Source organism: Cibotium barometz, chromosome 34 (assembly GCF_041138505.1).
Source record: "Cibotium barometz isolate CiBa-2024 chromosome 34, ASM4113850v1, whole genome shotgun sequence".
NCBI classification, from domain to species: Eukaryota; Viridiplantae; Streptophyta; class Polypodiopsida; order Cyatheales; family Cibotiaceae; genus Cibotium; species Cibotium barometz.
Genome location: NC_141079.1, coordinates 1,110,891 through 1,182,979, shown reverse-complemented (window position 1 = coordinate 1,182,979; position 72,089 = coordinate 1,110,891). Strand labels below are relative to the sequence as shown.

General features: G+C 44.2%; 1 protein-coding gene across 3 annotated transcripts; it reads left to right on the top strand.

Moving 5' to 3' along the window:
* Positions 1 to 28,650: 28,650 nt before the first annotated feature.
* LOC147618594 (uncharacterized) lies at positions 28,651 to 59,169 on the top strand. Of its 3 annotated transcripts, none has more exons than XM_086773619.1 (8): positions 28,651 to 29,392; positions 56,984 to 57,118; positions 57,362 to 57,562; positions 57,642 to 57,703; positions 57,889 to 58,046; positions 58,166 to 58,314; positions 58,421 to 58,573; positions 58,676 to 59,169. In XM_086773619.1, exons 1-8 carry the CDS (start codon positions 28,844 to 28,846, stop codon positions 58,868 to 58,870), a joined length of 1,602 nt encoding a protein of 533 aa, XP_086629745.1. In that variant the 5' UTR covers positions 28,651 to 28,843; the 3' UTR covers positions 58,871 to 59,169. The 3 variants fall into 3 exon arrangements, with proteins under 3 accessions (XP_086629745.1, XP_086629744.1, XP_086629743.1); XM_086773618.1 differs by having other exon boundaries at positions 58,668 to 59,169; XM_086773617.1 differs by having other exon boundaries at positions 58,421 to 59,169.
* Positions 59,170 to 72,089: the final 12,920 nt, after the last annotated feature.

The window sequence follows — 72,089 nt, the reverse complement described above, 5'->3', positions numbered from 1 at the left end:
TAAAATTTCTGAACTCACCTCATCCTTGATGTTCATCATATTCATGAGAAACTAATTTTTATTATTTATGTATAAATAATTAATTAAAGAAAAGAGAATTTTTTGGTAATTTTATTTTCATGCAAAAAGAGGAATTCTCATGATAATGGAGATCCATGTAATTAAATGGAAAAAGAAAAATTTTGGTATATTAAAATAATGGATATTTTTATTTAATTTTAAGAGAAGTTTTAGATAAATTTATTTTATGCATGAGAAATTTTAAATGATAAAAGAGGAACTTCCATGACATTTGGAATTAAATCATTTAAATGCAAAAAGAGGATATTCAAAAAAATGGATATTTGTATTTCATTAAAAGAAGAATTTTTGTGGTATTTAAGTAGAGAAAGGTTTAAATTAAATGTTGGTGAACAAAAGAGAAATTTTCACCATAATTCCACCTAGAGAATTAGGATTAAATTGGTAGAAGAATATCTTTAGATATTTTATGTGGATAAATCACCAAATTGATATTTACCCAAAATTAGATTAAATGGAAGAAGAGTATTTTCATAAAAATCCTATATACTCATATTAAACCATTTCTTAATCTATTATGGTTAGAATGAAATTCATAAAGTTGAAATTTTCTTACGGTTAGAAGTTCAGTAGATATTTATCTGAAGAAAATCCTTGGAATCAAAGTTAGAAATAAACCGAATGATTTTGGTTAGACCAGGACTGTGAGAGGGACGGCCAGTAAACTACTTGTCCATCTCTCGATCTGAATCAAGCAGCAAAAACTTCGTGACCAATTCCAGTTCTTAATACAAAGAATAGACTACCGTTGAATTAACCTAGTTTTTCCTTCACCGAAATCACCAAGAATCTAGTTGGACAATCAATCAAATGATGGGTAGATTACCCTGATGAGAGATCAATGATTCTCATTAAGAAAATATGGATTAAGAAAAAAAATGGTTTTGTGGAACCAATCTCAAACTGGGAATTTTACTTGCATAGAATCTCTGTTTTCTTTTAAAGGACTGTTTTATGCCAGAATGCTGGAGGAAGCATTTGGTATGTGTTTAACTAAGAAGAGGCTCAGTGCAACAGCTGCTGGCAGGGAGTCGTCGAGGGACGTCACTCCGGTAAAGCCTATCGAGGTCTTGATTAGCCTCGGTATGGTTAAAATGGTGCGCTTCCAGGTACGATAGGCGAGGACCGACGAAGCGGTCCATGAGTGAAGTGCTAGGACACCTAAGTAGGATCCTAGAGGGTTCTGACCAGGTGATGCATGGACTCGCGGTTGCTAGGACACCCATGCGTAAATCGAGGAAGATTCGGATGAACTGACAAGAATGACTTTTGTGAATCAAAGTTTGATATTGGATCTCGTTGGTTGACCGGCTAGTCTTTAACGGAGAGTCCGGATGATATATTTTGTAAAACAATGGACTCAATATTTTGGAGGATTATGATCAGCAATACTATGATTTTCATTGAAAGATTATTTTAAAGACAGTCAAATTTGTTATAATGGCAATTTCATATTGGGTGTGTACGTGGGATGCCTACCTTAAATTTTGCTTGAAACGCCAGCTAGGGAACATGGGAAATCTTTTCCTCGGTACCCGGGCAGAACATGACCAAATTTTTATAAAGGAATCCCACCAATACAGTGGTTGGGCGGTTGTGGGCGGTTGGCTAACCCATGGGTCGGTTGGGGTTAGGCTGGATCGGGAGATTCCTACAATGATACAAATGGGAGGGAATCAGTGGTTGTGCCTCATTTAAAGCAGGATAAAAGCGGTGATTCTATGGACCAAGTGCAAGTCTCTTCTTTGATCTGACCGTGTGACTTTGGGTTCGGTTGGATCAGTTTGAATAGTTAAGATTTTGACTTGTTAGATTAATTCTCCCGTTAGATGATTTTCCTGGAGGAATCGCCTATGCCTTCAAGGGGCGAGGAAAGTTTTTTCGGGCTCGGATTTGGAGGAACCGTCGGGCTAGTCTCTTATCCGGATATCCGTGGGCGAGGCCCCGAGTGTGGATCCCTGCCCCACACGTGAGGCTGACGCTGCTTCCACCGCCAGCGCCCTAGAGGGGACACCACGGAGAGGGGGCAGGGGTCTCACAGCTGGTATCAGAGCCATGTTAAAAGCTAATAAGTTTAAATGAATTCTTATCAAAAATTTATAATAAAAACTCAGAAAGAGCATTTACGTATTGTATTTTCATTCCTTAAGCTTCATTAATGAATATTTTTAATCAAGAAATTTAGTTTTATAGATGGAAGTTCCACACTTATCTGGTGTTCTCGACCTCACCCAGCCACAAGATATGACTGCTTTCGCCTTCGAGCATCTCATCTCTTCCGCTACAACTCGAACAAGCCGAGCCCGACTCATAAGCCATTTCGAGGATTTATATTTCTCTGACCCAGTGGAGAGACGGTAGCACAAGTGGTTTGCAGGGTAGTATGTCCATGCCTTTTGCGACCACAAGCGCGCGATGTTGAGGCAGAGTATCTCATTGGCCATGATTCTGATGAGGCTAAAAGTGATACATGGTGTTTTTTTATATCACCCTACGCCTCGAGATTTCAGACTTTCCTACCATATCTATAGACTTCTTAGTCGCTTTATTCCTAAGGAGAAGATAGTATCTCCCTTGGCAGTACATGTCTGTAGCCCAGTATCGCCGTCTTATGCGTCTCCCGAGGAGATTTTGACTTTCTAGAGCCGAGATGCTCTGTACATATTATTGCAACCTTTATTTAAATAAAGAAATATTTTGTGAAAAAATTTCCTATTGTGTGAGTGATTGTTTATTATATGACGAATTGATGAAGAAAAATCTGTTACTCAGATATATGTCATAGATCTCCAATAAGATCGTTTATCTTGTTTAAGAAATTATTTCTTGAACCTCTTAAATCTTAGGATCTCGTGGACAAAATCAAAAAAAAAATTAATAATGTATTATTTTTGGCAGAATCATGAGGCAAGGGAATCGTGGCCGATAGCCAGACCCTCTCACTGATGAATTAGAAATGATATAAGTGACCTTAGCCTAAGGGTCAAGATTTTCAGAAATTTCTGGATTATGGTCTAATTAAGGTTCCTATGGGCCAATAGGATTAATCCAAGTGTTGGGATGAGATAAATCCAATGAATAAAATAAAATACCCAAAAATGAGTAAATGCTCACATAAGATGAAGAGTTGACTGAGTACAAGGTTTATTAGTTAAAAATTAGGAGATATTACTAAAAAAATGAGATATTTTGGAGGAATGATGATTTTTTTGACACCTTGGTAAGGAGAGGGGGACCTTTGACATAGGTGCCTCCTTCACATGTCTGGGAGGGTTTTAATTCAAAAAATTGTGATATTTTTATCTCTCCTCTCTCCTAGATCAAATTGGATCAAAATGGGAGCTAAACTGGTCCAAATCTTGTCCAAATTCAGCCAAACTGAAGCTGAAAATTTCTAAAACCTAGTTGGACTAGTTAGTGGCCTTCTCACCTATAAATAGACCCTCATTCTTTTGTATTCTCATCTATGAGCTATACCATGCCAGTATTACATTAAAATAATCATATTTTCTATTATCCCTTAAAAATCCTCTACTTTTGGAGAGATTGGAGCTTCTCTCTCTCTTCAACAACTCTTGGAGCTTTCTTCTCAACTCACTAAACCAATTGATTGGTTGGGGGCTTCACTTCTAGATAAAGAAGCAAAAGCCAAACCTAGAGGTAAGAAGGAATTTCATGGTTTTTGTTAATATTCTCAAATGATTTCACTTCTCAACCCCTCTCAAGCTTGAGAAGATTCTAATTAGTTGTTTTTAATGCAAATCAAGCTTTCTCTTAAAACTTTAATGATTAATCATCAAAGAGTTAATCTTTATGCTTATTTTGAATGCTTTTTATGTATCTCTCTCTCTCCCAAAAGAATAGTCATTCCTATGGCTAATTATTTAGAAAAATAATGCTTCTCATTGATAAATTCTTAATTCAAAACCAAACTCTAAGCTTTTTAAGCTAGAGGTTAAGAAAATAGTATTTTTATGCTTTTATATTAATAAAATCATGGTAAATTTATGATTTAATTCCATAATTTGGATTTAAATTTATAGATAGTTCTTCTATCATAATTGTATTACAAAGTATTATTCTTTTCTAGAAAAATTAAAAATTATCTGTAATAGAGCGAAGCTATGGCAAAATTTTTAGAAATTAATACATATCTTATTTTTATGCATAATGCTAAAAGAGGACTTCCTACCATATTTTAGGATGGGATATCCTATGCTAAAAGAATGATTTTCATCATATTCATGAAGAAACTAATTTTTATTATTTATGTATAAATAATTAATTAAAGAAAAGAGAAATTTTTGGTAATTTTATTTTCATGCAAAAAGAGGAATTCTCATGATAATGGAGATCCATGTAATTAAATGGAAAAAGAGAAATTTTGGTATATTAAAATAACGGATATTTTTATTTAATTTTAAGAGAAATTTTAGATAAATTTATTTTATGCATGAGAAATTTTAAATGATAAAAGAGAAACTCCCATGAAATTTGGAATTAAATCATTTAAATGCAAAAAGAGGATATTAAAAAAATGGATATTTGTATTTAATTAAAAGAAGAACTTTTGTGGTATTTAAGTAGAGAAAGGTTTAAATTAAATGTTGGTGACAAAAGAGGAATTTTTACCATAATTCCACCTAGAGAATTAGGATTGATAAATTAAATTGGTAGAAGAATATCTTTAGATATTTTATGTGGATAAATCACCAAATTTATATTTACCCAAAATTAGATTAAATGGAAGAAGAGTATTTTCATAAAAATCCTATATACTCATATAAAACCATTTCTTAATCTATTATGGTTAGAATGAAATTCATAAAGTTGGAATTTTCTTACGGTTAGAAGTTCAATAGATGTTTATCTGAAGAAAATCCTTGGAATCAAAGTTACAAATAAACCGAATAATTTTGGTTAGACCAGGACTGTGAGAGAGGGACGGCCAACTTCGTGACCAATTCCAGTTCTTAATACAAAGAATAGACTATCGTTGAATTAACCTAGTTTTCCCTTCACCGAAATCACCAAGAATCTAGTTGGACATTCAGTCAAATGATGGGTAGATTACCCTGATGAGAGATCAATGATTCTCATTAAGAAAATATGGATTAAGAAAAAAAATGGTTTTGTGGAACCAATCTCAAACTGGGAATTTTACTTGCATAGAATCTCTGTTTTCTTTTAAAGAACTGTTTTATGCCAGAATGCTGGAGGAAGCATTTGGTATGTGTTTAACTAAGAAGAGGCTCGTTGCAATAGCTAGCGGGGAGTCGTCGAGGGACGTCGCTCCGGTAAAGCCTACCGAGGTCTTGATTAGCCTCGGTATGGTTAAAATGGTGCGCTTCTAGGTACGATGGGCGAGGATCGACAAAGCGGTCCATGAGTGAAGTGCTAGGACACCTAAGTAGGATCCTAGAGGGTTCTGACCAGGTGATGCATGGGCTCGCGGTTGCTAGGACACCCATGCGTACGTCGAGGAAGATTCGGATGAACTGACAAGAATGACTTTTGTGAATCAAAGTTTGATATTGGATCTCGTTGGTTGACCGGCTAGTCTTTAACGGAGAGTCCGGATGATATATTTTGTAAAACAATGGACTCAATATTTTGGAGAATTATGATCAGCAATACTATGATTTTCATTGAAAGATTATTTTAAAGACAACCGAATTTGTTATAATGGCAATTTCATATTGGGTGTGTACGTGGGATGCCTACCTTAAATTTTGCTTGAAACGCCAGCTAGGGGGCGTGGGAAATATTTTTCTCGGTACCCGAGCAAAGCATAACCAAATTTTTATAAAGGAATCCCACCAATACAGTGGTTGGGTGGTTGGCTAACCCATGGGTCGTAGGCTGGATTGGGAGATTCCTGCGATGATACAAATAAGTTACGTTAGTGAGATTAAATCCTAGGAAGACCCTTGCTCTGTGGGAGGGAATCAGTGGTGGTTGTGCCTCATTTAAAGCAGGAAAAAAGGGGTGATTCTATGGACCAAGTGCAAGTCTCTTCTTTGATCTGACCGTGTGACTTTGGGTTCGGTTGGATCAGTTTGAATAGTTAAGACTTTGACTCGTTAGATTAATTCTCCCGTTAGATGATTTTCTTGGAGGAATCGCCTGTGCCTTCCGGGGGCGAGGAAAGTTTTTCCAGGCTCGGTTTTGGAGGAACCGTCAGGCTAGTCTCTTGTCCGGATATCCGTGAGCGAGGCCCCGAGTGTGGATCCTTGCCCCACGCGTGAGGCTGACACTGCTTCCACCGCCAGCGCCCTTGAGGGGATACCACGGAGAGGGGGCGGGGGTCTCATAGCTGGTATCAGAGCCATGTTAAAAGCTAATAAGTTAAAATGAATTCTTATCAAAAATTTATAATAAAAACTCAGAAAGAGCATTTACGTATTGTATTTTCATTCCTTAAGCTTCATTAATGAATATTTTTAACCAAGAAATTTAGTTTTATAGATGGAAGTTCCACACTTTTCTGGTGTTCCCGACCTCACCCAGCCCACAAGATATGACTGCTTTCGCCTTCGAGCATCTCATCTCTTCCGCTACAACTCGAACGAGCCGAGCCTGACTCGCAGGCCATTTTGAGGATTTATATTTCTCTGACCCAATGGAGAGATGGTAGCACAAGTGGTTTGCAAAGGGTAGTATGTCCATGCCTTCTGCGACCACCAGCGCGCGATGTTCAGGCAGAGTATCTCATTGGCCATGATTCTGATAAGGCTAAAAGTGATACATGGTGTTATTTTATATCACCCTACGCCTCGAGATTTTAGACTTTCCTGCCATATTTATAGACTTCTTAGTCGCTTTATTCCTAAGGAGAAGATAGTATCTCCCTTGGCAGTAAGGGAACATTTGTATCAGGGCATGTCTGTAGCCCAGTATCACCGTCTTATGCATCTCCCGAGGAGATTTTGACTTTCTGGAGCCGAGATGCTCTGTACATATTATTGCAACCTTTATTTAAATAAAGAAATGTTTTGTGGAAAATTTTCCCTATTGTGTAAGTGATTGTTTATTATATGACGAATTGATGAAGAAAAGTCAGTTACTCAGACATATGTCATAGATCTCCAATAAGATCGTTTATCTTGTTTAAGAAATTATTTTTCGAACCTCTTAAGTCTTAGGATCTCGTGGACAAAATCAAAATAAAAATTTAATAATGTATTATTTTTGGCTGAATCATGAGGCGAGGGAATCGTGGTGGCCGACAGCCAGACCCTCTCACTGATGAAGAACTTAACCTCGACGTTCGCAATACTCTTCACACAGAACTCAGCCAGGACCCTTCTGTTGAAATATACAAGTGAATAGGGTGTGTGCGAGAGCAAGCCCTTAGCAAAAGGCTGTAAAAGAGAATATGTAAATGTGAGAGAACCTGTGAAAAGGTGAGAAGAATCTACTCGGAGAGAATAAAAGATAGCATGAGGAGATTTAGGAGGTGTGGAGATATTCTAGGAGAGGTGGAGAGAATCAAGCAAAAGAGGTGGAGTGAATCAAGGAGAAATCAGTGGGATTAGATGATTGGATGTAAACCCTATAAATTGAGGCATTGGCCTAATGAGAATTTGCTGGTTTTTGATTATCCATGCCTACATTAAGCTATCAGTTAATTGCTCATATCTTAATTATCGTCTAATCTCTTTGTTAATGATATTGATTCTAGCATTTGACCCACCATAGCTCATCACATTGCTATAATTTTAACATGGTATCAGAGCCTAGCCTAGAATCCATCAATTTGTGAGCCCATTATCTTGCTAATCACCTGGCTAATTAGGATTAGTAGCTAATTAGGATTAGTAGCTAATTAATATTTTTACCTCTTTTTTCAACTAACCTCTACCCCCTAGCCAGTGGAGAGGCTTGATCTCCCTCCAGGAGAAAAATTAGGGAAAGCCCTTCTAGGCATACATAGCTAACATCCTTGTGCTCTAGCCCATCCAAACAGAATCGCAAACCGCCAAGCGTAGCTGCCAATTTTCGCTAAATCGTTGGCACCTTTTTTCTGAAGAAGATTTGATATCTCTTCTTCTCTAGATCAAATTGCTCTAATTCCTCTTAGCCCTAGGGGTTTTCAAGGGTGCTTGATTTGATCAAGTCTACAGTGAGATCCAAGCTCTTCATCAAATCTGCAGGTGACTTTGGTACAAGGTGACTTTGGTAAAACAGAGATTAAGCATTCAATGTTTGGTCAAAACTTGTGTTTCTTGGCTTAATCCTCTACTAGACTAATTTCTATATTGATGGCCTTGAAAGCATTTGAGCTCATTTGAACTCTAAGGCCTCAGATCTGGACTCCCCGCATACTCTGTTTTTGCACATAAAACAGAGGATTAATTTGCTAATCAGTGTTAATCATTATTTTTTGGTACAATTGAGGGTTCAAATTAACCATTAGGTATCTGATACAGATCCCTATAACTTCGTATTGCAATTCGGAGATGGTTTGATACTCCAACCATTCATACAAGTTGGTTACCCTTGATTTAATGTAATTTCTGGTGATTTTATGCTGATAAATCTGTTGTAATCATCTCCTAAACACCAGATTGAGTTGTAAAAGGGTAGACACTGCCCTTGCTCTTGGAAAAGAATCATACACACATACTATTTGTGTATTTATAAGGAAATCCATTTCTAAAATCATATACCAAAGTTTAAAAAAAACTCTCATATGCTCGTACCAAAGTACTCTATCAAATTTTCATTTTTAAAATTATATATTCTTTTAAGGAAGGGCACATTCCTTGGCTCTTATAATTTTTCATGAGAAGTGTGCCAACCTCTGCTCACATCAAATTATTGTTTTATTACTTATATATATATATATATATATATATATATATATATATATATATATATATATATATATATATAATTCATGTGTTTTCAAGGAAATCTATTTTTAGAATCATATATCAAAGTTTCAAAAATGCATCTAGTATCTTATATCAAAGTTCCAAAAACAAATCCCATATGCTTAGTACCAAAGTACTCAAATCTCATATGCTTAGTGTTAAAGTACTCAAATCAAATTTTCATACATTGAACAAAAATTGCATGTGTTGTTACCTATAATTGGAATCTGAACACACATTATATGCTCGGTACCAACATGGTTGAATCAAAATTTCAAAAACACATCTTATAGCACATTGATAATCAATTTTTAATTTTCTAAAATCATATGGTCCTACAAGCAAGGGCACGTTCCTTGGATCTTGTAATTTTTGTAGAGTGTGCCAACTTGCCATGCACATCAAATTAGGTTTTAATACTTATATAATAATTTATACATAAATATTATTCATGTGTTTGCAAGGAAATCCATTTCTAAAATCATGTATCAAAGTTCCAAAAACACATCATCTGCTCAATATCAAAGTTCCAAAAACATATCTCATATGCTTTGAGAATCAATTTTTAATTTCTAAAATCGTATATTTGTACAAGGAAGGGCACGTTCCTTGGTTAGTGCAATTTTCGTAGAGTATGTGCCAACTTGCCATACACAGCAAATTAGGTTTTAATACTTATATAAAAATTTATACATAAATAGAGATGTAAATATTATTCATGTGTTTGCAAGGAAATCCATTTCTAAAATCATATATCAAAGTTCCAAAGACACATCCTATGCTCAATATCAAAATTCCAAAAACATACCCCATACACTCTCAATACCAAAGTACTTCCATTTCTAAATTAAAATTTAGTCACCTATTATTGAAACGTGCATATTAGAATTCCCTAAAATCAATTTGTTGCAACAAAACAACACTTGTAGATTATAAATTTGACATTACACACCATTAATCTCAGTCCATTGAGTATGCATTATTATTATTCTTATGATGTGTATGTCTTAATCTTTATTAATGTGTGGATTGTCCATTATAAAAAAGCTAACATGCACTAAAGTTTTCCTTATTTTAAGATACCTTCCATTTTTAAAGGACTTGGGTTAGAATAAGAATTCCTTCTTTCTTCTTGAATTAGACCTTATTGTTATCTATTGCCCAATTAAAGGACTTGCACTAGAATAAGACTGCCTTCTTTCTTGAATTTGACCTTATTGTTATCTATTGTGCCAAATTAACCGCCAAATCAACCAAAAAGTTAATCATATATTTTTCATCTACAAGAAGAGACAAGTTAACATTCAATTCTAGGTCATTGCTTTTTGTATCATCCCCACAAAGTCTTCATTTCATTGATTTGTATCATTGAGGGTAAGAGCAAGGGAAAGTGATAGGATAATAATAGAAGAATATTGTCTTCCCTTTAGAGATCTCTACAATTAAACTAGATTTAAATTAAGTTTACACTAGAAACCTCCCCACCAACCCTCCCAAGCGCCCCTCTTTGAGAACAAAGTGATTAGGTATTTTTATATTTTTAGTAGATTAATGATTAAGAAATTTTCATAATTATGAAACAAATGTACTTTTAATTTCCTTAAGATCCAATGGGAGAAAAATTATCATGTACATCTAATGGAAATTGTCCATGCTGACCACATACAAAGATAAAGAAAGACAACAAATGTGACTGAGATGGAAGGATAATTCAATTATGGCAAGATGAAATGCTATTATAGACCTATCACCTAGGACATTCTCTATCAAATTCACAAGAAAAAGGAGGATAAGTTAAGAGGTTGACAACAACAAAATGGAGGGTGTGCCTTGAAGAGGCAAACACACAGCAGCAAAAAAATAACCAAAGAGGCTATAAGTCCCCAAGCGTACAGATCTCTGTACATGAGTCAACCTTTACGATGTGATAGAGATTAAAAAAACCATGGAACCGGCTTACCTTGAGCTAGAGTTCTCCCAAAAATACCACCTAAGTAAGCCTTTGTTGACATCGAGGCTAGTCACAATGTCTTGTCTTGGGAGACATTGACCTCATTAGGCCACCCACCCCTCATGCCATCTGTAACCATCACCCACGGTAAACAATTGCCAATCCATAACCAATGATTATCTTGAAGCAAGGTTTTTTTGGATCTAAACCTACATGTTTATGTGACCCTCCCACCAGAACATGTACAATGAGAGAATGCATAATTCTCATCGAAAGGGGATGGATCACGTCCACTAATTATCATAGTCAGCTAGCAAAGAAGATCCATGATACTCAAGCTACCTCGCAAAGGAATGGTTACCATACCCTTGGTGAAGGAGGACACCTCACGAAATGATTATCATACCCTCTGTGTGATGAAGACACCCCATGGAATGGTTATCATACTCATGACGCCCCATGGAATGGTTACCATACCCTTGGTGAAGGAGGACACCTCGTGGTTCTCACACCCTTGGTGATGAGGACACCCCGTAGAATGGTTACCATACCCTTGGTGAAGGAGAACACCCTGTGGAGTGGTTATTATTGTACCCTTGGTGAAGGAGGACATCTCGTGGAGTGGTTATTACCGCACCCTTGGTGAAGGAGGACACCCCGTGGAATGGTTACCATACCCTTGGTGATGATGAGAACACCCTGAACCCTTTAATATCCCAAGCCTTATCATCCAATTACACACTGTCATTTCAAGTAACCCCTAACACACAACACTCTCAATGTGTCGGCCATCCCTTCACGTAACCATAGTGGAAATCCAAAAACCTCACCGACAGAGATGAAGAGCACCCCCCTAAGCATCAACCTCAATAGATCTTTAGGGAGGTCACTAAGAAGGTACCTAAGAGTACCATGGCTAGCCAAGGCAGGATACTCTTAAGATTATCCTCTCCCCACCAAGAGAAGGTATCTAAGAGTACCCTGGCTAGCCAAAAGAAGGTACTCTAAAGAGTACCTTCTCTTTAGAGTACCCTCTCCCCAACCAAGAGAAGGTACCTAAGAGTACCCTCTCCCCAAGAGAAGGTATCTAAGAGTACCCTGGCTAGCCAATGTATGCTCTTTGGCACTAAAGCATAGACTTGGCAAGGTTGAAACCCACCTTTAAGCAAAAACCTACCAAACAGTACCCTCAAGAAAAGATGTTCTACTCTTAACCAGAGCCCCGTTGGATCCCAATCAAAGTATTATAAGCTCAAGGCTTCTAAGAGGAAGAACCCTATGTTTGGGTGCCAAAAATCTACACCATAATCCCCTAAGCTAAAAAAATCCAAGTGATGACCTCAATACCCAATGCCAATAAGCAACACTTCAATGGATCCCAATAAAGCTACTAGAATCTCAAGGCTTCTACAAAGGAAACCCTTTCATCTGGGGTCCAAGATCAAGAAAACCGTGTCCCAAGTCTCTACAAACATAACCTCAAACGTGAAATATGGATACCCAAACCCATGCCTCTAATGTCAACAACATTGTTTGCACCCTCTAATGTCACAAGCTGACACCATCAAAAACTAGTCAAAATAAACCATGGACATTTCACCAACAGTGGTCATCATCTTCCCTGACTCAATCTAAATCAATGAGGAGTCACCCTTAGTACCAAACCTCAAAGAGAACTGTGTACATACTCCCTTAGCACCCCTAAAGCATCCCCCATGCTCAAGGATCGCCACAATCCCATAACATCATGGCGCTCCAGGCCACAACATCAACTAGAGAAAGTGCACACAATCTTGGTGCAAATTTCAAGATTTTATGTACAATTGTGTTACATTCCCGTAACGCCGCTAACGGGCATTACCACAAGAGGGGACGGCCTCTGGCTCACCACCCAGCCATAGAGGAAGAATGAGGATTGCCCCTCATCCCCCAGGCTATATAGTGTGTGGCCTGCCGTCCACACTAGCCTGGCCGCCCATGACTCCGCATGGGCGTCCTCTCCCACTGTACCCCGGATATAGCCATCCGGTCTGCCGTCGGTCATCACAGGCGTTACAGCCTACGTGACATTACCCCCCCTTAAGAAGAGTTTTCGTCCTCGAAAACAAACTGGGGAAACCTTTTGGAAATTGCAATACGGCGTTCCCAGGTTGACACCTCCTCATCCCTATCTGTCCATTTAACAAATACCTCCTGGTACACTTTATGTCGGGCTTGTTTGTCTCGATACCCAAGAATCCTTTTCGGTTCGTGTGGTATCTTTGGTGGCTCTATCAAGTCCACCAAAATCTCTGGAGAATCTGCGTTCTCTAACCCGTGAACTGATTTCTTCAGTTTACTGACATGGAAGACAGGATGGACTTGAGAACTCTCCGGTAACTCAAGTTTATATGCTATGTCCCCAATCTTCTTAAGAACCTTGAAAGGACCGCAATATCTAGGAGAAAGTTTATCACACTTTCCCGTTTTCATGGTTGCTGACTGCGCAGGAACCTTTAAAAATACAAAGTCACCTTCTGCAAAGGTCACTTGTCTGCGTCCTTTATAGGCAAATGTTTTAGCGCGATCCTGTGCACTACGAATGCTCTCGCGTGCAGCTTTGAGCATATCATTCATATCTTCAATGAAATCCTTGACAGATTGAATCTTCTCCTTTTCTAGGCCTACAACCATCGGAGATCTCGGCTGGAATCCATACATTAACATGAATGGTGTAAATCCAGTCGTCGCTGAGTGTTTGGAGTTGTTATAGGCAAACTCCAGTAAGGGTAAGTACTCTTCCCAATTAGATTGCTTCTTACTAACATAAGAACGCAACATATCCTCTAGAATTTGGTTAACTCTTTCAGTTTGACCATCAGACTCCGAATGATCTGCCGTACTCATCTTCAGAGTAGTATCCAGCTTTTTGAAGACTTCCCTCCAAAAATGACTGTTGAACTTTCTATCTCTATCCGACACTATATCTGCGGGCAGGCCATATAGCTTGTAGAGATGTTCAATAAAGAGTTTTGCCAACTCTGGCGTTTTTACAGTTTTTCTCGTGGTAATAAACTTTGCCAGTTTAATTCACCTGTCCACTACCACCCACACCGAGTCATTCCTTCAACTCGTCTTGGGTAAACCGGTAATGAAATCCATGGAAATGTTTCCCATTTCCCTTGAGGAATCTCCAGTGGACGGAGTAGTCTTTTAACCTTAAGACGTTCATGTTTATTGACCTGGCACTTACTGCATTTCAGCACATAAGTCTGGACGTTCTTAAACAAACTAGGCCAATAAAACTGTCTTTTTACTAGTGCATAGGTCTTCTGAGTCCCAGGGTGACCCGCACTTAGACTATCAAAACTATACCCCGAAGGCTCGGCTAGCCTCTCCGGACTAACTCTCGCCTCGCTACCCGCCGCACCTACGGCCAGTCTCTCCCGACTAGCATTACGTGCCGGCGAGGAAGGTGGGCGCGGCTGTGACAGTGCGTACGCGTACAGCACGCCAGACCTCTGTAAAGACAGGATCATGCTCACACAAGCCATGATTTGGTATTTCATACCTTGATTTTGCATCATGTCATTAGCACAGAAGCTAATGTACTGGAGAGCACTCTAGTAGCTCAAGTTCTTAGACTATGCTACTAGATATTTGTAGACTACACTACCATGTTGCATCACCAACTTGTTAAAACTTCTCGTTGGAAAGCTCTACAGCCACCATAGGAGAAATAAACTAGAGCCAATCTAATCATGCATCACAAGGATTAGTTCCAAAGCTAAGAGATACTTTCTCTCTTAGAGTAACATCTTTGCACAAGCATATGCTCTAGAATCTTGTTGAGTTTCTAACTACCATCAATCTACGGATGGTTAAACTCCACTCCAACTCAGAGTAAATGTAAGTTTTGAAAATTTCCATTCAAATATAACAATCAAACTTCCTATCTCTTATGCCATACTATATATGCAAGCAAACCATATAGTATGTGGAGATGTTTGATAAGGATTCTTGCACCACTACGGGTGTCTGGAGTTACATCCAATCACTTACAATTCTTTGTTGCTATTACCAGACACAACCCTTCAAGTATTGTCTGGACTCACACAACTATTCGAGTTTATGTGATATTTGAGGATATCCCTCCTTTCCCTCAAGAAAGGTTTTTGTCCTCAAAAACTCTACTCTCAAGCGGACTACGCGCTAGTGTCATAGGTCCAAGAATAAATCTAGACCGTGTTTAATATATTTTATTCTTGAGTCCTTCCAAGAAACTTTTAAACATCTTGCAACGAAGATGTGGTATAGTGTCTACGCACATATGGTGGTACTATTGATAAACTGCTTTGCAACAGATCAGTGGTTTCACACTTGTAACAAAGTGCTTCATTGTTGCATATTATTACCCTTCATAAGCGGTTACACACTTATGAATCATTTGGGTGGGTTGTACCATCTATCAAGAAAATTCCAAACCACTAATAACCACATTATCAATCCACAAATAATGACTGAGCTTGCTGCGAAGCCATAGGTTGCTAGATAATTGATGGTAATTACACAAGTCCAATGTCTCATTACATCATACATTCAATATAAATGCAAACATCACAGTACTTCGTGATGATGAACTTAGGAATTTCATCCTATCCCTGTTTGGTGTTGGTATGAAGTATAACTATGAGAACATTATTTGCTGCCTCCTCATCATAGCGGCAAAGCTACCTACCCATCACAGGTGGCAATCTCTACCAAGCTATAACCAATGACTAGCAAATAAATGAGTACTCTTGTAAGAACTTCATAACCATATCTCACACCCAACTCATAATCACTACGGATTAAATGCCAGGGCTTGCAAAATTGAATGTTATCTGATAGGTAGAGGGGATCATCAAACTACGGATGACCTCGACAACTCACGAGGACTAGTGATGTGTAACTTTTAAGTTACTCCACTCTCCTTGCTTATTCCATACCATCGAACAAATCGGTCCCTCGATTTGAGCAACGTCAACATATTTATGAGTACCTCGATACTTATGGATTGTGGTTCGGTAATTTAAAATGTGGATCTAGAGTATCTTTCACTCGAGGATCTTAATGTTATTAGCAGTTATGTATTAGTAGCGAGTAACTACGTACCCACTATCATCACACTAGTAGCTCCATACTAGTCTGTGAGTAACTCCGTATCCATGGCATACCTCCCCCGAGTGGGAGTACCATATACAACCATCTATAATAAGATGATTAAGTCACTTTCTGCTAAGAAGTGACTACACAAATTGATCCCTCCATTGCACATTGCAGTACAATGTCTGGTATTACAACACGAATTTTTGGACGTCCTTATAATAGAGGTCAATTTAAAAACTAGTGCATAGGTCTTGTGGAGTCTCGGCCGACCTAACCACACCACTGGTGACTTCCTACAAAAAATGTGGCGCCGAAGTCACCACCTATGTACTTTAACTCCGTAAAGTACATGGTCTCATCTATCATCTATGGAAAGTTGTAAAACATTCCTGCGAGATGGATTTTTATCACCCTAAAATTATTGTGCACTATTTTAGTGTGAAGAGCTTTTTTCCTGGGTACCATGGTTCACCCCAAGCTCATCTTTTGCTAAATTCTCCGATTTAACAAAAGATATGTCTGCCTCCGAACACTCCGGTTCAGCCCCAGACTTTGAGTTTACTTCTTAACACTCCGGTTAAGTCAAAACTCACCAGATACAGTAGGATTTACCACTAAGCTCTCCGGCTTAGCCTTCTATCCTAACTCAGCCCAAGTTTATGTACACTTCATATGTCGGATCCGATACTAACAACAACCAGGCTCATCTGGAGTGAGATACTACTCACTATTGCCATGTAAAACCTTATTAAATCCTAGAAATGCTCCACTCATTTCCCAGGGGTCATACGACTTATAGGGTTTACACGCACATGAACTTTGTAAGCAGGGATCACCCACAGGTTTTCATGGACGAGGACCTGACGTCGTTACAGGTCACCGAGCGCAAGGCACTCCTGACACAGAGAGATGCCCTCCGCAAGGAGGGCAAGTGGGCAGTGGTACAAGATGGACGTCTTATATCAGGACCCCTCAGGAGGCCACTCACGGCCCCCACCCCCGCTCCGACTGCATGACGGGACGAGGCCCATGAGACACACAGACGACAGGACACACTCCGGGTTGCAGTATGGAACTGCAATGGTTTCTTGACTTCCTCTCCGGGGAACTTCCCAGGAGGTCATCTCATGCAGAGATATAGTGTTCCTGACAGAGACACACCAGAGTCCAGAGCGAGGACTACCGCTTGTGATGACAGGCTACATTTGGGAGTCCGCCTTCAGGGACCAGACACGCTTGACAGGCGATGTCAAGGGATCGGGTGGGGTAGCGGTTCTATTCAGAGAGCATCTCAGACAACATATCTCGGTTGAGAGACATGATGCACATGCCAGATACTTATGGGTTCGCATCAAGAGACCCCCTCTCAGAGATCTGTTTGTCGCAGTGTGCTACTTCCCACCTAGTGATTCAGCATATGCTAGAGCTACCATGGGAACCGGAGTCTCCCCATTCGAGGATCTATCGGCAGATGTGTTAGAGTTTTCCAGCCGCGGGGAAGTCCTCCTAGTTGGAGACTTCAACGCGAGGACGCAGGACAGACAGGCAGAGATCCTGGACTTCATTGAGGACCCCATCATCGTACATACAATGCAGGCACAGGACCTAGACCGACATTGTGACGATGCTCACGCAGAGGTTACCAGGCGTACGGACGATGTTTATTGGATCTTCTTTCTGCTCATAGTCTGGTTATCTATAACGGTTTGCACAGATGGCCTCTTTCGCATAGAGCCACATGCTTCCCCTTTGGGGACACAGGTTGCAGCGTCATTGACTACGTCATGGGTCCTCCAGCTCTCATCCCCGACATTCATAGCCTTAGAGTTTCACACCCACTCCCATCTGCACACCACTCACACATCACGTTCACCCTCACACGTATGACACACGAGCCACCACCCAGACATCCAGATCCACAGCCATACCTCGAGATTCACTTTGACCATTCTCTGGACGATCTTTACAGCCTCCATTTATCTCAGCTCATCACCACCAACCACCTCGATTCCCTACACTCCACACAGGAGAGATGGGATTTCGTCCACGAGTCCATGCTCACAGCAGCCCACAATTCCTTCCTAGTCACCATCCACTCTTCCCGTCCCCCACCTATAGGCAAGGTCCCATGCAACAGTTGGTACGATGACGAATGTAGGGCCATGCGTCGGCACCTACGTTTCGAGGAGAAGACCTTTGCACCTTGCCTAGCACAGACCAGGCGGGACTACAAGCGATTGACGAGAGGCAAGAAACGATAGTTCTTGATCCGGAATGAGGAGGAGCTCAGGAGTTTACTCTTTAGCTGTGACTCCAAGGACTTCTGGAAAAGGTTCCTTCACCTCAAGTCCCACTCTCCGCTCATAGATCCCCGGGTTTGGTTTGCCTACACCTCCGCACTTTATGACATCCCTGACCAGCCCACCATGGACCCACCCAAGGACTCCACACCCATATCTTCTAACCTATTTTCTGTCGCCAACATTAGGTACGCTGTCTCTCGGTTAAAGAACGGGAGAGCTAAGGAATGATGGGTTACAAGCGGAGTTTGTAGCCCATGGGATTGATGCCTTAGCCCCGACCCTCTCCCGCCTCTTTAACGAGTCAGTCTGTACAGGCCTCCCATCATCCACATGGCTCACTAACACTATAGTACCCATACACAAGTCGGGGGACCCCATGGACGCAGCAAACTACAGGACCATTATGATTGGTCACGTCATGGCCAAGATTTTTGCATCCGTTCTAGAGATCCAGATCAATGATCAGGTAGCAGAAGAGACAGGACTTAGAGCACGGGGGACAGGCAGGATTTCACAGGGACTACTGCACACTGGATCACATTTTTACTCACAGGGACTACTACCACACTGGATCACATTTTTACTCTCAGGGCCATGGTGGAGGAGGCGAGATCACGGAGCCAGCGTCTCTACTGCTGCTTCGTAGACTTCAAGAGAGCATTTGATACTGTTCCCAGACACCGTCTCTTGCACCGGATCTAGCAGTTGGGATACAACACGCAGATTCAGTGGGCTATAGTAGCACTATATGAGCATGTCACAGGCAAAGTCAGGACCAGGACCGGGCTCTCCGATGAGATCCATAGCACGATAGGGGTGAAACAGGGCTGTCCTCTTTCACCTACACTATTCGGGTTATACATCAACGAGCTAGAGACTTTCATGCAGACCTTGGGGGGGGTTGGCAGGAGCTCTTATTCCGATTCTTCTTTATGCCGATGACGTGGTCTTGATCTCGTTCACTACACACGGACTTCAGATGCACCTAGACGCTCTTCATAGGTTCTGCCAGGAGAGGGAGTTGAATGTGAACCTTGGGAAGACCAAGGTAATGATCTTCAACACCTCTTATTCAGCATTCCAGAGACATGAGGGATTCATGTTTGGAGGAGAGCAGGTGGAGCTGGTCAGATGTTACACATACCTGGGGGTGGTCCTCACAGGGCCTTCCTTCACTATGATACCAGCGGCTCGAGACAGAATGCGGAGAGGATATGCTTTACTGGCGCATCTCGAGAGACAATGTCATTAGTCTCATTTCCAGCACCTGGACACGAAGTCCCTCTTGTTCGACACATTAGTGCGACCTGCCACCATGTATGGGAGTCCTTTCTGGGCCTGCGACCTCAGATTGGACGACTGAAGAGCGATCGAGAGGGTACAGGTTCTACTATTTTCCAGGCTCATCAGAGCCTTCGGTACCCCACCACATTTTATTGGCAGAGTTTGGAGCTTCACCATTGGTCCTCGATGCAGCCTTCCAGATTATCATATACCTCCAGTGGATCCTCAGATTTGGAGACAGTAGAGGGTCACACCCACTTCCATGGCTTGCTTTGACTTCATCCCAGGCTCTAGCAGATGCAGGTACTTTTAAACATGCTGGTTCCATAGACTCCGTACATGGTTTCACTTGCTTGGCCTAGACCTAGACAGGCTTCCGCCATTCAGATACAGTCTCAACGCTCCTCACTTATACTTATCATGACACCAGATCAGTCAGGTCATTCGTGCGGACCTACTCCAGCTCTACACATTCTGTACAGGGATCCTCCCCACATGTTTGCCTGTGAAGATGGCTGCATACCGCATTCATTTTCTCAGGATCTCGGACGAGGGTTTCATTGAGCCTCCAAGGGTACACGGGGATACATCTCTCGCATGCACTCAGGATCTCTTTTGGACAACTTAGAGTTTCATCCCACAGATTGGAGATTGAGGCAGGCAGGATGAGATAGACGAGGAGAGGTAGGAGAGTCAGCAGACAGGACCGGACATGCTCCATATGTGACATGGGCGAGGTTGAGACACAGGAGCACTTCTTATGCAGATGCCCAGCGTACTATGAGATCCGGGGGAGGTTTCACTGTCTCTTTAGAGATGGCTTTGGCCCTATTTCCAAGGTCATTAACTATGAGGATCAGAGATGCCTAGCTCTATTCGTCAGAGAGGCTTTCACTTTCAGAGACATGAGACTTAGACAGATGCAGGGCCACCAAACTCACGATGCGCGAGAGACCTAGGAGCCACACAGCCCACCAGACCACACTAAGACTCACAGGGAGGATCCACAGATTTCGGACCCGACATGGCTGCAGAGACCACTGTTGTACCCACGAGGATGCACATATGAGATGATTAAGCAGAGACGCATAGAGCACCTACATAGAGGCCACTACAGGAGACTGGTCTCACGATGCCAGAGGACATTATTACGGGCATTCAGACAGAGACACCTCAAGGGGGGACCCTCCATTGTCGCCTACTCTACGGGGACCAGATTATCCACTTGATCCAGGGAGGAGAGGTGGAGGGGCACGACTTCTTCTACTATTATGGTGCACCTGACGAGGGGGCCCAGCCCTCATGAGTACCTATATGGCATGACATGCTTCTCATGATGTACACTTATAGCATGCTGCATAGCTTTTTTATTTTCATTTCAGTTTCAGTTCTAGTTTCACACATTTCAGTTTCATTATGCTTTCCGATGAGGCTCCTGAGCGCATCGACTAATGTATTCATGTATGTTTGACATGTGTCTCATGGACTCGTTATGGTCCTTCGAAGACAATAATAAAATTTCATTTCTCTCTCTCTCTCTCTCTCTCTCTCTCTCTCTCTCTCTCTCTTTGCTCACTCTTTATTTCCTCCTCTTCTCTCCCACTATCCTTCTCTTTGCTCACTCTCTCTCTCTATCCGTATTGAAGCAAGGGATCTTCTCTTGTAAAATAGAAATGGTTAACTTTCTCAAGTAGCCTACTTTTGTGAGAGTAAAGTCATACACCAAAATATCCACCTCATTACGTGGTAGTATAGTAGTTAGATTCCATGAGTTATTGATATTCCTTTCAAGTATTTCTTCTTGTTGTTCAAAGAACGTGTCCCACCTTGCTCTCCTGCATACTACTTTGCCTTCTCGATTAGTGATCTTGCTCTCTGTAATGCACCATTTTACATCTTGCTCTCCTGCATACTGCTTTGCCTTCTCGATTAGTGATCTTCTCTCTGCAATGCACCTTTGAAAGTCCATAGCACGACCTACCTTGTTTGCCTCCTTTTTCCATTAAGCTTTCCAAGGGTGCCATTTTTGAAGCTTGCATAACCATGTTTGGAATAAATTTGAGAACTTTAAGGCCACCTGAAGGAAGCCACTGTGCATCAGTAGAGAAAATCTTTCCATACAATAAAGTTTAACCACTTTCTTTTACAAGTTTAATCAGAAAGGCATGTTGATAACTTAGATCATTCAACTGCTCCAAGCACCTCCTTTTTTCTATCCTTGGCCCATTAAAAAAAAACTTGAAATCCATTTGTCTCCTTCAAATGCATTTGTCTCCTTCAAATGCTCTACCACATTGGCTTTGGTGTGTAAGCTTTCTCTATAAGTGTCATCATGGTCGGCAAAGTAAATGCATTGTGGCGAGATATTTTTTTTGAAAATGTGCTAAACATATGAGCAATGTGGTCGTGAGTGTGACCCACAAGTAGAAGATTCACCTTCACTCTCTTAAACACCCTAAGGAAACCAACATGCTTAGATATCCAAGAAATATTTGATTCTTACTCTCTCTTGCAGTGTTATCTAGCTGCAAATATAATATGCTTGGCAATGCACCTTCCCAATTAGATATCACATAATGAATGATTGTGATGGTTAGATTTGGATCATTATGGATATTTGGATATGTGAAAAAAAACCCTTGGGTGAACTTGAGCATTGTATACGAGGCAACCAACCAAATGCATTTGCATTGTATACGAGGCAACCAACCAAATGCATTTGCACAAGTGTGTCTTCTGTAATGTCCTTAGGCAGCCTAGCAAAGTGAGGCAAGAAGTTTTTTTCTGGTCCATTCCATTAATAACTAGCCCAATATACTTTTCTGGAGATGCAAAACACTTTCCTCTATGATCCATTGTCTTCCTTCTTTCATTTGCTTGCTGTTCCCTATGAATTCTCAAAGCATCCTTGACTATCCTTAGCTCATCTGGATCACTTGCAACCTTTCTTCTTGTTTTTAGCTTTGCACACACAATGCACACACCCATTTAAACTTTTCGTGGGATAGTCACGTTGGCAAAGAAGGTTTTCCAAAGCCTGGTAAAATAAGAGTAGCTTGTATATTGCTCTTGTTTAGTTGTCATAGCATCTCTATACAATGAGAATACCTCTGACCTTGTAAAATTGTCAAATAAGTTAAACCTTCCTGTTGTCGGCATACATTCTGCATGATACTTAAAATAACAATGAAGCCATGTTAAAGCATTTTGCCCCGTGGAACCTATGGATAATAAAGGATCTAACGGCTTCGGTCTGCCCCATTTTTTGGTCCTACAGTTCACCCTCTCAAGCCGTACATTTCCAAGACTCAAAGCAACCTTAAAGGCTGTCCTACATACCAAATCAGAGCCAAGGCTATATTCAAATTTTCCATGCAAACAAGGTATTAGCAAACCACTAAGAAGTGCATCTTGCTCTCCACTGCTCATGTCAAAATAGCGTGTTCGTAATGCCTTTAACTTTTGCAATCCAAACTTTGTTAGACATTCTTGCTTGCAATATTCTGTTTTAACTGCATCCCTTTATTGTCTATCTGCACACAAGAATGCTTTTCACTTCAACCCATGGTAGGTCTTACCTCGATACATTAGAGATGATGTCAACTGCTCAATGGTATCCAAGGCATCATGTTCATCACTATCATCATTTGTTGCTTGTTGTGGTGTGGAGGCTTTACTTAGAGAAGCAAAGTAAGGACTCCTTCTTGTGCTTGTACCTTCATATGATGTAAAAGATAAGCCTAGTGATTGCCCATGGCTTGGAGTTTCCACTTCTCTATCTCTATTTTCAGTTTTTAACCTTAGGAGACAAGGAATAGGATGAGAATGAGAGACCCTTTGAATGTGATGCGGTGGTAGGGGATGAGCTCCCACCCACTTGTGTAGGGGAAATGACCAACGGAATGTCTCTCCTCATGTCTTTCTCCTTGTCTGACAAATGAGAAATGAGAACCTAATAGCGCATGTGGCCATCATATAGAAAGTCATTAAACTTAATACATAATTAAGGTGGGACTTGATTAAGAAATCCTAGAATTAAAACACTAAATAACTACTATTTTTGGAACTATGAGGCTACATAAGAAGTTGAGAGGCTCATTTGGTCACCTCGCATTGTGAGAGAGAGAGATATAAAGAAAGAGAGAGAGCACTATTTGGGCACACAAGAAGCAAAGCAACAAGGAGAGCAAATCGCACTTTCAAGTCCAACCATGGCAAGGTACACAAAATCTCGATCCTTAGAAAGATTCCCTTTTCTTCTTATTACTTAGAAGCTTTATTTGTGGTAACATAACATTATTATTTATGCCAAATCTTAGAAATCCGTACCAATTTGTCACGTAGGCTGTAACGCCTGTGAGACCGACGGCAGACCGGATGGCTATATCCGGGGTTCAGTGGGAGAGGACGCCCATGCGGAGTCATGGGCGGCCAGGCTAGTGTGGACGGCAGGCCACACACTATATAGCCTGGGGGATGAGGGGCAATCCTCATTCTTCCTCTATGGCTGGGTGGTGAGCCAGAGGCCGTCCCCTCTTGTGGTAATGCCCGTAGCGGCGTTACGGGAATGTAACACTGGTATCAGAGCGTGGTTCGAGGGAATCGTGAGAGCCCGCGCGTGAACGGGGGACCGGAGCCCACTCGATGGTTTTCATCCACAATCTTCTCACCCTTATCTCGAATGGAGGGTGTGGAGGGAGGCAGCCATGGAAGAATGGAGGGGAAGAACTCTCTCTCTTTCTCTCTCTCTCCCCGTCACACACAGCAAGGAAAATCAAGTAAGCAATTTTCGTTTTTTTTCTATATGATTGAAATTTTCTTGCGTGAAGGTCTACCAAGCGTTGAAGCTGTGTGGAAAAAAGGGGGGGGCGCAGAGCCCATGGAGATTTGCGCTGACTGCCTTGAAGGGGCTGAGTGGGGAAAGAGCCGTTTGTGTGGGCGAAGAGCTTCGAAATGCTCAGCCGACTGGCTTAGGAGTGCACGCATTGTTGAGGTGGGGCGAAAACCAGCAAAAGGCATGAAAAATGGCATTGACGAAGATGGAGGTAGTGGTGGCTTCGTTTGCGCTTGCAGGGTCGACATTTTGCCACGTGAGCTCTCTTGCGGAGAGTCGTCTGCAAGGGCAGATGAACTGCACTGTACACGCTTACTTGCAACTGCACCGGAAGCAAAGCCGCCGCATGTGCGCCGTCTGAGGGGGGGCGGCCAGGCCAGCCTTGGGCGGCGGCTAGCCCCGGTGGCCAGCCCAGCGGGCGGCCAGGCCAGCCTTGGGCGGCCAGCAGCGGCCAAGCCAGCGGGGCGGCCAGCCCAGCGGGCGGCCAAGCCAGCCCAGGCGGCCAGCCAGCGGGGCGGCCAGCCCAGCGGGCGGCCAGGGCCACAACCAAGGCGGCCACCAGCGGCCAAAAAAAAAAAATCTTTATTTTTTAATTTATTTTCATTATTCAATTTTAATAAAAATTGAAAAATGAAAAATTCAAACAAACGCTCTCTCTTGGCTGGTGAAAAAATATATATATATATATATAGGCGGCCAACCCTTGATACCACATATACGCATGCCCAGCGCACATCTGGCAACGGGCGGCCAGCCGGGACACTCCCCACGGGCGGCGGCCACGCCCGAAGCGGCGAGGGCCGGCCCGTTACTTTATTTTATTTTATTTATTTTTTTTTAAAAAAAAAACACAAAACAATGGTACACCCCACGCAAACAAACCCAACACGGCCGTCGTGCCGTGTGGCCGTAGTGCCTGTTTTCCACGAGAGAGACCCACCGCATACGGCCGTAGCGCCGCGTACTAAGAGAGAGACAAATCCCACGGACGTAGTGCCGAGTCCTTCGAGAGAAAGCCGTTCTATGGCCGTTGTGCCTAGTGAACACATCTATGACCGTAGCACGCGAGAATATGTGCAATGCCGCATTCTCCAATGTTTGGTACCAGTTGTGGACGCATTGGTAGAGTCCAACCCAATCGTGTCGTAGTGTACGTATACCCTCATGTCTGATTCGTGCTGTAGTGCACATGCTTTGCATTCATGGTGTAGTAGACGAATATATGTGTCGTAGCACACTAACCCCCCACCAACACTTGAAGTTATATCTTTGGGAGAAGTGTGGCACAGTCGTGCCGTAGTGCACCCTGGCCATTTGTGGCATAACGCACTTGCTCGTGCGGTGCACGTACGTCTAAGGGTGCCGTAGCGTGCCCATGTCTGCTGAACCACTGACAGTCTTGCACACACGTCATGTCATGGCGTGCACATGTTGGTGTCACGTCGTGAGTGCACTCCTACCCACATTGTGCCGTAGTGCACTAGAATTTTTTTAAGGTGGCAAGAGGGAAATCGATGGTAATGTTCTCGCGTAGTTCGAGAAGTATTCGTTGACATAAATACATGATATAAATTCTCTCTGTTAGTGGTTTAACCATGTGGTTTACCACAAAGTAAATATGAGAGCAGATCAGACACATTGTTCTTGTTGAAAGTCCACAAGAAGATTTTCAATGTGCTTAGACCCAATGAAAAATGTCTACTTGGATGTGGTCCATTGTGACGAACAAATGTAGTCCGTAGAGACACTTTTGCAAGCGCAGTCTTGCCATGGTCATGACTTCTAAAATTGGTCAATGGCATTTAAGATAGCTGGGATTGAGGTCGCGTTTGCTGCTAGTAGCCTTGATCACATGACCCCATTAGCAACGTACTCTGTAGACATGACTAGTGTTCGACTCTGGGAGCGTAGCCTCGCTAGATTTCAATTTCCACTTTTGCGAGCGTTGTCTTGCTAGAGTTAAAGTTTTGTTCGGACAAATTTGTGTTTGTTTTGTAGTGACAAACAAATCTGAAGGGGTATAATCTTGAGATGTAATGCTCAATGCCCTTATAGAAGTTGATCGAAGAGAACTGTTCTTAAACTTACTAAGCATGGTTTTCTCTTCTTTTTATTGCCATGCGTCGACATCCCACTGCTCGAGAGTTTGTGGTGATCTTTCGAGGGGGGAAAGAGCCTTTTTATATGTCACATCAATTGGTTTGGTGGTAATTTGATGGTATGGGACATCAATTCTCACGGAATCGATTGTAGTCTTGGTGGAATGGGACGCCAAGGCTTGTGCGTAGAGCCGTCAGTCATGCCTGCGCATCCCTAAATCGGATGACTAGGGGCTGGTGCCTGGTGGGATCCCTGCCGGCTCTATGTGCGTCAAGCACCTCGTGGTCCTGTACCCCCAGAGTCTCGGATACAAATGTCACTGCTGCCTAGGCCACTGGTGTCACTGCAGAGAGTGTTTGAATGCCATGGATCCTGATGTTGAGGGCCTTAACGGCCCTCTGCTGCGTCTGCCACCACTGTGGCTGAGATAGTGGGGTGCTGGGTGGGGGGTGAACGTCTAACCACGTCCACCCACTGTGTGGTCCGCTGGACCTCCGCCGACGACTGGAGGGTGGTGATCTGCTCCTGTACCGCGGCAACTGCTGCTACTATCGGGGTAGAATCCAAGTGCTGGATCCTGGTCTGTACGGCATGCATCTGATATGTCTGGCCATGAAGTTCGGCTGATAGAGTCCTGTGTGACGCCTGTAGGACTTGCATGTCGGTGCGGAGGGTCCCAATCGTGCCTGTAAGGGCTCTAATTTGGAGGTCCATGTATGTCGCCTCCTCTGTCACAGTACCCTAATCTGCATGTCTCTCTGTGAGGACTCTAGCGTGGAAGAGGCTAGCTCAGCCCCAAGAGAGGCTATAATCGTCTCCTGAACTTGGGATCGGTCCAAGAGGACTCTGAGCTGCAAGTCGAATCTCGTGAAGTCCGTCGTCTGTAGATAGGTGGGGGAGGGAGTAGAACTGTGAGGTGGGGTCGGTGATGAGGATGAGCCTGCTGGTGAGGACATGAGGATTTGGGTGGGCTATGAGGGGTAGAGGGTCGGGGTCGACTGAGAAAGGGGGGGAGACGGTCTGTGTGGGAGTGAAGGAATGGGTGGGGAGGAGAGAGGCATGTGTAGAGTAAGGAGTCGGGTATGGAAAGGGGGAGGGAATGGGTGAAAAATATGAGGCAGGGGTGAGAGAGGGTAGAGATAGGGATGGTAGATAGAGAGAGTGAGCAAAGAGACAGATATAGAGAGAGAAGAGCAACAAAAAGATGTGAGATGGTTGGAGAGAGGAGAGGAGAGGAAGGGAAGATGGTAATAGATAGAGAGAGAAAGGAAGGAGCAAGGTTGGTGGTGTAGGGGGCTGGGCTGGGAGGTGGTGGGAATAGTTAGAGAGAGATTGTTTAAGTAGAGAGAGAGGACAACCAAGAAAAGCTCCCTCTATCGAGTTCCCTTAGTGACCATCCCCATACCTTAGACCCTCCCCCATCTGTTTCCCCTCTCCTCACCCTTGCGTGTAGCCGCGCCTCCTCCCACCTCCCTCCCCTATCTTCCCACTTCATTCACTATTCATGTAAACAGATAAGCAAACACAGGCTCCCTCCTCCCCCGTTCAGATCCCCATGCTCCTCTCTTGTGTGTGTGCATCTCAGGTCACCTCTTACAGACAAAAGGAGCCCACTCCCTACCCCCCGCACCCCCACCTCTTGTACTACTCCTACAAGAGAGACCCTCTCATACTTTGCAAGGGAGACCCTATTATACTTGTCTATGGTGATGTGTGTGTGTGTGTGTGTGTGTGTGTGAGAGAGAGAGAGAGAGAGAGAGAGAGAGAGAGAGAGAGAGCCTTTCCCATCAAATTTGTCACGAAATGGATGAAACTTGCAAGTTTATGATAGTTGAGAAATGTTTTCTTTAAGGTTTTGGTCATTTGACACACAAAATTTGATAGATTCATGTCATGATGCTGATGTGAAATTCAGCATGGCTTTTTGACGCGTGTCCGTTATCTTTAATTTGTTATCTTGGGTGTAGGATATGATTTAAAAAACTTGATAAACCTTATACGATAGAGAAAAAAAAATCCTTTAAGTTTACATGAAAAGGCAACCTTGAGTGTGAGGTTGTTGAAGAAAATCCTCATTGGGCCGTTTTTGGGCCAGTTCCATTTCAAGACAACGTCCTGGCCAGCATGGGTGGGGACTAGGAACCATGCATTTAGGCAGAAAGAAGTGAAGAAGGTGGCAAAGGTGTAGAAGAAGACTTCACAACGATGGCAAAGGTGCGCGGAGCTTGCCTGAGTTCTAAGCCATGCTGCGCTCGATCCTTTCTACCTGGAGTTTCATGGGTCCATGTCTTTTTTTCTCATTATAGAGGAAAACACAGGTGTAGAAGAAGTCTTCACAACGATGGCAAAGGTGCGGGGAGCTTGCCTGAGTTCTAAGCCATGCTGCCCTCAATCCTTTCTACCTGGAGTTTCATGGGTCCATGTCTTTTTTTCTCATTATAGAGGATCAGCTCATCACCCTTACCTTTTCTGTGAAGCTACAAAGGCAAAGATGTACTCAAGGAGCCTGCAACCCACACAGTACCATGGCTCTGTAGGAGCAGGATTTGAAGGCTGGATGAAAGATCCCTCTTCTTTGGTGTTATTGGCCATGTCCAAGCACCTCCTGGCCATGGCAAAGCCCAGAGCTGTGATGATTGTGAGATGCAAGGGCCAATGGGGTGAAGCCAGCACATCGCCTGTTGTCACCATCTCCTTGCCCAGATGGGAAGAAGGGCATCAAATCAAGGCCATCGAATGGCTGCTTTTCAAAGGATGGTCTGTCCTCGCCCTCGGCACAACTCAGGGGTCAGTTTTGTTCTACTCCACCAAAGGCAGATTGTTGTTGAGGCAGGTAAACATCATAAGGTTTTTATTTAAAACATTCGTAGAAAATCTGGGGCATGTCTAAATCTACAACTTTCCATGCCCATGTGTGCCATAAGACCTTATGCTAAGGATTGGGTGCATTAATGTCACATAAGGCTTTATTCCTGCAAGAGGAGGTTCTTTTGTGGTAATGTGGGGCAATGAAATGCAGAGTCCTTCCATGGCAGCTGTTTTAGAGGGAGGATACTTCATGATGGAGAATGACCATAATAATGGCGTGCATTGCCAAAGAGGGTCTTTCTGGTGGCTTTTTCCTGCATCCGGATGAAAGTCATTAAAAGCTCCTGAGCAGCCCTTGATTTTCAATGTTTACCCTTGCTGTTTGAAGCTCCTGGGGTAGCCCTTGATTCTCATGGGTTACCTTTGTCAATGATCTTAAAGAGTGTCGATAAGATTCATGCCAAAATGAGCTCACTATCTTTGTTTAAGAAGTAAGGAGGCCCATGACTGTCATCCTGGAAGTGGATTGTCTCTTTCGTGCATTAGAGCTCCAAATGAGAAAGGATACATGCTGTGGGCCTGCTTAAATACCATGAGCCATCAAATCCTCTAGAGTTTTTGTGGTGCTGGGCAATCACATAAACAATACTTCTATGTCTCAACCACAGTGCTCCAATGGCACCTAACACATGTGTATGCCTAGTGGCTTCATCAACCAATGGTCTTAAGTAGCCAAAAGAACAAAGAGACCACATAGGGGTGACGGGACAATGAAAGAACATGTTAAATTTTCAATGGCTTTGAAGGCATGCGATCCTTGTTGTGAATCTTTATTCATGTTTTAAAAATGTAGCTCTAGGTTGGCATGGGGTTTCACAAAACACTGGACCATTAATGGAATTAAACACTTAAATTGGCCACAACCTTAAACATATTCCACTTAATTCCACAAAAGTGGAAATGAGAGATGTGCACATCTGACACCACATAGAGGCCAGAATGGGATGACTCCCCCCTTCGAGGATTTTATTACCCAAGGAGAAAAATATCATGCACAAGCTTTGAGGGCCTTTTTTGAAGCTTGTGCATGATATTTTTCTCCTTGGGTAATAAAATCTTCCAAGGGGGGTCAGTGAGATGTGCACATCTCTCTTTTACACTTTTGTGGAATTAAGTGGCATATGTTTAAGGGTGTGGCCAACTTGAGTGTTTAATTGCATTTATGGTCAAGTATTTTGTGAGACCCCTTGCTGGCCTACTCCTCTATGAGTTCTAGTAGCACGGGGTTTTGTGATGGTTAAATTGGGCCATAGGGGTCATGTCACATGCACACCTGCTGGACTAGGGTGCCATGTGGACATTTGGCTAACCTAGTACATTAAGGACACCGTTTTAATGGGCATTGAGCATGTTATGAGCCCTTGTCTAGGGACAAGTTCGCTGGATGCCATCTAGGTTTAGGGTCCGGTTGAGTCTGTCAGAATACGCAGCGGAGATGATGACCAGATCTAGGAACACAAGAGCAAATGCAATGCAGAAAACAATAGCACAAGAGAGAGAGAGGCGTGTAACTCTGCTCTATATACACAAAGAAGATCGCGGAATGATACACTATGTGGCAAGGGTTGTGGGGCCATTTTATATGGTCCCCATACAACAGTCGGCCTGCTGTAGAGGGAGCCGACAGGCTCAGCATCTCCACGACCAGCCACATGTACCAGTCGGCCAACTGTCCTAAGTCGGCCAGCACACATCTGTGGTCGGGTATATGCAGGTACAGTTGGCCAGAAGATAGAGCCTCCTGCCAGCTCAGGACTGCCATCCAAGCCACATAAAAACGGGAAAAAATATGGCGAAAAAATACGGGGAGTGAGGGAAAATGAGAAAACACCTACAAGGGCGGGCACACCCACAACAAAGGCCTTGGTGTCTACAGAAAGGCAGGAGATAACTTCTAACACCCCCTCTCAGCTCTTGGCTGTGAAACCAACCACAGGGAGCTGGGGTGCCGCCTGAGCAAATCCTAAGATAGCGACTTCGTGAAGAGGTCCACCGTACTCTCTTTCGTCGAACAGAACTCTAGCAAGATGTCATCAGCAACGAACTGTTCACGAACAAAGTGCCTCTGGATGACCGTGGGTTCATTTAGTGGAAGCCCAATCCTTCCATGCAACCTTTGCAACCTCACCACCCCACAAGTAGCATCACAAGCAGCTTGGTACTCTGCCTTTGTCATCGACAAGGCAAAAGATGGCTGCCTCTTACTGCTCCATAATACTGCTCTTGGGCCTGAAGTAGATCTCGTCGTGTCCGGATCTCCTCCCCAATCCGAGTCACTCCAACCGAGGAGTCGGACTCCATCAATCAATCCCCCTCTTGTGTAAAAGAGTCCATGATCCTTCGCATGCTGCAGAAACCACAAGATACGCAATCCTGCCTCCCAAAGAGTCATCTGGAACCATGAGCTCAATTGCCTCATCAGGAAGCTCCTGTCCAATCTGGTGTCCATCAACCAAATCAATGAACCATTCTGCTTCTGAGTCAAAGAGGCTTCACACTGCTCACAAGGATCTACACCTGTTACGGTGGAAAGCCAAGTCTTGGAAACCTGTTGAAGACCACGTGAGGCCTTCTGAAACCTGTCAACCACCCCCTCTGAATCCGGAACCACAAAGCTTGGAGAATCCACCTCCTTCTGCAAGTAATCAACTGCCACCTGCCTGGCTTTCTGAGAGGTCCCGGTGGAAAGAACATCCTCATCTACAGGAGTTTCTTTGTCCGGAATGCTACGAGACATTAGAGCATAAGTTACCTGTTTAGTTTCCTTTGACTCACGAACGCAAGAACCACCAACATCAGTACTGGAAAGTTCCTGCCAACTGCTGCCATCAACTGGCAAGCTATCCTCCATCTAGTCTCGGAAAGCCTGCACCTGCAGCGTATCCACACTTAAGTGGCCATTACCAGACTGCCACTCATCACAAACCTGAGGACTTGGGAGAGAGAGTGCTGAAAGCTTGTAAACTCCATTCTCCACTCCGCCTTCCCAAACCACCTGGCCTGTTGCTTTGTCCTGGAGAGCAACAAAATGCTCATCAAACTCCACCCGTATGCCAGTCTTGCAAACCTGATGCACTGACAACAGATGAAAACCAAGTGACGGAACATACAACACCTGGGAGGAATGCTTTCCCCCTCTGCCATCGGGAACTATCTCCATCCTGCCCTCACTGTGAACTGGGATAGTGGATGTATCCCCAGTAAGAATGTGACCGGAATACCTGCAGAGATCCTGTAAATCTGAACGGGAAGGAGTCATGTGCCTGGAAGCACCACTGTCTAGAATCCACTCCCGAGTATCCGTTTCGGAGAATCCTCCAACCTCGTCCATCACCTCCAGGTGCACAGTTGAGGAAGATAAACGAACGGACCCTGGCGTTGACACGATCCCACATTTGTGCCTGTGCCTCCCGGTCCTTTCCGATCGGCGGTAACTCCCCTTCCTCTACTTCCCGCCGTGGAACCCCAACAATGACGAAATCAGCGAGGTCGTAAGACTCCAGAACAGATTCCATCATAACCTTCCATATGCCGTAGTTGTTCTCGTCCAACTGACGGTCCACCGGGAACATGGGGAGTGTAGGGATCTTCACATGCCTCTCGGCCATCTCTAACAGATCTGCCATTGCGGGGATGTACTCTGAAAAAAGGTGGGTGGGTGGGAACAAAGAAGAACTTACACCTGCAAACAAGTGGCTGTCCAGCAAATCAGCCCGCCGTCCTCTTGCTTCTCTTCCCAAACAGTCTTGTACAGTCCACCAATCAGCAACACAACAGTCCCCCTCTTGCTCACACAAATCCCAAGAACTATCTAGAGCCTATGGCTCTGATACCATGTCAGAATACACAGCGGAGATGATGACCAGATCTGGGAACACAAGAGCAAACGCAATGCAGAAAACAACAGCGCAAGAGAGAGAGAGAGATAGAGGCGTGTAACTTTGCTCTGTATACACAAAGCGGCTTGCTGTAGAGGCAGCCGACAGGCTCAGCATCTCCATGACCAGCCACATATACCAGTCAGCCAGCTGTCTGAGTCGGCCAGCATACATCTGTGGTCGGGTACATGCACGTACAGTCGGCCAGAAGATAGAGCCTCTTGCCAGCTTAGGACTGCCATCCAAGCCACATAAAAATGGGAAAAAATACGGGGAGTGAGGAAAAATGAGAAAACACCTGCAAGGGCGGGCACACCCACAACAAAGGCCCTGGTGTCTACAGAAAGACAGGAGATGACTTCTAACAGAGTCGTGTGTAGGTCCCCGTAGTCATAGGTAACCCACTTGCAAGCTGATGGTGTCGCTTTCCTTAGAGGCCAACAAGATCACATAAACATTTTCAAAAATCATTGAGTGAGTAAAGGAGCGCCTTGCCAAAGCTCAGGAAGCATACACTAGGCAAGCCAACAAGACAAGAAGATGTCAGCTACAAAGAAGTGGATTGGGTGTATTCTGGATCATGAAGCAGAGATTGAAGCAAGTGGGTAAGCGTTGTCCCAAGCTCTCCTTTCGAAGCTTTGGTCCTTTTCCGATCATCAATAAGATCAGTGATGTCTCCATGAAGCTTAAGCTACCAGACAGTTGGACTATGCACAACGTCTTCCATGTTTCTTGGTTGAAGCTTTGTGTTGGACTAGCTTTGTAGGTGGTCTCAGATGAGCAACAACCTGAGATGGTTGACGAAGTTGAAGTCATCGAGCCCGAGCAAATTCTCCTCTACAGATGGAAGCTGTAGCATGCGCCGAGCTAGGATTGTGTGAAACAATGAAGCCTTCTTTAAGCTTGAGTTTAGTGAGTCTTTAGCAATCCTTCAAAACAACATACATGAATATGAAAGAGATGTAGTAAGGACGACACCAGATGGGGTCCCGAATTACCCACTGAAGGGGCCCCCCTTGCAAGTAGGAGTATTTGCTTTATTTCTTCTTCTGGAGAACTGTATACAAGCTGAAATGTGTCCACAAGATTGGGTAGACAAACTGACTGACTGACCGACCGCCAAATGCAAGGACAAAGTGACCAAATGTAGGGCAGAACTGTGCATAAACTGTAGGCGACTGTGAAGCTATCTTCGAGAGAATACACCGATCCGAGTTTGAGGGTTGGTGTGCTGAATACTCCTGAAGAGACTGAGCTAGCCAATGAGGTGATAGCTCAAGTGGTGAAGGTGTTTGTCTAGGACCAAGAGGTCTTGGGTTCAAAACCCCCCTTCAACCTTGGTGCTTCCTTGGTGGCATTGCCTATGGGCGGATAATTAAGCACCTACGGGCGGACGAAAATCAGTAACTACGGGAGGATCTTGGGCCTAAGGCCAATTAGGGAAGAGACTGAGCTTCTTTGCCTTGGACTGAATGCAGGACACCTTCGCTGCGCCATAAGCTCTAATAAGACCTTTTTGATGCTCCTCAATTCCGCCCTCTTACTTATTACCATTGCGGGTACCACATTCAAAGCGGGCCAAAGTTGAACAGCATTGGTGGTTGAGAGCAGGGGTGGAGGGGGTGGTACAGCTGTGGCGGTCCCACTGTAGAGGCTGGTAGTTTGCATGCCTCGTGTGGTGGCAAAAAAAACAACGTTTCTCCTTGAAGTACCGCTCCTTGATCCTTGTTGTTGGGAACCCCCTTACCTGTTTGATGGTTAGACGCTAGGCTCTGCTGAGTGGTATGTGTCTGCTATTGCCGAGGTTTGGGGGTGATTGGAGCGGTCTTGGGCTTGCCTCCATTGAGCATCATCTCATGTTTCTACGCAAGAGTCAAAGCTCTATCATAAGTATGAGGTTCGAAATTTTGAACGGGGAACCGAATGTTTGGATCCAATCCGTGAATGAACTGCTTTAGCTTTTCCTCCTTGGACTTCCCCAACTGTTGAGCTGATGTGATCACCTTGTTGGAGTAGGTGAGCATAGGGGAACCGTTCTGGGTGAGTTTGTAGAACTCATCTTCAAGGTTTGTCATGTACTGTGGAGGTAGAAACCTGGTCTTCAAATTGGCCACAAGAGTCCAACAATTGGACACAACAACTCCTATCGCGTCGTAGTGATTTGTCAAAGTTTCCAAATCACTACAATACTAGTAGAAGCATTAGGGGAGAATTGGACTCAATTCAAGCCTTCAGGTGTCTCAATCAAAGTCCGGTAAGCCAGTGTAAGAGTCTGTGTGCAAACAGGACCAATGTTGCCACCAAGTGACTGCAACACCTGTGAGGTGTGGAGCCGCTAGATTGACTTTCCTGAAGCCCATGACTAATGTAGATCCAGTCGGCCAGCACTGGGGTGCTCCCGGCATCATCTGGCAGCCCTCCCACCACTAGGAAAAATGGGAAAAAATAGGGAAAAAATACGGGGAGTGAAACCGGCCTCTGATAGAAACCAAAGTGCGGTAGACTAGCAGAGTCACCCGTCCACTTGTAGTCTAGATATGAAAACAGAAAAGATTGGGGCTAGAGTGCCCAAATCTGAAAACAAGGCGACACCTGTTGGCCCCAAAGCTTGGCGCCCCTTGCGGTATTTCTTTATTCAATTCCAAAAAATATGAATGGCTGAGTACAACAAAAATCAGCCAAGAGATTACACCTGTATGTCCAATCTGACGGCCCACAATCCCTCTTAGCACAGAGGATCCATGCACATAGATCTGTGTCTCAAAATAACACACTGTGCCTCCCTCTGATCAGCCAAGACCACTAAGCAGGGCAGCCATGAGCATACATCTGGCATAACTCAAGTACATGATTCAACATCTCAGCTCACACATACATGTAGTGTCCAAACTCTGTCTCAACCCTTGTCAATCTGCCATACCCCTCCTCTCACAAGGGGCCAGATAACTCAAATCTGCAAAACAGACATCAAGCAGTAGAAAGAGAGATAGATGAACAGATGCGGAGCTTACCAAAATCAGCCCGTGAATCAGCACTGGAGAAGATAACGGTACCAATCTGTACTTGCAGGCACTTGTTTCCACAACCCTGCTTCACACGCATGTACGTACTTGTCTGTACCCTCCTCCTTGCATCCAACTATATGCTGTACTTGACTGTACAGATCTGAAAAACAGCCCTGTACCAGTTTGTACTGCCTCGGGATACATGCCGGAAGCTATCCTTGCATGCAGCCAGCACTTGTACACACCTGTACCTGCGCAGCCAGTAGTAGCCGCCTGCTGTTTTGCTGCTGGTCGCCTGCGCCGCCTGCAACAGTGATGCCCAGCACCTGTACTTGCACCTGATCTGGCCGTACAGTGTACCTGCAGAAGTACAGAACTGTACTTGCAGTCGTACAGCCTGTACAGCCTGAGTTCAGCAGCTGCAGCCGCCTGTTGCAGCCTGTCTCTGTCCCACAGTTCAGCGCCGCCTCTGTCCACAGCAGTACTTGCTGTCGTACAGACCTGTACGGCTGCTGTACGGCCTGCTCCAGCACACAGAAGTCAGCAGCAGCAGCCCTTAATCAGCAGTCGACCCCTTCTCTTCAGCTTTTCCACGCATGAGAACAAGCGCATCAATCCTCCACGACTCTTTTTCCCAAAAAGAAGAGAGGGAGGGAGGAGAGAGAAGCACACACTCCAAAAGTGGAGTGGCCTCCTCCCCATAATAATCCTAGGGCCCCAAACTTTAAAAGTCCCTAGGGGCCACTAAGGCCTAGGGGCAACTTTAATAAACATTAAAAGTTTAATGTTCTAGTTCCCCCCTTCACACCTAGGGATGTCCACACATCATTAACTCTGTCCGGGCACCCCCCATGTGAATCATTCAATATTCTGACTCAGCAAACAACCACCATGCCCACACTTGTGCTGTTCCATTTTCACAGGGCCATGACATACCCCCCTCTTGAAAAATGGCAAGCGTCCTCGATTGCATTCTGGTGATACAGCAAAATATCCAAAGTGAAATATACAATATGGCAAGATCAGCGTCCCAATCTCTCTAAGCCATGCACATGTAACATCATTCACTGCAAACCAATGGCATAGTAATAGTTCAAGTTGTATACCACTGTGAATCATACATATCCACAAAATGTCATGTGACTAGTACACATATATCATAGAAGTCCCATAAACTGTCAGCCATCAGTACCTTCGGGTGAGATAAAAACTGCACCAAGCGACCTCTAGATGTCATCTGAGCCTGTCTGTATCAAGGGAGTGGAGGTGCTACCCCCCTCTTGAGCATCAGGTAATGCTTGATGGGAGAGTATTAGGGTTAGGTCATGTGGGAGACATACACAGAGAAGCAAGGGAGAGAGAGAGAGAGAGAGTTGTGGGGATAAGTCAACTCATCAATAGCATGAGTGTGTGACTCCCCTATCACACATGTATATTGCACTAGTACACATAGTGCACTTAGTACATTAAAAGTACTAAGTGTACTATGTACTATAACTTATGGGCTTGTACACACTATAAGGGTGGGCATAACGCCTTTACCCCAACAACCTCCCACTTAAAGGCAAAGTGCCCTTAAGTAAAGGAAAAGAAAAAATCAGCATGTACATGATAATATACAAGGCCATATCAAGGCTGAAAATGGCCTCATCCAATGCCCATCAAGCGTCTGCAATGAGCAAACCGCTCCGGAGGCAAACTCTTTGTCAACAGATCAGCCGGGTTGTCATCCGTATGAATCTTAACAAGCTGAATTTGCTTGTTCTCTATCACCTCTCTGATGAAGTGATACTTCACATCCACATGCTTCGTCTTTGCATGAAAGACAGGGTTCTTTGCCAACTGGATGGCACTCTGACTGTCACAATGCAACAATGGAATATCCCCTGTATAGCCCAAATCAACCACTAACTGAGATAGCCATAATGCCTCCTTGCAAGCCTCTGTGGCTGCAATATACTCGGCCTGTGTAGTAGATAAGGCTGTGCACTTCTGCATCCTGGATATCCATGACACAGCACCTCCTGTGAATGTAAATACATAACCGGTAGTAGACTTCCGGTTATCTAGATGACCGGCATAATCCGAATCCGTATAACCATGCACTAATGCATCCTGTTTGCCAAAGCAAATGCACATATCCTGTGTGCCCTTCAGGTATCTCATGACACCTTTCACTGCTTCCCAATGCTTCTTGCCAGGGTTGGCCATGTATCTAGAAACCACTCCCACTGCAAATGCAATGTCCGGCCTAGTAGCAACCATGGCATACATGAGACTGCCACAAGCTGAAGCATACGGAATCTTGGCCATATCAGCCCTGTCTCTATCTGACTGTGGGCTGTCCATAGCACTGAGTTTCACATATGGAGGCAAAGGAGTACTAGTCTTCTTCCCCCCATCCATATTGAACCTCTGCAAGACTTTGCCAATGTATTCCTTCTGAGACAAATACAACACATGCTGATTTCTGTCCCGAAGTATCCGCATAAACAAGATGTGATTTGCATCACCAAATCCTTCATATCAAAGGTTTCATGCAGCCTCTTCTTCAGGGCATCCATCTCTTTACGAGATTTCCCGGCAATCAACATATCATCAACATACAAAATGAGAATCAATAGACTGCCATCCAAAGCTTTCTTGGTGTACAAGCAGTGATCTATGTCACTTCTCCTGAATTTCTGAGATTTCATGAATGTATCAAATTTATGATACCATTCCCTTGGTGCCTGTTTGAGCCCATAAAGACTCTTTTTCAGCTTGCATACAAGCTTCTCCTTTCCACTCACTGCATAACCCTCTGGCTGCTGCATATATATCTCCTCATGGAGATCACCGTGAAGAAAAGCAGTCTTCACATCCATCTGAATCAAGTCCAGATCATCATGCGCAACCAAAGCTAACACAGCTCTAAGTGTGGTCATTTTGACCACTGGAGAGAAGATCTCCTCAAAGTCCACACCATATTCCTGCTTAAAGCCCTTAGCCACTAACCTGGCTTTGTATCTTGGCTTTGCATCAGGTGCAACTTTGAGCCTGTATACCCACTTGCATGGCAAAACCTTCTTGCCTGCAGGCAAATGCACCAACTTCCAAGTTCCATTTTTATGCAGAGAATCCATCTCTGACTTCATGGCACGCTCCCAAAGAGCCTTGTCTGCCCTCTGTAAAGCCTCCTTATAACATGAGGGCTCCCCACAGTCAGTAAGCATCAAGTAGTCAACCCCTGGAACAAACCTGTCAGGGGCTCTGGAGGGTCTAGTGGACCTCCGTACCCAATGACCATCATTTGCAGGTTGCTGTCCAGCCTGCATATCACCCATTGGTGGCTCCTGTTCCATGCCATAAGGCTGAAAAATCATGCCCGGTATTTCTTCTAACTGTGGTATATCCATAGGGATATCTTCTGCCATCTCTGGCTGTCCATTTGGACCATTTTCAGCACCATTTAAGGGCTGGTTTTCCTGCTGTAATGGCTGATTTACAGCCCTTTGTTGTTGTCCATGATGTCCATCATCATCAAAGATGACTCTGCCATGCTCCTGTTGCCTTGCAGGCTCCTTATACATGCATGTTTCATCAAAAATGACATCATTGCTGTGTATGATCTTTCTATTCATGGGATCCCAAAGTCTATACCCCATTTCACCTCTGTCACCATATCCTAGGAATATGCATTTGTGAGACTTGGGATCAAGTTTGGTGCGCATTTCCCTGCGTATGTGCACGTACGCAACGCAACCAAACACTCTCAAGTGCTTGTATGACGGAGGCTTCCCTGTCCATACTTCTTCTGGCACTTTCCCACCAAGCCTCGTGTTAGGTGACCTGTTTATAAGGTGAACGGCTGTCATAATAGCTTCAGCCCAAAAACCATGAGGTAATGCAGCATGTGACAACATAGAACGGACCTTCTCCTGTATGGTCCTGTTCATCCTCTCTGCTGTCCCGTTTTGTGGAGGATCATAAGGAGTAGAGAGCTCCCTCTTGATGCCTTTAGCATCACAAAAGTCCTGAAACTGTTTGGACATGTACTCTCCACCATTGTCGGAACGCAAAGCCTTCAGTGTTTTGCCAGTTTGATTCTCAACAAGAGCAACAAACTTCTCAAACACTGAGAATGTATCACTCTTTAAACGAAGAGGATAAACCCACACCTTGCGTGTGGCATCATCTATAAAAGACACAAAATATTTTGCCCCTCCCAAAGAAAGCTGAGGCATCTCACATACATCTGTATGCACAAGCTCTAACTGAGCATCTTTCTGTCCAAGAGCTTTCTTGTGGGGGCACTGTAGTTGCCTACCATATATACAATGCTCACAAAACTGAAAACTTGAAAACTTTAGAGAAGGCAAGTAACCCAAACGAGACAATTGCTCCATTCCCTTGACACTCATGTGTCCCAACCGGCTATGCCACATAGAAATTTCCGGCAGCTCGGTTGCATTTACATTAGCATGGTGACAAACACCTGCATGCATAAAGTAAAGAGTGTCCACCTTAGAGCCTCTGGCAACAACCAGTGAGCCCTTACTAATCTTCCACTTTCCACTACCAAATGTGGTAACATAATCAGCATCATCAAGCTGTCCAGTAGAAAGCAGGTTCTTCTTGATCTCAGGCACATGCCTGACATCATGGAGCATAAGCTGTGAGCCATCTGAAAACACAAGCCTCACATCACCTCTGCCAAGTATCTTGCATGCATGGTTATCACCCAAATAAACCACTCCTTCATTGCCAGCAGTATACCTGACAAACAAGTCTCTGCAACCTGTGACATGAAAGGAGGCACCTGAATCAATGATCCATGAGTGCATACCATGACCACCTGTAAGAAGTGAATGGGCATCAAGTGAAGAAGTAAATAGGACCTCATCCTCACTGCCACCTGCATGTGACACATTGATTTCTTCAATCTTGACTCCACTTTTGCCCTTTGGCTTTACATCTTTGGCTTCATCCTTCTCTTTGTCTTTGCCTTTTCCCTTTTCTTTTTGATCATTTTTCCATTTGTAGCATTGCTTTTTAATGTGTCCCTTCTTGCCACAATAATGGCATTCCAAATCCTTTTTGGAGCGAGACTTGTTCCTTCCCCTTTCTTGGCTTTTACCCCTTTGCTGGGATCTCCCACGTGCATTCATTGCATTGGACTTTCCAACAGAGTTGTTTTTCCTGTTCATCTCTTCTTGAAGAAGAGCACCCTCAACATCTGCATATGACAGCATAGCATTCGAATTGCTAGTGGCTGTCCTGAATGTGTCCCAACTCTCTGGCAAAGTGCATAACAGAAAAGTGGCTTTGAACTCATCGTCCATTGCCAACTTTTGATTGATGACCTGGCTGACAATACCATTAAACTCATTTAGATGGGCTGTCATAGAAGCCCCTTCCTTCATCTGAAGACCTATGAGTTTCTTCAACCAATACACTTTGCTTGAGGCACTTTGTTGGGCATACAAGTCTTGCAATCTCTGCCACATTCCCCAAGCTGTCTTCTCTTCACGAATGCTGAAAAGTAATGAGTCTGACACAGACAACATGATAGTAGATTTTTCCAGCTCATCCATATCTTCCCACTCTTCAGCAGTAAGAGAAGCGGGCATCACACTCCTTTCTTTGATAGGCTTGTGCTGCTTTTTCTGGAGCAACACATTGTAGCACTGGGTTTGCCAAATATCATAATTATGCGAGCCTTCAAGCTTCTTGATGTGAAGCAATGAAGAGCTCTCACCTGTGGTTGCCATAGCAAAATGCAACCTGTAAATGCCTGACTCCCTGCAAAATGTGCAAACACTGCACCAAAAGCACACAAAGTGCTCACAGTTGTTCTCCCAAGCTTTATCTCCCACTGCGGAAGCAAGAATGCAACTTTTCTCCCACTTTTTGTGATGAAATCACCAAAATCTGGTTGCTGCAGATTTTGGACAGCACCTTAAATGTGCTCTTTTGCCCTTCCAAAGTACTGTACAGCAGTACCAAGTGCTCACCAATGATGTACCAAACCTGTACCGGCAAGTTCAGCAGCTGAAATTGAACCTTTTGGTCACTCAAAACAGTGTACAGCCATGCCAAAACATGCACAAAGCTGTGCCAAATCTATACCAGCAGGTACAATAGCAATAAATGCTCTCCTGGCTGTCCAAATGAGTGAAAATCAGACTTTTACAGTCACGAACATTGCATACAACAGTCCCGAACAGAAATTGGGCAAAAGCCCCTTGACTGCAAGCTGATTTTTGAGGATTCAAGGCATAAATGTCTTGCCTGCTGCTTTGCCAAGCTCAACAAGCATACAAACTTGAAAAGCCCCTTGATTTAAGATCAATTTCTGATCATACATGGTACATTGACGCACATGACGGCATCCAGAGTGTTCACGATGCTTCCCCCTGGCCACGTATACATCCAATACATGAAAGCCCCTTGATTTACAGGCACATTGAGTGCTTGAAAGGCATCAGCACATTATCCACAGCATCAAATGCGATCGCCTGCATGCAAATCAACCAAATCGGCACAAAAGCCCCTTGATTTGCACTGCAATTTGCTGAAATTTTGCCCAAATGTGCGATTTTTCACATCATACAGCATGTATGAGTGCTTAATTGCACAATTACATCAAAAGCCCCAAATTTCGACATTTAATTTCCTGCAAATTGATCCTGATTTGACCAATTTCCTGCAAATTTATCCTGATTGTGACCAATGTCACCCAATTTTGCCAATTTTGCTCAAAAATTGAGCAATTGGGCACCTGTACCTGCTCAATTGATAATTGTACCTGCTCAATTGCAAGTCCCAAAAAAAAATTGAAGCAAAATACCTTTGAAATTTCTGATTTTTTCTGAGTTTCTTGACTTGCAGGCTGAGACGGAGGCGGTGACTTCGGTGCTGGGGAGCTTCTGGAGCAGCTGGGCAGCCCCACCTGGCTGTGGGCAGCCACGTGTGCTGGCTGTGCAGTTGTTTTGGTGCAGTTTGGGCAGCCACGTATGTTGGTTGGGCAACCTGGGCAGCCACGTGGGCTGGCTGCGTGGGTTGTCCTGGGCAGCCTCTTCGCTTAGCGCCTTACGCTACGAATCTAGCGCTACTTCGCTTTACGCTGAAGGGCCTTCGCCTAGTGTCGTCTGCCTCCAGCGCTCATACGCGTGTTCGCTTGGCTTCGCCTAGCGCTAATACGCTTTGTAGCCAGCCGAAACGTGACAAAACGCCTCAACGTGTCCGTCTGGCATTCTTGCTGCCGCCCAGCGCTGAAGTGCTACGTCGCCTAGCGCCAGTGGGCAGCCCGCCTGGCTGTTGGGCAGCCCTCGCTTGGCTGCTGGGCAGCTAGGGCAGTCCACGCTGCTGGCTGGGCAGCAGCTGAGCAGCCCACAATGGCTGGGCAGAAAAAATTCAGCAGGCAAACAGCATGACAGGGCTGAATACGACCAGAACAGAAGGACAGAAATCAGCAGGAGCCATCAAGGAGAAGAGGGAGGGACCAAAGCTCTGGTACCAGTTGATGGGAGAGTATTAGGGTTAGGTCATGTGGGAGACATACACAGAGAAGCAAGGGAGAGAGAGAGAGAGAGTTGTGGGGATAAGTCAACTCATCAATAGCATGAGTGTGTGACTCCCCTATCACACATGTATATTGCACTAGTACACATAGTGCACTTAGTACATTAAAAGTACTAAGTGTACTATGTACTATAACTTATGGGCTTGTACACACTATAAGGGTGGGCATAACGCCTTTACCCCAACAATGCTCCAGACCCATGCTCTGCTGAACTTGAATGAGCCACAACAAGAGTCGGCTCTAACTCAAAGGCATCGAGATAAAGCTGCAAAACCTGAGGTGAATCTGTTAAGACACCTTCCTCCATCCACTTCGCATCCATCGGTGAATAGTTCTTGAACTTCACAAGATAGCGACGGGAAACTTTACCTCGTACCTTCCTTTCTTTATGTGCCAGTATCTGCTCTGGAATCAGAACCTCATCAAGTTCCTCAACTTCCGGCTGAGCCTCATCTGATACATCCTCAGGCACATCCCCACGGAAAGGTCTAAGAAGACTCACGTGAAAAGCATTGTGAATCCTCCAGTGATCTGGTAACTTCAAACGATATACCTCACCAATCTTTTCCATAATCTGAAAAGGCCCATAATATCGCATGCTCAATTTAGGGAATAAGCGCTCTTTACCCTTCATCTTCTTGAGTCTAGCCTTTTCAAAGCGCAAAAGAACCCAATCACCCAATGCAAACTGTAAATCACGTCTGTGACGGTCTGCGGCTTTCTTTTGCTTCTGCTGAGTTTTCTGGAGGGCCAACTTAACTCTCCGATAAGCTTCATCCAAGCTCTCCACATACTGATCAACCTCAAAGATCTTATCCTTTGTATGCAAAATGGGTGGTACCTTCTTCCCTCCTTTCTACAATCATCAAAAGGCGCCTTGCCTGTCGAGGTATGAACAGTGTTGTTATATGCAAACTCCAGCAAAGGAAGATACTTTTCCCATTGTTGCTTGTGCTCTGACACATAACACTTGAGAAGATCCAACATTGTAGAGTTAGCCTCTTCTGACTGACCATCTGTTTGCGGATGAAATGACGATGAAAACTTGAGAGTTGTACCCATGTTGTCAAACAACCCTCTCCAGAACAAACTCGTCATCCGTGGATCATGGTCACTAATGATAGACGTGGGCAAGCCATGATACTTGAAGATGTTCGCCATGAACAACTTCACTATATGATCCACTTTGATCGTCTTACACACGGGAATGAAATGAGCCTGCTTACTGAACTTGCATATGATAGTCCAAATGCCATCATTGCCCGTTTGTGTCCGTGGAAGATCAAATATAAAATCCATGGCAATGCTCTCCCAAGGTCTATCTGGAATAGATAAAGGCTGTAATAACCCTGGTGTCTTCTGACAGTCAAACTTTACCTTTTGACATACAATGCATTGCCTGACAAAGGCATCAACATCTCGTCTCAAGGTTGGCCAATAAAAGAAAGTCTCCACTGCTTTTACCGTGGCGTCAATACCTCTATGACCTGCATACGGTGGGGCATGACTTTCAATCATAACCTTGAGTCGCAATGGCCTGGTAACACACAGTCTGCCATGCATCAATAAAAACCCATCTCTGAGAGTGTAGTGCTCATGCCGCTGACCCTCAGACATCTGATCATACAACCTTTCAAAGTCCTCATCTTGGGCATACTACTCTTTCATTGCATCAAGCTCATGATGATAAGCAAGTGAAACTGCAGAGACCTGTGGCTTGCGTGACAAAGCATACATTCTTTTTGCCTTCCACATGCACAATCTGGAAGTGAAACATTGACAAAAAGTTTGCCCAACGCATATGCTTCTCTGAAAGCTTAGTCTGCGTGAGGAAATAGCGCAAGGTCTGATGATCTGTTTGCACAGTGAAATCAGCCCCAAGCAAGTAATGTTTCCATGTAGAAAGAGCGTGAATTACAGCCAACATCTCTTTCTCATAAACCTGTAAATGCTTCTTGGCATCTTGCAATATTCTACTCTCATAGGCTATCACATGTCCCTCTTGCATGAGAACCGCACCAATGCTACTTCCACATGCATCACACTGGACAACAAAAGCCTTTCGGAGGTCCGGTAACACCAATACTGGATCCGAAGTAAGCTTTTCTTTGAGCTTTTTGAATGCTGTAATTTTCCGATCAGCCCATCTAAACGGAGTTGTCTTCTTCGCCAAAGCATGAAGAGGCGAAGCAATTTCAGCAAAGTGCCGTATGTAACGCCTGTAATAGGAACACAATCCTAGAAAGCTGCGTATATCATGCACGGTCCTCAAAGCTGGCCAATTAAGTATTGCTTCCACCTTTGCTGGATCCATACGGACTCCATGCGCAGACACAATATGCTCCAAGAAATGTATCTCCTGCAAAAAGAACTCACTCTTCTTGCCATTAACAACCAATCTATGGTTTCTGAGTTCTGCAAACACAATGGCCAAATGCCTTCTATGCTCTTCCTCAATTTGTGAATGCACAATCATATCATCAAAGAATGTGCCCACAAACTCTCTATGAGGCCTGAAAATCCTGTCCATCATTCTGTTAAATGTGGCAGGTGCATTTGTCAAACCAAAGGGCATAACCAAGAACTCATAGAATCCAAACGTGGTTCGGAATGCTGTCTTATGCACATCCTCGGGTCTAATTCGTATCTGATGATACCTGCTTTTCAAGTCAATACGACTAAAGATTGTGGAGCCCTGTAAGCGGTCCAAAATGTCATCGATCCTTGGTATGGGGAATCGATTCTTGATGGTATTCTTGTTTAGCGCCCTGTAGTCAATACACATGCGCCAAGAACCATCCTTCTTCTGCACCAAGAGTACAGGTGAGCAAAAGGGTGATGAGCTAGGCTGTATCAACCCTTTATTCAAAAGCTCCTGCACCTGACTCATAATCTCTTCCTGTTGGGCTGCACTAACACGGTACGGCGGTCTATTCGGTGGAGTACTACCAGGAATCAGATCAATGGCATGATCTTCTGGCCTCTCAGGAGGTAGTTCTCCTGGCAATGACTCGGAAAAACAGTCTTGAAACCCACATAAGAAATCAGTCCTGTCCTTATCTAACATAGACAAATTAGACTTAGACTCATCATCCTGTGCATCCTTTTACAAAAATCAAGTACGCGAAAGATGCTTTTTCATTACTGATGAAATCGCCAAAGCGGATACAATAGGAACAGATTCCCCTTTGAGTTTTACATCCAATACATGTTCTTTCTCTCTATGAGTCAGAGTAATTTTCCTATTGTAAGTATCCACCACCGCATGTACCCTGTGGCACCATGGCATCCCCAACAAGACATCACAGCCATCCAAAGGCATGATGAAGAACTCTTCGCTGTCCACATAACCCTGCAAATGAAGCCGAAGCTTCCCAATGATAGGAGTAACGGGTTCTACATACCCTGGACAAGCCATATTAGCCTCATGTAACGGCCCCATCTCCTCTGCGCGAATCCCCAATCGACCAGCCAAATCTGGTGAAATGAAGTTGGCTCGAGCACCTGTGTCAAAGAAGATCAAGGCATTCTGATCTCTCACTTTGCCCCATGCCCTGCACAACTCTGTAGCTTCACCGCTTGGCTGTTCCCCCACAAGATCAGGAACTAAGCCTGCAGAAGGTTTTGGTTTCTTTGACTTGGGCTCTCCTTTATTGTCAGAGTCCTTTTGGGACTATCTTTTGGGACAATTGAATGACATATGCCCCTCTTCAGTACAGTAAAAACACTTATGAGCATCTCTCAAAGCCTGCCTTTCCTCAGAAGTCCTCTTGGGCATTGGCAACTTCTTATACTTCGTCTTAGCATCACGAGAAGCATGCCCAAATTTTTTAGCTTTCTTGCTCAATTTCTTACTGCCTTTAAACCCAGATGAACCTCCTGTGAGTAATGCATTAGCTGTCATAGCATTTTCAATCATCTGTGACATGTTCGTTACTCTTGTCTTGATACAATAATCTCGTACCTCTTTGGGCAGCCCACAACAATACTTCTCTACCTGCTCAGACAATGGCACTGCTTGGTAAGAAGTCACTGGGAGTAAAGCTTCCCAAAACTTCTTGTTGTAATCTTCCAAATTATCACACTTTGAAGCATCCAATTTGTGCTATGCGGTCATAACATCCACCTCAAATGTAGATGTGAGCCATACGGAAGAGAATACCTGTTTGAATTGGACCCATGTAGTGGGTGCTATGCCCTGCAAAAGAAGAACCACTGCAAAGCATTGCCCTTGAGAAAAGTGGCAGCTTTCCTCACCTTAGAGGACTCTGTGTAATTCCCACCAGAAAAAGCAGCATCAAACTGCTGTAAAAAGGTAAGTGCTTTAAGTTTATCCTTGGCCCCATTGAATGTATCAAACTTCACTGCAGCTCCCCCTTCCTTGTAATCCTTCGCCTTTCCCATAGGCGTTAGATTATCATGTGGAAGTGGTTTCGCAAGATTGCTGCCCCCAACATTCATGCCCATCATTGGGTCAACATTTCGCATTCCCACACCAGGCATACCATACATTCCAGCCATGTTTCCAAACATTCCGTTATGCATACCTGGCTGCATACCACCAAACATATTGCCTTGCATTCCAGGTTGCATGCCCCCAAACATATTTCCTTGCATACCGGACTGCATACCACCATACATATTCCCTTGCATACCAGGCTGAAAATTAGCTCCAAAAGGCCCATGCATACCCATGCCTCCTTGAGGGTAACCCCCAGTCATAGATTGGAACACCGAGCCACCACCAAAATAACCTGGATGCATATTCTGCTGAGGAATAGGTGGCTGTCCATAGAAGGAACTCTGAGAGTTTGCACCATAAGCATGCTGCATGTTCGGAAACTGGCCAAAAGATGGTTCCCGTGGGATGGCACCACTATGACCCTGTGGAAGATTCTTAGAACGAACCTTCTTCTTTTTCTCGGGCTCTATACGGGATCTCATAAATTCAGCAAATCTCTCACTCTGTGTGAGCTGCATAAAAGTATCCATAATACCAGCCAAACGATCTTTGAACCGAGCATCATCATCCTCTTTACTAAGTACATCTGATTGGGTTACACCCTCATATTGCTCAATATCTGCAGCCTGTTCTCCTGCATGAGTATCCTCAGATACATCTCTCTCAGGAGAGGTGTCTTGCTCTTCTTCTTCATGATAGAAGTACTCATCCTCTGTATCAGACATGTTTGCTGAATTTTCAGCGATGGCTTTCTTCAAAGCAACCACGAGCTCACCCCCTTCAGAAAGTTGATGATTGGTCCCGGGGACGGAACCTTGAAACCGGCCTCTAATAGAAACCAGAGTACGGTAGACTAGCAGTCACCCGTCCACTTGTAGTCTAGATATGAAAACAGAAAAGATTGGGGCTAGAGTGCCCAAATCTGAAAACAAGGCGATGCCTGTTGGCCCCAAAGCTTGGCGCCCCTTGCGGTATTTCTTTATTCAATTCCAAAAAATATGAATGGCTGAGTACAACAAAAATCAGCCAAGAGATTACACCTGTATGTCCAATCTGACGGCCCACAATCCCTCTTAGCACAGAGGATCCATGCACACAGATCTGTGTCTCAAAATAACACACTGTGCCTCCCTCTGATCAGCCAAGACCACTAAGCAGGGCAGCCATGAGCATACATCTGGCATAACTCAAGTACATGATTCAACATCTCAGCTCATACATACATGTAGTGTCCAAACTCTGTCTCAACCCTTGTCAATCTGCCATACCCCTCCTCTCACAAGGGGCCAGATAACTCAAATCTGCAACAGACATCAAGCAGTAGAAAGAGAGATAGATGAACAGATGCGGAGCTTACCAAAATCAGCCCGTGAATCAGCACTGGAGAAGATAACGGTACCAATCTGTACTTGCAGGCACTTGTTTCCACAACCCTGCTTCACACGCATGTACGTACTTGTCTGTACCCTCCTCCTTGCATCCAACTATATGCTGTACTTGACTGTACAGATCTGAAAAACAGCCCTGTACCGGTTTGTACTGCCTCGGGATACGTGCCAGAAGCTATCCTTGCATGCAGCCAGCACTTGTACACACCTGTACCTGCGCAGCCAGTAGTAGCCGCCTGCTGTTTTGCTGCTGGTCGCCTGCGCCGCCTGCAACAGTGATGCCCAGCACCTGTACTTGCACCTGATCTGGCCGTACAGTGTACCTGCAGAAGTACAGAACTGTACTTGCAGTCGTACAGCCTGTACAGCCTGAGTTCAGCAGCTGCAGCCGCCTGTTGCAGCCTGTCTCTGTCCCACAGTTCAGCGCCGCCTCTGTCCACAGCAGTACTTGCTGTCGTACAGACCTGTACGGCTGCTGTACGGCCTGCTCCAGCACACAGAAGTCAGCAGCAGCAGCCCTTAATCAGCAGTCGACCCCTTCTCTTCAGCTTTTCCACGCATGAGAACAAGCGCATCAATCCTCCACGACTCTTTTTCCCAAAAAGAAGAGAGGGAGGGAGGAGAGAGAAGCACACACTCCAAAAGTGGAGTGGCCTCCTCCCCATAATAATCCTAGGGCCCCAAACTTTAAAAGTCCCTAGGGGCCACTAAGGCCTAGGGGCAACTTTAATAAACATTAAAAGTTTAATGTTCTAGTTCCCCCCTTCACACCTAGGGATGTCCACACATCATTAACTCTGTCCGGGCACCCCCCATGTGAATCATTCAATATTCTGACTCAGCAAACAACCACCATGCCCACACTTGTGCTGTTCCATTTTCACAGGGCCATGACAGGGAGTGTGGAAAAATGATAAGACACCTCATAAGGGCGGGCACACCCACAACAAAGGCCCTGGTGTATACAAATAGACAGGAGATGACTTCTAACACCCCCTCTCAGCTCCTGGCTGTGAAACCAACCCAAGGGAGCTGGAGTGCCGCCTGAGCGTAGCCTGAGGTAGAGACTTCGTGAAGAGGTCCGCCGCATTGTCCTCCGTCGAACAATAAAGTAGCAAGATGTCACCCGCCAAGATCTTCTCATGTACAAAGTGATACTGTATCTCTATATGCTTGGTCCGGGCATGGAAAACCGGGTTCCAAGCAATAGCTATACAACTCTGGTTATCGCACTGGATGACTGTGGGCTCCCTCTGTGGAAACCCAATCTCGCCTAGCAGCCTCCGCAGCCATACAACCTCACAAGCAGCACCACAAGCAGCCCGATACTCTGCCTCTGTCGAAGAAAGGGCAATAGTAGGCTGCCTCTTGTTGCTCCAAGAAACTGCTCCTGAGCCGAGGGTAAAACTGTATCCTGAAGTAGATCTCCTCGTGTCTGGATCTCCTCTCCAATCTGAGTCACTCCAACCTTGGAGCTTGACTCCATTCCCTCATGTGTAAAAGAGTCCCAGATTCTTCGTACTTTGCAGATACCGCAAGATCCGCAATCCTGCGTCCCAATGAGACTTCAATGGCGTCTGCATAAAAGAGCTCAACAGCCCCACGGAGAAGCTCAAGTCCAATCTGGTGTTCCGCAGCCAGATCAATGAACCAACCAACTTCCGATACTGCGAGGCAGCAACTGGCTCACAAGGATCTGTAACGGTTAACTTTGTGTTCGGGTCCATCGGCGAAGTAATAGGCTTGCAGTTCTCCATCCCAAAGGCCTCAAGCAACTCATGAACATACTGCTGCTGAGAGACGAAAAACCCCCTCTGGGTCTGCCAGATCTCCAATCCCAAGAAGAAGTGGAGTAAGCCTAAGTCGGTCATCTCAAACTCCTTTGACAAGGCAGCCTTCGTCGCTCCAATGTGCTCCACATGACCGCCGGTGAGAATGAGATCATCCACATAAAGGATGATAAGTCGCGTTCCCGAAAGAGATACAGGTTCGGATCTGCAACCGATCTCTGAAATCCAGTCCAAATAAAGAAGGAATCAATCCTCTGATTCCAAGCCCTGGGAGCCTGCTTAAGACCATACAAGGCCTTACGTAACCTGTAAACCATCCCTTCCAATCCTGGAACAATAAAGCCTGGAGGCTGCTCAACGTACACCTCCTCCTGCAAGTCACCATTAAGGAACGCAGATTTTACATCCATCTGGTACACGGGCCACCTCTGAGAAGAAGCAAGGGCAAGAACGGTCCGAATCGTGGTCATCCGCGCTGTCGGTGCAAAGGTATCCTCGTAGTCGATGCTTGGCCGTTGAGCATAACCTTTAGCCACAAGCCTGGCTTTGTGTTTGTCCACCGACCCATCAGACGCGTATTTGGTCTTAAAGACCCATTTGACACCAATGACTGACTGCTTCGACGGCCTCGGTACCAACTCCCAAGTGTTGTTCTTCTCGATGGCATCAAGTTCCACCTGCATGGCTTTCCTCCAAGTATCCTGTGAAAGGGCTTCCTTTATGGAAGTGGGCTCTTTGTCCCGCATGATACGAGACATCAAAGCATAGTTCACCTGAAGAAGCTCCGCCGTGTTGCTTTTATCTCGGACTCGATGTGATCTTCGAGGGCCGTCCTCTGTGGTCCACTCGGAGGGTAGCTCCATGACACCTGACTCCCGAAGGGTGTCTAACAACCACCTAGGTACTCGAACAGATCGTGGAGCCTCCTGTGATCGCGGGGGCTCAACTCCAGCTGCGGGCTCAACCTCCTGTGATGACTGAGGTGGATCAATTGGAGTGATAGACTGGGAATCATCATCAGACTCCTCTGGATCTCCAAGAAGTGGCGGCTCCTCGACAGTGGATGCTGGAACATGCTCGTCAAAGACCACATCCCGGCTGACAACAATCTCGTTCCTCTCTGGATCATACAACCTGTATCCCTTGGAAAGAGCGTTATATCCCACAAATACCAGCTTGCGGGACTTGGAGTCAAGCTTCCCCCTCTGCTTCTTCGGAACATGTACATACGCGTCACTCCCAAAGACACGGAAGTGCGAGACATTGGGTTTCCTGCCAAAATATGCCTCAAATGGAGTCATATGGGGTACAGAAGTCGTCGGAGAGTGGTTAATGGTATGGACAGCCGTTGCCACAGCCTCACCCCAAAGTGGACGAGGAAGATCACGATGCTCCAGCATGGTCCTCGCCATCTCCACCACAGTCCTGTTCTTACGTTCAACAACTCCATTCTCCGAAGGCGATCCGGTATTGGCCAATTCCCTTTTGATGCCATGGTCTGCACAAAACCTGAAAAATACAGTCGAGGAGAATTCACCTCCTTTATCAGCCCTGAGAGTCTTAACCTGATATCCAGACTCTTTCTCCACCATCACGTGCCAATCCTTGAACTGAGCAAAAGCCTGGTCCTTCTGGGAAAGAAAGTAGACCCACGTGAATCTGGTACAATCATCAACAAGCAGCATGAAGTAGAGAGATCCTCCCAAGGATGGTATCTGTTGTGGTCCACACAAGTCAGTGTGAATCAACTCCAATGGTTTCAAAGCCCGCCTGGAAACCTGCTTCGAAAAGGATTCCCTGTGCTGCTTACCACGTATGCAAGAACTGCAGCGTCCTTGCCTACTACCAACATCTGGCAAGCCAACCACCATCTGGTTCCAGAAGGCGCGCCGCAAAGCATCCACATTTAAGTGGCCAAAACGAAAGTGCCACAAATCTCCGACCTGAGAGCCTGTCAATGAGGAGAGTGCAGAGAGCTTGTAGATGCCATTCTCCACACCGCCTTCCCAAACAACTTTGCCTGTCTCACGGTCCCTTAGAGCAACTGAATGCTCCTCAAATTCCACCCGAAAGCCAGTCTTGCATACCTCATGCACGGACAGAAGATGAAAACCCAGAGCAGGGACATAAAGAACACGGGAAGCATGCTTGCCCCCCTTGCCGTCGGGAATAATCTCCATCCGGCCCTCACTATGTATCGGAATAGTGGAGTTATCGCCAATAAAGATACGACCTGACTGCCGTTTCAGATCCAGAAAGAAGTCACGGGATGGAGTCATGTGCCTGGAAGCACCACTGTCGAGAATCCATTCCCGGGTATCCTTCGCGGTGAAGCCAACTGCCTCCTCGCTCGAAGATGATGAATCATCGGAGTCCACCATCTCTAACTGCACAAATGCCGGAGTCTTTGCAGCTGAGGCTGAGGAATCAACACTCTTCCCTGTCCGCTTAGGGCACTTCCTCCAGTAGTGGCCTTTCTCGCCACAATCATTACAAGATCTTTCAGCCTTCAGCTTCTCTCGTTCTGGATCAGGCTTCTTCTCAGAAGACTTCTCCGGTGAAGCCTTCCCTTTGCCCTTGTTGGTATTACGGCCTTTCGACCGTTGGCCAGTTAAGGCCTCCGAACCTCCGCCGTGAGGAGGGTTCGTGAAACGTTTCTCCTGGTCCAGGACCATTGGCACAAGCTCCTCCCAAGTAATGGTGCTGAGCCTGCCACTCGTGATCAACGAGGAATAGAAAGCAGAATACTGACCAGGCAAGTGGGAAAGCAAAGTGATGGCCATATCTTCAGATGATATCTCTTTCCCAGCTTGAAGGACTTCTTGCTGAAGAGCCTGCAGCTTGTTGATGTGTTCCCGCATCGTCGAAGACTTTGCAGGGTTCATAACCCGCATCTGCACTTCCAAGGATATCCGCTTCATGGGTGACACCCTGTTATACAAAGAAGCCAAGTGCTCCCATATGCCTCTCGCCAGCGTCATGTGCTTCACATGATTGATCGCTTGTGGTGTGCAATTGAGGAAAATAAACGACCGGACCCTTGCGTTGACACGATCCCACATGTGTGCCTGTGCCTCTCGGTCCTTCCTCGTCGATAATAACTCCCCTTCCTCAGCTTCCGGCCGTGGCACCCCGATGATAATAAAATCAGCAAGGTCATATGACTCCAGAACTGACTCCATCATGACCTTCCAGATGTCGTAATTGGACCCGTCCAATTGACGATCCACTGGGAACGTGGGGAGAGTCGGAATCTTCACGTGCTTCTCAGCCATCTCTAGTAAATCTGCCATCGCGGAGAGTAACCTGAAAGGGTGGGTGGGTGGAAAAAAAAAAATCTGAAAATCTGCAAGTGGCTGTCCAGCACCTTTGCCCGCCTTCCTCTTGCACCTTCTCTTCCCGTTCAGCCCGAAACAGTCCACCAATCAGCAACCTGTTGCTCCCCCTCTTGCTCAGAAAAACGCCCAAGATCTCCTAGAGCCTAGGGCTCTGATACCATGTCAGAATATGCAGCGGAAATGATAACCAAACTTGGGTAGACAAGAGCAAGTAGACTGCAGAAAATAAACAGCACAAGAAACACAGAGAGATAGGTGTGTAAACTCTTCTCTATACACAAGATCCCGGAAAAACTGAATGAGAAAGTGGTGGGGGCTGAGGGGCTATATATACATCTCATAGAGGGCAGTTGGCCAGCAGCAAGAGTGCCCACGACTGGAGAAAAAATCCCACGACTGCATAAATGCAGTGGTCCAGCATACTGATGCCCACGACTGATGAAAACCAGTCTGCCAGCAGCCCTGAAGCCCACGACTGATGTAGATCCAGTCGGCCAGCACTGGGGTGCTCCCGGCATCATCTGGCAGCCCTCCCACCACTAGGAAAAATGGGAAAAAATAGGGAAAAAATACGGGGAGTGTGGAAAAATGATAAGACACCTCATAAGGGCGAGCACACCCACAACAAAGGCCCTGGTGTATACAAATAGACCGGAGATGACTTCTAACAGCAGCAACATCTCTCTCTCTTCTCTTTGTTCATCTCTGTGTTTTCCACAGTTCTTAATACATGTAGTTCTTCCGCATGTGACACCGAGGGAGGACCAGAAGCAAGTGCAGGAGGTGGAGCAGATGCAGGATTAGCAAGATTAGAAACAGGACCTGGCGGAGCCGGATCAAGCCGTGGCCCAACAGAACCAAGAAAGCAGGCGGGAAAGGCAAAGAGAAGTAGAAGATAAAGGCAAGGGAAAGGCCACCGAAGAAGCCAAAGAGCAGGAACTGCAGGAGGAGGAACAAGACAAAAAGGTAAAGATGAAGAAAGTTTGAGGAGGCCAACGCCCATCACACCAGGAAAGGACTTCCTACATGAAGGACATCATTTACAAAGGGCAGTGCAAACGGAGTAGGAGCCAGAAAGTAGCTGGCTACCTTTCCTGAGGGTACAGGAAGCTTTGTCAATGTATTGATTGCTGCAACAAATCAGGGAGCCAGTATGTAGATTCAGTTACTGGACAGGTTGGGCTTCCGAGTTTGAACCCTGATAGTGCTCCCCACGTGGCACCTAGATCTCTCCGCCCTTGAGCAGGTCTACATGTCTGACTACAGAAGGATCTAATTTGGGGGGAATAAAAAGTTTAGATAGACATGTACGTTACTGATACTGGAATGACCTGGAGGCCAAGGCTATATAAAGCCGGCATTTTGTATCATTCGGAATGTTAGACATTCCCTTGATAGTCAAATATACTTCTTTGTACTCTGCATGCCATGGAACATTGTAACCCTTTTCCAGTAATACAGAATACAGTTTCGAGTATATCTTTGCCAATTGTTATGTTTTACTTTCTTTTTCAGTCCGAGTAAATATTCTTTACCGTGAGGTGCAACTGTCTTTTACTGATCTGTCCAATCATGTAAAACACTAAGTCATAAGCAGTAATTTTAAGGAGTTTCCTATGGCATGAGCAATAAATCCAACCGACCTCTTGGAAAAGGGGATCCAGTAACGAAATATCCAGTAAGTAGGAATTAAGACTTTAGAACAGAAGCTTACTCCTAAACTAGATGCCTTTGTCAATGGTTCACTTCCTAGTGTGCTGCTGGTGATCCTTGACCCAACATGCTGTCAGCCATAAGGTGGGAGTGATAGGAATGGATCCCAAGTGGTCGGGTGATCAGCAGTTTCCTGAAAGAAGCAGCAATTCTTGGAATTCTCAGTACTGTGACTGGCAGTTGATTCCAATTAGCAGTCAGCAGTAATTGCTTTCTAGGAGAGCAGGACCAAATCCCAAACTGACCGCCATTCACACACAACAGCAAGAAACAGCAACTGCTGGCACAAGATCTGCACCTCCAACAAGGATGATTGCATGTAAAGCGTAGAACCATGAATACAACAAACATGGACACACTAGTGGCCCAGTGAAATTTAAGGTTAAGGTTCCTGATGGTTTCTTTTTTTCTGCAGGTATTTCACGGAAATCCAGTTTTGCAGCTGCGAGTTCGAGGAAGCCATAGCAAGTCCTTACAACATAGCTGCATGGAAGAACTATGTGTTGTATACTCCAGTGCTTTAGTGTGCATCGATACATTGGATTTGCAGGTTTTGTACCACAATCTCGTCATATAGATTGTTTGCAATGGAGAGTTTGTTCAAGATTTGTCAACATGTCACTTGATGTGTGATGAAGGAGATCGATTGGCTTAGGCCCTTAACAGATATATATATGCCCAGGCTGGTTCGCCTGTTCTCAGCCTTGGATGGGGGATCTAGCCCCGAGGGGTTTGTCTGTCACGCCCCTACTTTTTGCAGTAAAATTGATTTTTATGATGGTATGCGGCCCAGCCGTTGCTGCACAGGTATTTGCATGATGCTGAGGAACGACCAAGGAAGGGAAGATTCAGTGCAATTACCGAAGCCTATTTCAGCTCACAAAAGGTGGTACATCAAGTATGGAATGTTAGCAAAAATACAGGAGTGGCCTCTACTTGTGTTGATGGAGTGATATCTGGTGTTCTGGCCCCACCTCTATTCGAGTGTCAACAGGTAAGGTGTTTGCGTTTTGATCACCAAGCTGTTTAGTATACTTGCATGGTTTTCCATTATAGGAATCTTTGTTGTGCAGTCCAGGCAGAGATACTTCTGTGCCATCACAGTTGGGCCAGACTACGTATATGCAGCTCACAGGTAATCTTTTACCTAAAAGGATATTATCTGTTTGCATGTGTCTGTGCCTATGCGTGTATGCATGTGTACATGGGTGCACTTGCGTGTGCAATGGGCAAGCTCGTGTGTTGTGCAAAATGTGTGCATGTGTGAGCACGAGGGGTTTTGAAAGGAATTTATGCCAGGTTATAACTTAGTCATGGCAGGTTGATAGAGGATAGTAGTAACTCTATTGCAAACATTATTCTGAAGAAGATTGTGCCCACTGCTTTGTCGACATTCGCAACTTTGACAAGAATGTTTTGGCAAGACAGCACCGAACAGCGACAACCTCTGGAAGTCAAGCCTCAAGATTTTGGAAAAGGTAAAGCATAAAGGACACTCTGACTGCAATCAGATCTTGGACCTCGTTTTAGTATTTCAAGTGTGAAGTAATTTAACATGTTTTGATGAAAAGGCATCTCATTCCAAGAAACATTCCAGCATCCCTTGTGACTGCTTTGAAAGATGAGCCAAGGAAAGGGGAAAGGATTGCACTGTCTCCCAGTGGCACCATAGCTGCACTAACCGACTCTCTAGGCCGCATCCTTCTGATTGATACACAGGCTTTGGTTGTGATTCGACTGTGGAAGGTTCGATGTTGGCACAATGGTGCTTTTAACTTTCTTTTTTATCTATTTTCGCTACTAAAGAGCTAGAGCAGACAGCTCTAAAACCAAATGTGATGGGCTTGTGTAGGGATACCGTGATGCACGTTGCTTCTTCTTAGATGTGCCTGTGGATGACTACCCCTTGGCATCTTCTTCTCATAGGCCAACTAATCAAAGTGAGAGAAAAGATGATTTTGCTTTATGCCTAGCTATACATGCACCTCGCCGGGGTGTAGTAGAGGTGAGAAAACTATATGGAGTTCCCTTCCTTGATGGCCAGTTTGCAAGGTCCATAGCCTTTAGGTTATTCCTTACTGATGTCCTGATGAAATTAGCTCTACAGATTTGGAAGCTCCGTAATGGTCCGCGGATGTGTATCATCAAGTGTGGCCGTGGTTGCCATGTTATTCAACCAGCCATTCCACTCCAAGGCTCAGAAGCTAACACAGGGTGCCCCTATACTCCTGCAGAGGTTTACATACTCAATGGGGTTTCTGGCCACATTGCAGCCATTAGGCCTCATATATCTTCAGGTTGATATGATTAACCAAACCATCATTGTAAAGAAGTCTCAGCTACATGAAATGGCTTTGAGATTCAGACCCGTATGACTTCATATAGCCTCCATATTTTGAGAAAGACACTTTCAATTCTAGAAAGATAAAAAACCTACCTGTGAAAAGGGGAGATCTCACCTGCCGCCTCACATGGGCGGGGGATCCCCCCCCTGTACAACAATGGGTGGGGGATTTGTGTGTCTGTAAAGACCCTGAGGCATCTGTGACTGATGAACTTTTTGTGATAGATTATGAATAACGTACATTGTGAGGAGGACGAGTGTTCACACATGAGACTAAGCAATTTCGTTTTGTTTCTTGTTTCTTGTGGTTAAACAAGCATTGCAGTCTAGAAGATCAAAATTTTAACGATGTAAAGATTAATCTTCTATGGCACATAGGATTAGGATAAACTGATGTTATACAACGGGCTCAATCGTCAGCATCTATTATCCAAATAGTTAAGCTTCTGTCTTCCCGCGCAAGGGATTGGGCCGTCCTCTTTCTTTGAGCCACAGGCAGGTTTGGCGTGCAAAATATGCTTGTCTGGCAGTAATAGAGGACCAACCAATCACATTGCATCTTCTACATGATGGTAACATTCATCAATCACGAGCTTATGCCAGTTTCACTTGGCATGTGCAATGGTCATTGGCGTCACTATTGGGCCTTGATGATGTTAGTGGGGATATCGTAGTATCTAGTCCATACTATGCATGATGGAGTTGATGGTTTATTGTCTTGTGAATGATTACTGTGAGATTATAAATTGAGCTTTCTTATAAGATGAATTTGGGCATGTTCTTGGATTCATCTAGGTATATATATATTGGCGTCACTTGTTCTCATGGAAAAAGGTTGCCTATCCATATACACTAGGCTCAATTCTTACCGAGAGCGTGTGTGTATGTGTGTGTGTGTGTGTGTGAGAGAGAGAGAGAGAGAGAGAGAGAGAGATCTTACATGTTCTTCCCAAATTAGTGGATTCAAATAAAAAAGTTGGGCATCTTCATTAGTCATGCAAAATTTTGTTATAATCTCTCCTAGAAAGTTGTAAAGAACTATCAACTCTACCTAGTCACAATATGTCATCAAGTGAAGCATTGAGCTTGTGAGAAATTGTAAATACCATCATGTAAAGAACAAGAAAATTCTTGTCCATTGTTATCATCAGAAAAGCCTTTGTCAAAAACATTCCAATATCTTAGCTACTTCAAGATTAGTCATTGTGAACTACTACTTATAGATGGTAATAAAAAAGCTCATGCCTTGAAAATCATACTCTATATTAAAGGCTTGGTTATATTTCTCAGTAATTTTTAAAAGAGAAGAGGTCTCCAATATCTTAGCTACTTCAAGATTAGTTATTGTAAACTACTACTTATAGATGGTAATAAAAAAGCTCATGTCTTGTGACTCCATCCTATCCATAATTTAGTTTGTTCTTATTGAAAAAATAAGAGAAAAAAACGAATATGAAAGCCTTGCATCTCAAATCTTTAAATTCAATCATTGTCTACCACTTTTTCATAAACTGTGAGGGAATCAAAGAATGACTTTTCATAAGAAATTTACAAAATATCTTTATGAGCATCATATTAATGGTTCTCTTCTTAATAAGGAGAGGAGATACATAAGGCAATATAAACTTCATTAAGATTCTCTTGCTTTGTAAATTTTATATATTAAGGAGTTAATTAAATTGCTAATAAGAAAAAACATTCACTAGAAGATTTCTTTTGGAAAGTTGTTATGACTTTTACCCAAATCACTCTTGGAACACATCCAACAAGAAGATTACTTGGTGAATTACGATTGTCGTGAGAATCTTTCCAATGGCTGAGCTTGTAACTCTTAAGGTCTCCAAGCCTTACAACTCTTTGAGAGCAATTCCACCGTGTCTCTTGCGAGTGTTGTGACACTGTTGTATTGCACTATGTGTACTCGTTCCTCCTCTCACCTCACTTCACTTCCACATACTCGTTAGCATAGATTAGAGAGAGATTAGCAAGAACAAGACTCTATTACACAATGGGAGAGTTCTTTGTATTATGAGAGAGATTCACTTATATATATGGCCATAAGTATTCATACTGACTTAAACTGTGGGCTGGTTGAGTATTTTAGGCTCATAAGAGGCCTAATGCTATTACAATGACCACTCTTATAATATATCCATGAAGTAAATCACTTGGGGACTTTATTCTAACTTGTTACCACACGCCCTTGAAGAAGCAAAAATCGCCATAAGTATTTGCCGGATCATTATGAGCGTCCGTCCAAGTTGTAGATTTGGACACCATTGTATCATATCTTGAATGTATGACCTTTGGCAATAAAAAAGCTCATGTCTTGTGACCCCATCCTATCCATAATTTAGTTTGTTCTTATTGAAGAAATAAGAGAAAAAAAAGAATATGAAAGCCTTGCATCTCAAATCTTTAAATTCAATCATTGTCCACCACTTTTTCATAAACCATGAGTGAATCAAAGAATATGACTTCTCATAAGAAATTTACAAAATATCTTTATGAGCATCATATTAATGGTTCTCTTCTTCAAGAGAGGAGACACATAAGACAATACAAACTTCATTAAGATTCTCTTGTCTTGTAAATTTCATATATTAAGGAGTCAATTAAATTGCCAATAAGAGAAAAAACATGCACTAGAAGATTTCTTTTGGAAAGTCGTTATGGCTTACCCAAACCACTCTTGGAACACATCCAACAAGAAGATTACCTGGTGAATTGTAACTGTTCGTGAGGATCTTTCCAATGGCTGAGCTCGTAACTCTTAAGGTCTCTAAGCCTTACAACTCTTTGAGACGCAATTCCACTATGCCTCTTGCGAGTGTTGTCACATTGTCGTGTTGCACTACGTGTACTTGTTCCTCCTCTCATCTCACTTCACTTACACATACTCGTTAGCATGGATTAGAGAGAGATTCGCAAGAACAAGACTCTATTGCACAATGGGAGAGTTCTTTGTATTCACTTATATACATGGCCATAAGTATTCACATTCACTTAAACTGTGGGCCGGTTGAGTATTTTAGGCTTATAAGAGGCTTAATGCTATTACAATGATCACTTTCATAATATATCCATGAAGTAAATCACTTGGGACTTTATCCTAACTTGCTACCATACGCTCTTGAAGCGAAAATCGCCATAAGTATTTGTCGGATCATTACGGGCGTCTGTCCAAGTTGTAGATTTGGACACTATTGCATCATATCTTGAATGTATGACCTTTGGGTGTATCTACCTTGACTTCTTGACGTAAGATAATGATAGTAGCTCTTGTTAATTCTAGGAATGGGTTAACATTTCTCCCTTCTTGATGCTGATCGGGTCCTCGTGATCGCACATTGAAGACCTTTGTGTGGAGATAATTGGCAAGCTTTGTTGATGGCTTTTAATGTTGAGTGGCATTCAATGGTCCTTGTTCTTCCGGAAGGAATAAGAAAGGCTAGTTAGTAAATTAAAAGATTAGTGATTAGCTAGAATTCTTAATGGGTGGAGGTGGTGGTGGTTTATTGGCGAGTGATTGCATTTTTATATTTTTGTGAGCATGTTTTTATGTGGGTTATATTTTTTGCTCACTTTGTTTTTGGCAATCATCATAAGCAGAGTTACATGTGATTTGTGTTAGTTGAAAAACTAAGAGATATTAATGATGAGGAAGGATCTAGAGGAATGTCGACAAAATCATCAGAACGAGATTGTGATTCTCAGTTTCTCAGTTGATTCATTGAAGCGACGTTCATCATTTGAAGAATTTGGCCTTTGATGATGTCTCTTTTTGTGACAGGATTCTTGTCAAATGTTGTTAAGTAGGACCTATTCCTGCATGCTTCTTCCCATCATGTGCTTTTTATGCTTTTATGTATATTTAAGTACTCTATGAAGCAGATAATCATGAAGCACATTAAATGAGTCAAATGGACTCTTATTATTGAGCTGTTGCTTGTTGAAGTAGCCACTTGTTGGTGAGGAATGAAAAAAATACGTTGACTTATGAGGTTAATTTAGATTTTTTCACTAAGGATTAGAGGTCAATGTGTTGTGAAGACTCAAGCTTTTATTTGGAAAGGTTTACAATTTTGAAGGAAAATTTCAGATGATGGGTTGTACCATTGACCACACTTTCACTCACCATGGTCCCCCATCATCCAGTGATGTACCTAGATAGTTATTGATGATGAGGCTTTGGTGTGCAAATGTCCTCCAGTGCATGAGTATGGATATGTATCCATGGAGCAATTGCTACATTAACTTAGCCAAAAGAATAGTAGCTATAAGCTTAACAAAAATATATTGGCTATTGAAGATTGTTGGGTGTTTCTTGTGATATTCTATAATTTTTAAATGGACCATATGTGTGACTCCCTTGTGTTTTGGTCTCTTTTTTTTTGTTACCACCTTGCGAGCAACAGGTTCTTGTATCTACTCTTCTTTTTGAGAGAATAGGTTCTTATGTTTGCAGCGCAACTTCTACACTTATGCTTCTCATCCAGAGAGATGAAAAGAGTGTTAAATTTACAGCAATGTGATGAGCTATGGTGGATCAAATGCAAGAATCAACATAATTAGCATGTGATTAAGATGAGATTAGTGAACAATTGATCTAATATGATAATGTAGGCATGGATACTCAAAAACTAACAATTTCTCATTAGGCCAATGCCTAAATTTATAGGTTGTACATCCACAAGATGCCAAGCATCTAATCCCATTGATTTCTCCTGGATTTGTGCCACCTCCCCTACATCTGGGAGCACCTTCTCCTAGAATCTTTCCACACTCCTATATTCACTTCATGCTACCCTTGATTCTCTCATCAGTAGATTCCTCTCATCTTTTTACTACTATCCACTTAATTACAGACTCCCTTTTATAGTCTCTTGCTAAGGGCTTGTTCTTGCACACACCCATTCACTTGCATATTTTAATACCTCCCCTCAAGTGAATAACTCTAGCACACTTGGACCTTATACCAAGTTTCCCTCTTACTTGGTAGCCCCCGCTGCGACCAGTGCCTCAAGTCCTTAACTCATAGTCCTTGACACTCTCTCTCTATGTGTCCAAGGCTACTACAAGTGCCCATACATCTACCACATGGCCTACATCATCGGTGTGGCTCAGAGGTGGGGTTTTACTTTGTTGAGGCAAGTAACATTGGGTTGTGGGGTTTCTCTCTCTTTCTCTCTCAGAAAAGATGTCTTGACTCCTCTTCCTTAGGAGTCTCCATGAATTTTGCGGATGTCGATCCTTCTTCATTTGGTTTGCTGTGTGTAAAGCAGTCTCTAGCCATGTGTCCTGGCTTCCCACAGTTGTGGCAAGTGAAGGTCCTTCCCCTCCCCTACTTCTTCCTCGTCCTCGTCCTCGTGTGAGAATCCTCCTCGGGTGTAGCTCCTGGGGCTGTGAAATCAACCCAAGGAAGTTGGAGTGCCGCCTGAGCGTAGCCTGAGATACAGACTTCGTGAAGAGGTCCGCCGCATTGTCCTCCGTCGAACAATAAAGTAGCAAGATGTCACCAGCCAAGATCTTCTCACGTACAAAGTGATACTGTATCTCTATATGCTTGGTCCGGGCATGGAACACCGGGTTCCGAGCAATAGCTATACAACTCTGGTTATCGCACTGGATGACTGTGGGCTCCTTCTATGGAAACCCTATCTCTCCTAGCAGCCTTCGTAGCCACACAACCTCGCAAAGCAGCACCACAAGCAGCCCAGCACTCTGCCTCTGTCGAAGAGAGGGCAATAGTTGGCTGCCTCTTACTGCTCCAAGAAACTGCTCCTAAGCCGAGGGTAAAACTGTATCCTGAAGTAGATCTCCTCGTATCTTGATCTCCTCCCAAATCTGAGCCACTCCAACCTTGGAGTCTGACTCCATCCCCTCCTGTGTAAAAGAGTCCTAGATCCTTCGTACTCTGCAGAAACCACAAGATCCGCAATCCTTCGTCCCAACGAGACTTCAATGGCGTCTTCATAAAAGAGCTCAACAGCCCCACGGAGAAGCTCAAGTCCAATTTGGTGTTCAGTAACCAGATCAATGAACCAACCAACTTCCGGTACTGCGAGGCATCAACTGGCTCACAAGGATCATTAACGGTTAACTTTGTGTTTGGGTCCATTGGCGAAGTAATAGGCCTGCAGTTCTCCATCCCAAAGGCCTCAAGCAACTCATGAACATACCGCTCTGCTGAGAGATGAAAACCTCCTCTGGGTCTGCCAGATCTCCAATCCTAAAAAGAAGTGGCTAAAGCCCAAGTCGGTCATCTCAAACTCCTTTGACAAGGCAGCCTTTGTCACACCACCTCTGAGAAGAAGCAAGGGCAAGAACGGTCCAAATCGTGGACATCCGATACAAAGGTATCCTCGTAGTCGATGCCTAGCCGCTGAGCATAACCTTTAGCCACAAGTCTGGCTTTGTGTTTGTCCACCGACCCATCAGACGCATATTTGGTCTTAAAGACCCATTTGACACCAATGACTGACCGTTTCGACGAGCTCGGTACCAACTCCCATGTGTTATTCTTCTTGATGGCATCAAGTTCCACCTGCATGGCTTTCCTCCAGGTTTCCTGTGAAAGGGCTTCCTTGACAGAAGTGGGCTCCTTATCCCGCATAATACGAGACATCAGAGCATAGTTTACCTGAAGAAGCTCCGATGTATTGCTTTTATCTCGGACTCTTTGTGATCTTCGAGAGCTGTCCTCTGTGGTCCACTCAGAGGGTAACTCTGTGACACCTGACTCCCGAAGGGTGTCTAACAACCACCTAGGTACTCGAACAGATCGTGAAGCCTCCTGTGGTCGCGGGGGCTCAACTCCACCTCCTGTACTGCCTGAGGTTGATCAAGTAGAATAATGGTCTGGGAATCATCATCACACTCCTCTCTGGATCTTGAAGAAGTGGCGGCTCATCGACGGTGGATACTGGAACATGCTCATCAAAGACTACATCCCAACTGACAACAATCTCGTTCCTGTCTGGATCATACAACCTGTATCCCTTGGAAAGAGAGTATACCCCACAAATACAAGCTTGCGGGACTTGGAGTCAAGCTTCCCCCTCTGCTTCTTTGGAATATGTACATACGCATCACTCCCAAAAACACGAAAGTGAGAGACATCAGGTTTCCTGCCAAAATATACCTGTCCAACGGATTCATATGCGGTACTGAAGTCATTGGAGATCGGTTGAGGGTATGGACAGCCGTTGCCACAGCCTCTCCCCAAAGTGGACGAGGAAGATCACCTCTTGATGCCATGGTCTGCACAAAATTTGAGAAATACGGTCGAGGAGAATTCACCTCCTTTGTCAGCCCTGAGAGTCTTTACCTGCAATCTAGACTCTTTCTCCACCATCACGTGCCAATCCTTGAACCATGCAAAAGCTTAGTCCTTCTGTGAAAGAAAGTAGACCCACGTGAATCTGGTACAATCATCAAGCAGCATAAAGTAGAGAGATCCTCCCAAAGATGGTGTCTGCTGAGGTCCACACAAGTCAGTGTGAGTCAACTCCAATGGTTTCGAAGCTCGCCTGGTAGCCTGCTTCGGAAAGAATTCCCTTTGCTGCTTCCCACGGATGCAAGAACTGCAGCGTCCTTGCCTATTGCCAACATCTGGCAAGCCAACCACCATCTGGTCTCGAAAAGCTCGCCGCAGTGCGTCCACATTTAAGTGGCCAAAACGAAAGTGCCACGAATCTCCGACCTGAGAACCTGTCAACGAGGAGAGTGTAGAGAGCTTGTAGATACCATTCTTCACACCGCCTTCCCAAACAAACTGGCCAGTCTCACGGTCCCTTAGAGCAACTGAATGCTCCTCAAACTCCACCCGGAAGCTGTCTTGCATACTTCATGCACTGACAAAAGATGAAAACCCAGAGCAGGGACATAAAGAACATGGGAAGCATGCTTGCCCCCCTTACCGTCGGGAATAATCTCCATCCGGCCCTCACTGTGACTCGTGGAATTGTCGCCAATAAAGATGCGACTTGACTGCCGTTTCAGATCTAGAAAGAAGTCACGGGACGGAGTCATGTGCCTGGAAGCACCACTATCAAGAATCCATTCTCGGGTATCCTTCGCGGTGAAGCCAACTGCCTCCTTGCTCGAAGACGATGAGGTATCGGAGTCCATCATCTCTAAGTGCACAAATGCAGGAGTCTTTGCAGCTGAGGCTGAGGAATCAGCACTCTTCCCAGTCCGCTTAGGACACTTCCTCCAATAGTGGCCTTTCTCGCCACAATCATTGCAGGATCTTTCGGCCTTCAACTTCTCTCGTTGTGAGTCAGGCTTCTTCTCAGAAGACTTCTCTGGTGAAGCCTTCCCTTTGCCCTTGTTGTTATTCCGGCCTTTTGACCGTTGGCCAGTCAAGGCCTCTGAACCTCCGCTGTGAGGAGGATTCGTGAAACGTTCCTCCTGGTCCTCCAAGACCATCGGCACAAGCTCCTCCCAGGTTATGGTGCTGAGCCTGCCACTCGTGATCAACGAGGAGTAGAAAGCAGAATACTATGCAAGCAAGTGAGACAATAAAGTGATGGCCATGTCTTTAGATGATATCTACTTCTCAGCCTGGAGGACTTTTTCCTGCTGAAGGACCTGTAGCTTGTTAATGTGTTCCCGCATCGTCTCGAGGACTTTGCAGGGTTCATAACCCGCATCTGCACTTCCAAGGAGATCCTCTTCATGGGTGATACCCTGTTATAAAGAGAAGCCAAGTGCTGCCATATGCCTGTGGTGGCCAGCGTCATGTGCTTTACATGATTGATCACTTGTGGTGTGCAGTTGAGGAAAATAAATGACCGGACCCTGGCATTGATACGATTCCACATCTGTGCTTGTGCCTCCCGGGCCTTCTTCATCGACAGTACCTCCCCTTCCTCTGCTTTTGGCCTTGGAACCCCGATGACGATGAAATCAGCAAGGTCATAAGACTCCAGCACAGACTCCATCATAACCTTCCAGATGCCGTAATTGTTCCCGTCTAATTGACGATCCACTGGGAACGTGGAGAGAGTGGGGATCTTCACGTGCTTTTTAGCCATCTCTAACAAATCTGCCATCGCGGGGATTAAATTGAAAAAGGGTGGGTGGTGGGTGGGAAAAAAAATCTCTAAACTTGCAAGTGGCTGTCCAGCACCTTAGCCCGCCTTCCTCTTGCACCTTCTCTTCCCGTTCAGCCCAAAACAGTCCACCAATCAGCTCAACTATCCCCCTCTTGCTCAGAAAACTCCCAAGATCTATCTAGAGCCTAGGGCTCTGATACCATGTCAAAATATGCAGCGAAAATGATAACCAAACTTGGGATCACAAGAGCAAGTAGAGTGTAGAAAATAGACAGCACAAGAGACACAGAGAGATAGGAAGTAAACTCTTCTCTATACACAAGATCCCGTGCAAAACTGAATGAGAAAATGGTGGGGAGCATGGGGCATATTTATGTCCCATAGATGCAGTCGGCCAGCGCTCGCATGGTGGCCCTCCACGACTGCATAAAGCAAGTCGGCCATGAGAAAAATGCTCCACGACTGTATAACAGGTTGGCCAGTAGCAATCCTCCACAACTACACTATGTGCAGTCGGCCAGCCACCACCACAAGACTTCCACGACTGCTGAAAGGTCAGTCGGCCAGCCACCAGAGGCTCCTGCCAATTATCTGGCATCCATCCACACCAAGGAAAAATGGGAAAAAAAATACGGGGAGTGAGAAAAAGTGATAAAATACCTATACAGGGCGGGCACACCCACAACAGAGGCCCTGGTGCATAAAACTAGACAGGAGATGACTTCTAACAATTTCTTATGCAGTGCTCATGATGATGTGAAGGGGGTCTTACCTCTTGATCCAATTCAAGATTCAAGGATAGTATCTACCCTTTTACAACTCCAATCTGATGTTTAATGATGATTACCACAAGTTTATTAGCATGATTCACTACTAAAAATTACATAAAGCCAAGGGTAACTGAATGGGGATATCAAACCATCTCCAAATTGCAATCTGAAGTGATAGGGATCTGTATCAGATACCCAATGGTAAATTTGAACCATCAATTGTACTAAAATACAATGATTAGTGCTAATTAATCATTGATTAGTGAAATAATCTCTTGTTTTGTGTGTAGAAAATAGAGTGTGTGGGGAGGCCAGATCTGGTGCCTTAGAGTTCAAATGAGCTCACACCAAACATTGAATGCTTAAGCTTTGTTTTATCAAAGTCACTTGTAGATTTGATGCAGAGCTTGATGCCACTTCTCCTTGAGGAACTTCTCAAAGCTGAGATAACCAGCATGTAGAGCACCCTTGAAAACCCCTAGGGCTAAGAGGAATTAGATCAATTCCTTTTGTGTAAGTGTAGATCTCCAAATTGCTTCAAGAAAGTGACACTTGCAAAATCACAAAATTCAGCAGCTCTGTGTGGCAGTTTGACAAGCTAATTCATTGTGTTGAATCATGGGGATTGTGGCTACAAATGGCTAGAATATCTTGGGCTAATGTTATGGCTGGAGAGAGAGGGAGCTCCTCCACCAGCTGGGGGTGCAGAAGATGGTTGAAAAAGAGCTTAAAAGTGGATTATCTCTTAATTATGATTTGTAAAATAATTAGTAAGGTAATTAGGCTTAAAAACCAGATGAATCCAAAGCTTGGCTCTGATACCATGTTAAATTTGCAGCAATGTGATGAGTTATGGTGGATCAAATACAAGAATCAACATAATTAGCATGTGATTAAGATGAGATTAGTGAATAATTAATCTAATACGATAATGTAGGTGTGGATACTCAAAAACTAGCAATTTCTCATTAGGCCAATGCCTAAATTTATAGGTTGTACATCCACAAGATGCCAAGCATCTAATCCCACTAATTTCTCCTTGATTTGTGCCACCTCCCCTACATCTAGGGGCACCTTTTTCTAGAATCTTTCCACATCCCTATATTCACTCATGCTACCCTTAATTCTCTCATCAGTAGATTCTTTTCACCTTTTCACTGCAACCCACTTAATTACAGACTCCCTTTTACAGTCTCTTGCTCTAAGGGCTTATTTCCGCACACACCCATTCACCTGCATATTTCAACAACGAGCATTGTTAGTTTGTCCTTGATGTGCTCATAAGTCTCCATTGTAGACATGGGGATTGATTCTTGAATTTGTGGCTCAATTGGTGACGAGGAGGTAGGGACAACTTCTAGTGGATTGTCATTGGCGTTGACAAAACACACAAGCTTTTGTGTATGTGTTGTATGCATGAGATGGGTTGAGTGGCTTGTTTGGTGTTGCTTGGGCCTCCTTTAGGTGAAGTTGTTGGGTTGAAGGTGTTGGTGAAGTGCTCGTCCCGTTGTTCGATCTTGGCAATCATATAATGGGATTACTATCATAATATCCTTGTTGTTGAAGTATGTGCACAGGCACCCATCTTTGATGAACATTAGGAATTAATGATTGTTGCCTTTGAGGCTTCTTTCTTTGAGTAGGCTTGGAGAACTTCCTGATGCACTTGGGAATCCAAGCTTTGGTATTACCTTGTAGTGCCCTTGTGCTTCCAATAATCTTTTTGGCACCCACACTTGTTGAGTTGTTGGTGTTCTTTGAGGAACTCGCATAGGCTTTTGTGGACGATGTTGTGGAGTACTTTTATTCTTCTTTGACCTTTGAGTTTTGCATTGAGCAAGAGGATTTGATGAGCAAGGCACTCAAATTGGATTGGTGCCTTCATAGTAGTCTTGACCTACAAGTAGCTGTTTTTCTAGCCACATTTTGATACCATTAAGATATCGTAATCTTGGTTGTTGTGGTGGGGTTTTCTTTTTGGTTGAAGTGGAAGATTTAGGGTCCTCCTTCATAGTGGTTGGCTTTGAGGTTGCAGTTTTGAGACTCATGGGTGTTGTTGATGATGAGGCTTGAGTCTCTTGCGGAGTGGTTGTCGATGATGAGGCTTTTAAGCATGTAGCTTGCTCTTTTGTTGAGGTTGGTTGATGAAGAGGCATTGGCTTTGGGGATTTTCCCTTGAGTTCCTTTTTAGAGATAGGTGGTTGGGCTTTTCCCTTGAGTTCCTTTTTAGAGACAGGTGGTTGCGCTTGGGAAACTTCTTTAAGGATAGCTGTCGATGGAGAGGTTTTGACATTGTGTAAGATTCCCTCCAGCTTTTGAGGTGTACAGGTGTAAGAACCTCCCCTTTCTGATCTTATAATTATTTCCCTCTCTCAAAAAAAAGAAAGATCTTGTTTTACCCTGTTTTGGCTTGAAGAGAGAAAATGTCTAGAGGGAGGTAATCCAAAATTGAGATATTTTTTTATATAAAAATCCTCCTAGTGTCTAAAATGATTTCCCCTGAAACAAAAATTCAAAAAGAACTTTCCAATGTGGAATTAGAATTAATTGAAAATAGGTATAAAGGACCTTAGCCTAAGGGTCTAGATTTTTAAAAAATTTTGGATTATGGTCCAATTAAGGTTTCTATGGACCAATAGGATCAATCCAAGTGTGGGGAGGAGATTAATCCAAATTATAAAAGAAAAATACATAAAAATGAGTAAATGTCCACATAAGATGAAGAGTTGACTAAGTACAAGGTTTATTAGTAAAAAACTATGAATGTTACTAAAAAATGAGATATTTTGGGTATAATGATATATTTTTGACACCTTGGTAAGGAGAAGGGGGCTCTTCAAGGAGGCACCTCTTTCACATGTGTGGAGGAGTTTTGAACTCAAAAATAATAAGATATTTTTATCTCTCCTCTCTCCTGGATCAACCAAATAAAAAAGGGAGCTAAACTGGTCCAAATCTTATCCAAAGTCAGCCAAACTGAACCTGGAAAATTCTAGAAACTAGTTGGACTTGGTTAGAGGCCTCCCTCATCTATAAATGTTAGAGGCCTCCCTCATCTATAAATAGATCCTTAGCCCTTTGTTAAAAAAATATGTGAACTATACCATGCCAGTATTATACTGAAATAATGATATTTTCTGTTATCCTCTACAATTTGGAGAGAATGGAGTTTCTCTCTCTCTTCAACCTTCTTTGGAGTCTTCATCAACATACTAAACCAATTGATTGGTTGGGGGCCTCTCTTTAGACTAAAGAATCAAGCAAAATAAGAGGTAAAGTGTGATTTATGGTCTTTTTCTTAATCTCTAAATGTTTCTCACTTCTCAACCCCTCTCAAGCTTGAGA

Bases quoted from the DNA above. Each gene is read 5' to 3' on its own strand.
- LOC147618594 (XM_086773617.1), top strand. From the start codon at position 28,844: ATGTCTTTTTTTCTCATTATAGAGGAAAACACAGGTGTAGAAGAAGTC. The intron at 29,393-56,983 runs GTAAACATCATA...TTTTTTCTGCAG, and splicing joins GCAGATTGTTGTTGAGGCAG to GTATTTCACGGAAATCCAGT. The intron at 57,119-57,361 runs GTTTTGTACCAC...TATGCGGCCCAG, and splicing joins TCGATACATTGGATTTGCAG to CCGTTGCTGCACAGGTATTT.